Source organism: Symphalangus syndactylus, chromosome 22, assembly GCF_028878055.3.
Source record: "Symphalangus syndactylus isolate Jambi chromosome 22, NHGRI_mSymSyn1-v2.1_pri, whole genome shotgun sequence".
Classification (NCBI taxonomy): Eukaryota; Metazoa; Chordata; class Mammalia; order Primates; family Hylobatidae; genus Symphalangus; species Symphalangus syndactylus.
Genome location: NC_072444.2, coordinates 3,263,963 through 3,336,051, shown reverse-complemented (window position 1 = coordinate 3,336,051; position 72,089 = coordinate 3,263,963).

The window sequence follows — 72,089 nt, the reverse complement described above, 5'->3', positions numbered from 1 at the left end:
AGTGGAAAAAAGAATATGTTCAAATATAAACTACACAGAAGCATTGTATGAAATTTCTTTCTGTTCTGTGCATTCAACTAACAGAGTTGAACCTTACTTTTGATTGAGCCGTTCTGAAACACTCTTTCTGTAGAAACTGCAATTGGACATTCTGAGCGCTAAGAGGCCTATATTGGGAAAAAGAATGTCTACAAATAAAAACTACACAGAAGAATTGTGTGAAACTTCTTTCTGTTCTGTTTGTTCAACTAAAGGAGTTGAACCTTAGTTTTGATTGAGCCGTTCTGAAACACTCTTTCTGTAGAAAATGCAAGTGGAGATTCGGAGCGCTAAGAGGGTAATAATGGAAAAAGGAATGTCTCCAAATATAAACTACACAGAATCATTCTGTGAAACTTCTTTCTGATCTGTGCATTCAGCTAACAGAGTTAAACCATACTTTTGATTGAGCAGATCTGAACACTCTTTCTGTAGAAAATGCAACTGTACATTTGAGCGCTAAGAGAGTAGTAGTGGAAAAAGGAATATATTCAAATATAAACTACACAGAAGCATTCTGTGAAACTTCTTTCTGATCTGAGCATTCAGCTAACAGAGTTAAACCATACTTTTGATTGAGCAGTTTTGAAACACTCTGTCTGTAGAAAATGCAACTGGACATTCGTAGCGCTATGTGGGTAATAGTGGAAAAAAGAATATGTTCAAATATAAACTACACAGAAGCATTGTATGAAACTTCTTTCTGTTCTGTGCATTCAATTAACAGAGTTGAACCTTACTTTTGATTGAGCCTTTCTGAAACACTCTTTCTGTAGAAACTGCAATTGGACATTCTGAGCGCTAAGAGGCCTATATTGGGAAAAATAATATCTTCAAATAAAAACTACACAGAAGCATTGTGTGAAACTTATTTCTGATATGTACATTAAGCTAACAGAGTTAAACCATACTTTTGATTGCGCAGTTCTGAACACTCTTTCTGTAGAAAATGCAAGTGGACATTCGGAGCGCTAAGAGGGTAATAGTGGAAAAAGGAATATATTCAAATATAAACTACACAGTAGCATTCTGTGAAAATTCTTTCTGTTCTGTGCATTCAACTAACAGAGTTGAAACTTACTTTTGATTGAGCCGTTCTGAAACACTCTTTCTGTGGAAACTGCAATTGGACATTCTAAGCGCTAAGAGGCCTACATTGGGAAAAAGAATATCTTCAAATAAAAACTACACAGATGCATTCTGTGAAACATATTTCTGATCTGTAAATTCAGTTAACAGAGATAAAACATATTTTTGATTGAGCAGTTATGAAACACTCTTTTTGTAGAAAATGCAAGTGGAGATTCGGAGCGCTAAGAGGGTAATAGTGGAAAAAGGAATGTCTTCAAATATAAACTACACAGAATCATTCGGTGAAACTTCTTTCTGATCTGTGCATTCAGCTAACAGAGTTAAACCATACTTTTGATTGAGCAGATCTGAACACTCTTTCTGTAGAAAATGCAACTGGACATTTGGAGCGCTAAGAGCGTAGTAGTGGAAAAAGGAATATATTCAAATATAAACTACACAGAAGCATTCTGTGAAACTTCTTTCTGATCTGAGCATTCAGCTAACAGAGTTAAACCATACTTTTGATTGAGCAGTTTTGAAACACTCTGTCTGTAGAAAATGCAACTGGACATTCGTAGCGCTAAGTGGGTAATAGTGGAAAAAAGAATATGTTCAAATATAAACTACACAGAAGCATTGTATGAAACTTCTTTCTGTTCTGTGCATTCAACTAACAGAGTTGAACCTTACTTTTGATTGAGCCGTTCTGAAACACTCTTTCTGTAGAAACTGCAATTGGACATTCTGAGCTCTAAGAGGCCTATATTGGGAAAAAGAATGTCTACAAATAAAAACTACACAGAAGAATTGTGTGAAACTTCTTTCTGTTCTGTTTGTTCAGCTAAAAGAGTTGAACCTTAGTTTTGATTGAGCCGTTCTGAAACACTCTTTCTGTAGTAAATGCAAGTGAAGATTTGGAGCGCTAAGAGGGTAATAGTGGAAAAAGGAATGTCTCCAAATATAAACTACACAGAATCATTCTGTGAAACTTCTTTCTGATCTGTGCATTCAGCTAACAGAGTTAAACCATACTTTTGATTGAGCAGATCTGAACACTCTTTCTGTAGAAAATGCAACTGGACATTTGGAGCGCTAAGAGAGTAGTAGTGGAAAAAGGAATATATTCAAATATAAACTACACAGAAGCATTCTGTGAAACTTCTTTCTGATCTGAGCATTCAGCTAACAGAGTTAAACCATAATTTTGATTGAGCAGTTTTGAAACACTCTGTGTGTAGAAAATGCAACTGGACATTCGTAGCGCTAAGTGGGTAATAGTGGAAAAAAGAATATGTTCAAATATAAACTACACAAAAGCATTGTATGAAACTTCTTTCTGTTCTGTGCATTCAACTAACAGAGTTGAACCTTACTTTTGATTGAGCCTTTCTGAAACACTCTTTCTGTAGAAACTGCAATTGGACATTCTGAGCGCTAAGAGGCCTATATTGGGAAAAACAATATCTTCAAATAAAAACTACACAGAAGCATTGTGTGAAACTTATTTCTGATATGTTCATTAAGCTAACAGAGTTAAACCATACTTTTGATTGCGCAGTTCTGAACACTCTTTCTGCAGAAAATGCAAGTGGACATTCGGAGTGCTAATATGGTAATAGTGGAAAAAGGAATATATTCAAATATAAACTACACAGTAGCATTCGGTGAAAATTCTTTCTGTTCTGTGCATTCAACTAACAGATTTGAACCTTACTTTTGATTGAGCCGTTCTGAAACACTCTTTCTGTAGAAACTTCAATTGGACATGCTAAGCGCTAAGAGGCCTACATTGGGAAAAAGAATATCTTCAAATAAAAACTACACAGATGCATTCTGTGAAACTTATTTCTGATCTGTAAATTCAGTTAACAGAGATAAAACATATTTTTGATTGAGCAGTTATGAAACACTCTTTCTGTAGAAAATGCAAGTGGAGATTCGGAGCGCTAGAGGGTAATAGTGGAAAAAGGAATGTCTCCAAATATAAACTACACAGAATCGTTCTGTGAAACTTCTTTCTGATCTGTGCATTCAGCTAACAGTGTTAAACCATACTTTTGATTGAGCAGATCTGAACACTCTTTCTGTAGAAAATGCAACTGGACATTTGGAGCGCTAAGAGCGTAGTAGTGGAAAAAGTAATATATTCAAATATAAACTACACAGAAGCATTCTGTGAAACTTCTTTCTGATCTGAGCATTCAGCTAACAGAGTTAAACCATACTTTTGATTGAGCAGTTTTGAAACACTCTGTCTGTAGAAAATGCAACTGGACATTCGTAGCGCTAAGTGGGTAATAGTGGAAAAAAGAATATGTTCAAATATAAACTACACAGAAGCATTGTATGAAACTGCTTTCTGTTCTGTGCATTCAATTAACAGAGTTGAACCTTACTTTTGATTGAGCCTTTCTGAAACACTCTTTCTGTAGAAACTGCAATTGGACATTCTGAGCGCAAAGAGGCCTATATTGGGAAAAAGAATGTCTACAAATAAAAACTACACAGAAGAATTGTGTGAAACTTCTTTCTGTTCTGTTTTTTCAACTAAAAGAGTTGAACCTTAGTTTTGATTGAGCCGTTCTGAAACACTCTTTCTGTAGAAAATGCAAGTGAAGATTTGGAGCGCTAAGAGGGTAATAGTGGAAAAAGGAATGTCTCCAAATATAAACTACACAGAATCATTCGGTGAAACTTCTTTCTGATCTGTGCATTCAGCTAACAGAGTTAAAACATACTTTTGATTGAGCAGATCTGAACACTCTTTCTGTAGAAAATGCAAGTGGACATTTGGAGCGCTAAGAGCGTAGTAGTGGAAAAAGGAATATATTCAAATATAAACTACACAGAAGCATTCTGTGAAACTTCTTTCTGATCTGAGCATTCAGCTAACAGAGTTAAACCATACTTTTGATTGAGCAGTTTTGAAACACTCTGTCTGTAGAAAATGCAACTGGACATTCGTAGCGCTAAGTGGGTAATAGTGGAAAAAAGAATATGTTCAAATATAAACTACACAGAAGCATTGTCTGAAACTTCTTTCTGTTCTGTGCATTCAACTAACAGAGTTGAACCTTACTTTTGATTGAGCCTTTCTGAAACACTCTTTCTGTAGAAACTGCAATTGGACATTCTGAGCGCTAAGAGGACTATATTGGGAAAAATAATATCTTCAAATAAAAACTACACAGAAGCATTGTGTGAAACTTATTTCTGATATGTTCATTAAGCTAGCAGAGTTAAAACATACTTTTGATTGCGCAGTTCTGAACACTCTTTCTGTAGAAAATGCAAGTGGACATTCGGAGCGCTAAGAGGGTAATAGTGGAAAAAGGAATATATTCAAATATAAACTACACAGTAGCATTCTGTGAAAATTCTTTCTGTTCTGTGCATTCAACTAACAGAGTTGAACCTTACTTTTGATTGAGCCGTTCTGAAACACTCTTTCTGTAGAAACTGCAATTGGACATGCTAAGCGCTAAGAGGCCTACATTGGGAAAAAGAATATCTTCAAATAAAAACTACACAGATGCATTCTGTGAAACTTATTTCTGATCTGTAAATTCAGTTAACAGAGATAAAACATATTTTTGATTGAGCAGTTATGAAACACTCTTTTTGTAGAAAATGCAAATGGAGATTCGGAGCGCTAAGAGGGTAATAGTGGAAAAAGGAATGTCTTCAAATATAAACTACACAGAATCATTCGGTGAAACTTCTTTCTGATCTGTGCATTCAGCTAACAGAGTTAAACCATACTTTTGATTGAGCAGATCTGAACACTCTTTCTGTAGAAAATGCAACTGGACATTTGGAGCGCTAAGAGCGTAGTAGTGGAAAAAGGAATATATTCAAATATAAACTACACAGAAGCATTCTGTGAAACTTTTTTCTGATCTGAGCATTCAGCTAAGAGAGTTAAACCATACTTTTGATTGAGCAGTTTGAAACACTCTGTCTGTAGAAAATGCAACTGGACATTCGTAGCGCTAAGAGGGTAATAGTGGAAAAAAGAATATGTTCAAATATAAACTACACAGAAGCATTGTATGAAATTTCTTTCTGTTCTGTGCATTCAACTAACAGAGTTGAACCTTACTTTTGATTGAGCCGTTCTGAAACACTCTTTCTGTAGAAACTGCAATGGGACATTCTGAGCGCTAAGAGGCCTATATTGGGAAAAAGAATGTCTACAAATAAAAACTACACAGAAGAATTGTGTGAAACTTCTTTCTGTTCTGTTTGTTCAACTAAAGGAGTTGAACCTTAGTTTTGATTGAGCCGTTCTGAAACACTCTTTCTGTAGAAAATGCAAGTGGAGATTCGGAGCGCTAAGAGGGTAATAATGGAAAAAGGAATGTCTCCAAATATAAACTACACAGAATCATTCTGTGAAACTTCTTTCTGATCTGTGCATTCAGCTAACAGAGTTAAACCATACTTTTGATTGAGCAGATCTGAACACTCTTTCTGTAGAAAATGCAACTGGACATTTGAGCGCTAAGAGAGTAGTAGTGGAAAAAGGAATATATTCAAATATAAACTACACAGAAGCATTCTGTGAAACTTCTTTCTGATCTGAGCATTCAGCTAACAGAGTTAAACCATACTTTTGATTGAGCAGTTTTGAAACACTCTGTCTGTAGAAAATGCAACTGGACATTCGTAGCGCTATGTGGGTAATAGTGGAAAAAACAATATGTTCAAATATAAACTACACAGAAGCAATGTATGAAACTTCTTTCTGTTCTGTGCATTCAATTAACAGAGTTGAACCTTACTTTTGATTGAGCCTTTCTGAAACACTCTTTCTGTAGAAACTGCAATTGGACATTCTGAGCGCTAAGAGGCCTATATTGGGAAAAATAATATCTTCAAATAAAAACTACACAGAAGCATTGTGTGAAACTTATTTCTGATATGTACATTAAGCTAACAGAGTTAAACCATACTTTTGATTGCGCAGTTCTGAACACTCTTTCTGTAGAAAATGCAAGTGGACATTCGGAGCGCTAAGAGGGTAATAGTGGAAAAAGGAATATATTCAAATATAAACTACACAGTAGCATTCTGTGAAAATTCTTTCTGTTCTGTGCATTCAACTAACAGAGTTGAACCTTACTTTTATTGAGCCGTTCTGAAACACTCTTTCTGTGGAAACTGCAATTGGACATGCTAAGCGCTAAGAGGCCTACATTGGGAAAAAGAATATCTTCAAATAAAAACTACACAGATGCATTCTGTGAAACATATTTCTGATCTGTAAATTCAGTTAACAGAGATAAAACATATTTTTGATTGAGCAGTTATGAAACACTCTTTTTGTAGAAAATGCAAGTGGAGATTCGGAGCGCTAAGAGGGTAATAGTGGAAAAAGGAATGTCTTCAAATATAAACTACACAGAATCATTCGGTGAAACTTCTTTCTGATCTGTGCATTCAGCTAACAGAGTTAAACCATACTTTTGATTGAGCAGATCTGAACACTCTTTCTGTAGAAAATGCAACAGGACATTTGGAGCGCTAAGAGCGTAGTAGTGGAAAAAGGAATATATTCAAATATAAACTACACAGAAGCATTCTGTGAAACTTCTTTCTGATCTGAGCATTCAGCTAACAGAGTTAAACCATACTTTTGATTGAGCAGTTTTGAAACACTCTGTCTGTAGAAAATGCAACTGGACATTCGTAGCGCTAAGTGGGTAATAGTGGAAAAAAGAATATGTTCAAATATAAACTACACAGAAGCATTGTATGAAACTTCTTTCTGTTCTGTGCATTCAACTAACAGAGTTGAACCTTACTTTTGATTGAGCCGTTCTGAAACACTCTTTCTGTAGAAACTGCAATTGGACATTCTGAGCTCTAAGAGGCCTATATTGGGAAAAAGAATGTCTACAAATAAAAACTACACAGAAGAATTGTGTGAAACTTCTTTCTGTTCTGTTTGTTCAGATAAAAGAGTTGAACCTTAGTTTTGATTGAGCCGTTCTGAAACACTCTTTCTGTAGAAAATGCAAGTGAAGATTTGGAGCGCTAAGAGGGTAATAGTGGAAAAAGGAATGTCTCCAAATATAAACTACACAGAATCATTCTGTGAAACTTCTTTCTGATCTGTGCATTCAGCTAACAGAGTTAAACCATACTTTTGATTGAGCAGATCTGAACACTCTTTCTGTAGAAAATGCAACTGGACATTTGGAGCGCTAAGAGAGTAGTAGTGGAAAAAGGAATATATTCAAATATAAACTACCCAGAAGCATTCTGTGGAACTTCTTTCTGATCTGAGCATTCAGCTAACAGAGTTAAACCATACTTTTGATTGAGCAGTTTTGAAACACTCTGTCTGTAGAAAATGCAACTGGACATTCGTAGCGCTATGTGGGTAATAGTGGAAAAAAGAATATGTTCAAATATAAACTACACAGAAGCATTGTATGAAACTTCTTTCTGTTCTGTGCATTCAATTGACAGAGTTGAACCTTACTTTTGATTGAGCCTTTCTGAAACACTCTTTCTGTAGAAACTGCAATTGGACATTCTGAGCGCTAAGAGGCCTATATTGGGAAAAATAATATCTTCAAATAAAAACTACACAGAAGCATTGTGTGAAACTTATTTCTGATATGTACATTAAGCTAACAGAGTTAAACCATACTTTTGATTGCGCAGTTCTGAACACTCTTTCTGTAGAAAATGCAAGTGGACATTCGGAGCGCTAAGAGGGTAATAGTGGAAAAAGGAATATATTCAAATATAAACTACACAGTAGCATTCTGTGAAAATTCTTTCTGTTCTGTGCATTCAACTAACAGAGTTGAAACTTACTTTTGATTGAGCCGTTCTGAAACACTCTTTCTGTGGAAACTGCAATTGGACATGTTAAGCGCTAAGAGGCCTACATTGGGAAAAAGAATATCTTCAAATAAAAACTACACAGATGCATTCTGTGAAACATATTTCTGATCTGTAAATTCAGTTAACAGAGATAAAACATATTTTTGATTGAGCAGTTATGAAACACTCTTTTTGTAGAAAATGCAAGTGGAGATTCGGAGCGCTAAGAGGGTAATAGTGGAAAAAGGAATGTCTTCAAATATAAACTACACAGAATCATTCGGTGAAACTTCTTTCTGATCTGTGCATTCAGCTAACAGAGTTAAACCATACTTTTGATTGAGCAGATCTGAACACTCTTTCTGTAGAAAATGCAACTGGACATTTGGAGCGCTAAGAGCGTAGTAGTGGAAAAAGGAATATATTCAAATATAAACTACACAGAAGCATTCTGTGAAACTTCTTTCTGATCTGAGCATTCAGCTAACAGAGTTAAACCATACTTTTGATTGAGCAGTTTTGAAACACTCTGTCTGTAGAAAATGCAACTGGACATTCGTAGCGCTAAGTGGGTAATAGTGGAAAAAAGAATATGTTCAAATATAAACTACACAGAAGCATTGTATGAAACTTCTTTCTGTTCTGTGCATTCAACTAACAGAGTTGAACCTTACTTTTGATTGAGCCTTTCTGAAACACTCTTTCTGTAGAAACTGCAATTGGACATTCTGAGCGCTAAGAGGCCTATATTGGGAAAAACAATATCTTCAAATAAAAACTACACAGAAGCATTGTGTGAAACTTATTTCTGATATGTTCATTAAGCTAACAGAGTTAAACCATACTTTTGATTGCGCAGTTCTGAACACTCTTTCTGCAGAAAATGCAAGTGGACATTCGGAGTGCTAATATGGTAATAGTGGAAAAAGGAATATATTCAAATATAAACTACACAGTAGCATTCGGTGAAAATTCTTTCTGTTCTGTGCATTCAACTAACAGATTTGAACCTTACTTTTGATTGAGCCGTTCTGAAACACTCTTTCTGTAGAAACTTCAATTGGACATGCTAAGCGCTAAGAGGCCTACATTGGGAAAAAGAATATCTTCAAATAAAAACTACACAGATGCATTCTGTGAAACTTATTTCTGATCTGTAAATTCAGTTAACAGAGATAAAACATATTTTTGATTGAGCAGTTATGAAACACTCTTTCTGTAGAAAATGCAAGTGGAGATTCGGAGCGCTAGAGGGTAATAGTGGAAAAAGGAATGTCTCCAAATATAAACTACACAGAATCATTCTGTGAAACTTCTTTCTGATCTGTGCATTCAGCTAACAGTGTTAAACCATACTTTTGATTGAGCAGATCTGAACACTCTTTCTGTAGAAAATGCAACTGGACATTTGGAGCGCTAAGAGCGTAGTAGTGGAAAAAGGAATATATTCAAATATAAACTACACAGAAGCATTCTGTGAAACTTCTTTCTGATCTGAGCATTCAGCTAACAGAGTTAAACCATACTTTTGATTGAGCAGTTTTGAAACACTCTGTCTGTAGAAAATGCAACTGGACATTCGTAGCGCTAAGTGGGTAATAGTGGAAAAAAGAATATGTTCAAATATAAACTACACAGAAGCATTGTATGAAACTGCTTTCTGTTCTGTGCATTCAATTAACAGAGTTGAACCTTACTTTTGATTGAGCCTTTCTGAAACACTCTTTCTGTAGAAACTGCAATTGGACATTCTGAGCGCAAAGAGGCCTATATTGGGAAAAAGAATGTCTACAAATAAAAACTACACAGAAGAATTGTGTGAAACTTCTTTCTGTTCTGTTTTTTCAACTAAAAGAGTTGAACCTTAGTTTTGATTGAGCCGTTCTGAAACACTCTTTCTGTAGAAAATGCAAGTGAAGATTTGGAGCGCTAAGAGGGTAATAGTGGAAAAAGGAATGTCTCCAAATATAAACTACACAGAATCATTCGGTGAAACTTCTTTCTGATCTGTGCATTCAGTTAACAGAGTTAAAACATACTTTTGATTGAGCAGATCTGAACACTCTTTCTGTAGAAAATGCAACTGGACATTTGGAGCGCTAAGAGCGTAGTAGTGGAAAAAGGAATATATTCAAATATAAACTACACAGAAGCATTCTGTGAAACTTCTTTCTGATCTGAGCATTCAGCTAACAGAGTTAAACCATACTTTTGATTGAGCAGTTTTGAAACACTCTGTCTGTAGGAAATGCAACTGGACATTCGTAGCGCTAAGTGGGTAATAGTGGAAAAAAGAATATGTTCAAATATAAACTACACAGAAGCATTGTATGAAACTTCTTTCTGTTCTGTGCATTCAACTAACAGAGTTGAACCTTACTTTTGATTGAGCCTTTCTGAAACACTCTTTCTGTAGAAACTGCAATTGGACATTCTGAGCGCTAAGAGGACTATATTGGGAAAAATAATATCTTCAAATAAAAACTACACAGAAGCATTGTGTGAAACTTATTTCTGATATGTTCATTAAGCTAGCAGAGTTAAAACATACTTTTGATTGCGCAGTTCTGAACACTCTTTCTGTAGAAAATGCAAGTGGACATTCGGAGCGCTAAGAGGGTAATAGTGGAAAAAGGAATATATTCAAATATAAACTACACAGTAGCATTCTGTGAAAATTCTTTCTGTTCTGTGCATTCAACTAACAGAGTTGAACCTTACTTTTGATTGAGCCGTTCTGAAACACTCTTTCTGTAGAAACTGCAATTGGACATGCTAAGCGCTAAGAGGCCTACATTGGGAAAAAGAATATCTTCAAATAAAAACTACACAGATGCATTCTGTGAAACTTATTTCTGATCTGTAAATTCAGTTAACAGAGATAAAACATATTTTTGATTGAGCAGTTATGAAACACTCTTTTTGTAGAAAATGCAAATGGAGATTCGGAGCGCTAAGAGGGTAATAGTGGAAAAAGGAATGTCTTCAAATATAAACTACACAGAATCATTCGGTGAAACTTCTTTCTGATCTGTGCATTCAGCTAACAGAGTTAAACCATACTTTTGATTGAGCAGATCTGAACACTCTTTCTGTAGAAAATGCAACTGGACATTTGGAGCGCTAAGAGCGTAGTAGTGGAAAAAGGAATATATTCAAATATAAACTACACAGAAGCATTCTGTGAAACTTTTTTCTGATCTGAGCATTCAGCTAAGAGAGTTAAACCATACTTTTGATTGAGCAGTTTGAAACACTCTGTCTGTAGAAAATGCAACTGGACATTCGTAGCGCTAAGAGGGTAATAGTGGAAAAAAGAATATGTTCAAATATAAACTACACAGAAGCATTGTATGAAATTTCTTTCTGTTCTGTGCATTCAACTAACAGAGTTGAACCTTACTTTTGATTGAGCCGTTCTGAAACACTCTTTCTGTAGAAACTGCAATGGGACATTCTGAGCGCTAAGAGGCCTATATTGGGAAAAAGAATGTCTACAAATAAAAACTACACAGAAGAATTGTGTGAAACTTCTTTCTGTTCTGTTTGTTCAACTAAAGGAGTTGAACCTTAGTTTTGATTGAGCCGTTCTGAAACACTCTTTCTGTAGAAAATGCAAGTGGAGATTCGGAGCGCTAAGAGGGTAATAATGGAAAAAGGAATGTCTCCAAATATAAACTACACAGAATCATTCTGTGAAACTTCTTTCTGATCTGTGCATTCAGCTAACAGAGTTAAACCATACTTTTGATTGAGCAGATCTGAACACTCTTTCTGTAGAAAATGCAACTGTACATTTGAGCGCTAAGAGAGTAGTAGTGGAAAAAGGAATATATTCAAATATAAACTACACAGAAGCATTCTGTGAAACTTCTTTCTGATCTGAGCATTCAGCTAACAGAGTTAAACCATACTTTTGATTGAGCAGTTTTGAAACACTCTGTCTGTAGAAAATGCAACTGGACATTCGTAGCGCTATGTGGGTAATAGTGGAAAAAAGAATATGTTCAAATATAAACTACACAGAAGCATTGTATGAAACTTCTTTCTGTTCTGTGCATTCAATTAACAGAGTTGAACCTTACTTTTGATTGAGCCTTTCTGAAACACTCTTTCTGTAGAAACTGCAATTGGACATTCTGAGCGCTAAGAGGCCTATATTGGGAAAAATAATATCTTCAAATAAAAACTACACAGAAGCATTGTGTGAAACTTATTTCTGATATGTACATTAAGCTAACAGAGTTAAACCATACTTTTGATTGCGCAGATCTGAACACTCTTTCTGTAGAAAATGCAAGTGGACATTCGGAGCGCTAAGAGGGTAATAGTGGAAAAAGGAATATATTCAAATATAAACTACACAGTAGCATTCTGTGAAAATTCTTTCTGTTCTGTGCATTCAACTAACAGAGTTGAAACTTACTTTTGATTGAGCCGTTCTGAAACACTCTTTCTGTGGAAACTGCAATTGGACATGCTAAGCGCTAAGAGGCCTACATTGGGAAAAAGAATATCTTCAAATAAAAACTACACAGATGCATTCTGTGAAACATATTTCTGATCTGTAAATTCAGTTAACAGAGATAAAACATATTTTTGATTGAGCAGTTATGAAACACTCTTTTTGTAGAAAATGCAAGTGGAGATTCGGAGCGCTAAGAGGGTAATAGTGGAAAAAGGAATGTCTTCAAATATAAACTACACAGAATCATTCGGTGAAACTTCTTTCTGATCTGTGCATTCAGCTAACAGAGTTAAACCATACTTTTGATTGAGCAGATCTGAACAATCTTTCTGTAGAAAATGCAACTGGACATTTGGAGCGCTAAGAGCGTAGTAGTGGAAAAAGGAATATATTCAAATATAAACTACACAGAAGCATTCTGTGAAACTTCTTTCTGATCTGAGCATTCAGCTGACAGAGTTAAACCATACTTTTGATTGAGCAGTTTTGAAACACACTGTCTGTAGAAAATGCAACTGGACATTCTTAGCGCTAAGTGGGTAATAGTGGAAAAAAGAATATGTTCAAATATAAACTACACAGAAGCATTGTATGAAACTTCTTTCTGTTCTGTGCATTCAACTAACAGAGTTGAACCTTACTTTTGATTGAGCCGTTCTGAAACACTCTTTCTGTAGAAACTGCAATTGGACATTCTGAGCTCTAAGAGGCCTATATTGGGAAAAAGAATGTCTACAAATAAAAACTACACAGAAGAATTGTGTGAAACTTCTTTCTGTTCTGTTTGTTCAGATAAAAGAGTTGAACCTTAGTTTTGATTGAGCCGTTCTGAAACACTCTTTCTGTAGAAAATGCAAGTGAAGATTTGGAGCGCTAAGAGGGTAATAGTGGAAAAAGGAATGTCTCCAAATATAAACTACACAGAATCATTCTGTGAAACTTCTTTCTGATCTGTGCATTCAGCTAACAGAGTTAAACCATACTTTTGATTGAGCAGATCTGAACACTCTTTCTGTAGAAAATGCAACTGGACATTTGGAGCGCTAAGAGAGTAGTAGTGGAAAAAGGAATATATTCAAATATAAACTACACAGAAGCATTCTGTGAAACTTCTTTCTGATCTGAGCATTCAGCTAACAGAGTTAAACCATACTTTTGATTGAGCAGTTTTGAAACACTCTGTCTGTAGAAAATGCAACTGGACATTCGTAGCGCTATGTGGGTAATAGTGGAAAAAAGAATATGTTCAAATATAAACTACACAGAAGCATTGTATGAAACTTCTTTCTGTTCTGTGCATTCAATTGACAGAGTTGAACCTTACTTTTGATTGAGCCTTTCTGAAACACTCTTTCTGTAGAAACTGCAATTGGACATTCTGAGCGCTAAGAGGCCTATATTGGGAAAAATAATATCTTCAAATAAAAACTACACAGAAGCATTGTGTGAAACTTATTTCTGATATGTACATTAAGCTAACAGAGTTAAACCATACTTTTGATTGCGCAGTTCTGAACACTCTTTCTGTAGAAAATGCAAGTGGACATTCGGAGCGCTAAGAGGGTAATAGTGGAAAAAGGAATATATTCAAATATAAACTACACAGTAGCATTCTGTGAAAATTCTTTCTGTTCTGTGCATTCAACTAACAGAGTTGAAACTTACTTTTGATTGAGCCGTTCTGAAACACTCTTTCTGTGGAAACTGCAATTGGACATGCTAAGCGCTAAGAGGCCTACATTGGGAAAAAGAATATCTTCAAATAAAAACTACACAGATGCATTCTGTGAAACATATTTCTGATCTGTAAATTCAGTTAACAGAGATAAAACATATTTTTGATTGAGCAGTTATGAAACACTCTTTTTGTAGAAAATGCAAGTGGAGATTCGGAGCGCTAAGAGGGTAATAGTGGAAAAAGGAATGTCTTCAAATATAAACTACACAGAATCATTCGGTGAGACTTCTTTCTGATCTGTGCATTCAGCTAACAGAGTTAAACCATACTTTTGATTGAGCAGATCTGAACACTCTTTCTGTAGAAAATGCAACTGGACATTTGGAGCGCTAAGAGCGTAGTAGTGGAAAAAGGAATATATTCAAATATAAACTACACAGAAGCATTCTGTGAAACTTCTTTCTGATCTGAGCATTCAGCTAACAGAGTTAAACCATACTTTTGATTGAGCAGTTTTGAAACACTCTGTCTGTAGAAAATGCAACTGGACATTCGTAGCGCTAAGTGGGTAATAGTGGAAAAAAGAATATGTTCAAATATAAACTACACAGAAGCATTGTATGAAACTTCTTTCTGTTCTGTGCATTCAACTAACAGAGTTGAACCTTACTTTTGATTGAGCCGTTCTGAAACACTCTTTCTGTAGAAACTGCAATTGGACATTCTGAGCTCTAAGAGGCCTATATTGGGAAAAAGAATGTCTACAAATAAAAACTACACAGAAGAATTGTGTGAAACTTCTTTCTGTTCTGTTTGTTCAGCTAAAAGAGTTGAACCTTAGTTTTGATTGAGCCGTTCTGAAACACTCTTTCTGTAGAAAATGCAAGTGAAGATTTGGAGCGCTAAGAGGGTAATAGTGGAAAAAGGAATGTCTCCAAATATAAAATACACAGAATCATTCTGTGAAACTTCTTTCTGATCTGTGCATTCAGCTAACAGAGTTAAACCATACTTTTGATTGAGCAGATCTGAACACTCTTTCTGTAGAAAATGCAACTGGACATTTGGAGCGCTAAGAGAGTAGTAGTGGAAAAAGGAATATATTCAAATATAAACTACACAGAAGCATTCTGTGAAACTTTTTTCTGATCTGAGCATTCAGCTAACAGAGTTAAACCATACTTTTGATTGAGCAGTTTTGAAACACTCTGTGTGTAGAAAATGCAACTGGACATTCGTAGCGCTAAGTGGGTAATAGTGGAAAAAAGAATATGTTCAAATATAAACTACACAAAAGCATTGTATGAAACTTCTTTCTGTTCTGTGCATTCAACTAACAGAGTTGAACCTTACTTTTGATTGAGCCTTTCTGAAACACTCTTTCTGTAGAAACTGCAATTGGACATTCTGAGCGCTAAGAGGCCTATATTGGGAAAAACAATATCTTCAAATAAAAACTACACAGAAGCATTGTGTGAAACTTATTTCTGATATGTTCATTAAGCTAACAGAGTTAAACCATACTTTTGATTGCGCAGTTCTGAACACTCTTTCTGCAGAAAATGCAAGTGGACATTCGGAGTGCTAATATGGTAATAGTGGAAAAAGGAATATATTCAAATATAAACTACACAGTAGCATTCGGTGAAAATTCTTTCTGTTCTGTGCATTCAACTAACAGAGTTGAACCTTACTTTTGATTGAGCCGTTCTGAAACACTCTTTCTGTAGAAACTTCAATTGGACATGCTAAGCGCTAAGAGGCCTACATTGGGAAAAAGAATATCTTCAAATAAAAACTACACAGATGCATTCTGTGAAACTTATTTCTGATCTGTAAATTCAGTTAACAGAGATAAAACATATTTTTGATTGAGCAGTTATGAAACACTCTTTCTGTAGAAAATGCAAGTGGAGATTCGGAGCGCTAGAGGGTAATAGTGGAAAAAGGAATGTCTCCAAATATAAACTACACAGAATCATTCTGTGAAACTTCTTTCTGATCTGTGCATTCAGCTAACAGTGTTAAACCATACTTTTGATTGAGCAGATCTGAACACTCTTTCTGTAGAAAATGCAACTGGACATTTGGAGCGCTAAGAGCGTAGTAGTGGAAAAAGGAATATATTCAAATATAAACTACACAGAAGCATTCTGTGAAACTTCTTTCTGATCTGAGCATTCAGCTAACAGAGTTAAACCATACTTTTGATTGAGCAGTTTTGAAACACTCTGTCTGTAGAAAATGCAACTGGACATTCGTAGCGCTAAGTGGGTAATAGTGGAAAAAAGAATATGTTCAAATATAAACTACACAGAAGCATTGTATGAAACTGCTTTCTGTTCTGTGCATTCAATTAACAGAGTTGAACCTTACTTTTGATTGAGCCTTTCTGAAACACTCTTTCTGTAGAAACTGCAATTGGACATTCTGAGCGCAAAGAGGCCTATCTTGGGAAAAAGAATGTCTACAAATAAAAACTACACAGAAGAATTGTGTGAAACTTCTTTCTGTTCTGTTTTTTCAACTAAAAGAGTTGAACCTTAGTTTTGATTGAGCCGTTCTGAAACACTCTTTCTGTAGAAAATGCAAGTGAAGATTTGGAGCGCTAAGAGGGTAATAGTGGAAAAAGGAATGTCTCCAAATATAAACTACACAGAATCATTCGGTGAAACTTCTTTCTGATCTGTGCATTCAGCTAACAGAGTTAAAACATACTTTTGATTGAGCAGATCTGAACACTCTTTCTGTAGAAAATGCAACTGGACATTTGGAGCGCTAAGAGCGTAGTAGTGGAAAAAGGAATATATTCAAATATAAACTACACAGAAGCATTCTGTGAAACTTCTTTCTGATCTGAGCATTCAGCTAACAGAGTTAAACCATACTTTTGATTGAGCAGTTTTGAAACACTCTGTCTGTAGAAAATGCAACTGGACATTCGTAGCGCTAAGTGGGTAATAGTGGAAAAAAGAATATGTTCAAATATAAACTACACAGAAGCATTGTATGAAACTTCTTTCTGTTCTGTGCATTCAACTAACAGAGTTGAACCTTACTTTTGATTGAGCCGTTCTGAAACACTCTTTCTGTAGAAACTGCAATTGGACATTCTGAGCTCTAAGACGCCTATATTGGGAAAAAGAATGTCTACAAATAAAAACTACACAGAAGAATTGTGTGAAACTTCTTTCTGTTCTGTTTGTTCAGCTAAAAGAGTTGAACCTTAGTTTTGATTGAGCCGTTCTGAAACACTCTTTCTGTAGAAAATGCAAGTGAAGATTTGGAGCGCTAAGAGGGTAATAGTGGAAAAAGGAATGTCTCCAAATATAAACTACACAGAATCATTCTGTGAAACTTCTTTCTGATCTGTGCATTCAGCTAACAGAGTTAAACCATACTTTTGATTGAGCAGATCTGAACACTCTTTCTGTAGAAAATGCAACTGGACATTTGGAGCGCTAAGAGAGTAGTAGTGGAAAAAGGAATATATTCAAATATAAACTACACAGAAGCATTCTGTGAAACTTCTTTCTGATCTGAGCATTCAGCTAACAGAGTTAAACCATACTTTTGATTGAGCAGTTTTGAAACACTCTGTGTGTAGAAAATGCAACTGGACATTCGTAGCGCTAAGTGGGTAATAGTGGAAAAAAGAATATGTTCAAATATAAACTACACAAAAGCATTGTATGAAACTTCTTTCTGTTCTGTGCATTCAACTAACAGAGTTGAACCTTACTTTTGATTGAGCCTTTCTGAAACACTCTTTCTGTAGAAACTGCAATTGGACATTCTGAGCGCTAAGAGGCCTATATTGGGAAAAATGATATCTTCAAATAAAAACTACACAGAAGCATTGTGTGAAACTTATTTCTGATATGTTCATTAAGCTAACAGAGTTAAACCATACTTTTGATTGCGCAGTTCTGAACACTCTTTCTGCAGAAAATGCAAGTGGACATTCGGAGTGCTAATATGGTAATAGTGGAAAAAGGAATATATTCAAATATAAACTACACAGTAGCATTCTGTGAAAATTCTTTCTGTTCTGTGCATTCAACTAACAGATTTGAACCTTACTTTTGATTGAGCCGTTCTGAAACACTCTTTCTGTAGAAACTTCAATTGGACATGCTAAGCGCTAAGAGGCCTACATTGGGAAAAAGAATATCTTCAAATAAAAACTACACAGATGCATTCTGTGAAATTTATTTCTGATCTGTAAATTCAGTTAACAGAGATAAAACATATTTTTGATTGAGCAGTTATGAAACACTCTTTCTGTAGAAAATGCAAGTGGAGATTCGGAGCGCTAGAGGGTAATAGTGGAAAAAGGAATGTCTCCAAATATAAACTACACAGAATCATTCTGTGAAACTTCTTTCTGATCTGTGCATTCAGCTAACAGTGTTAAACCATACTTTTGATTGAGCAGATCTGAACACTCTTTCTGTAGAAAATGCAACTGGACATTTGGAGCGCTAAGAGCGTAGTAGTGGAAAAAGGAATATATTCAAATATAAACTACACAGAAGCATTCTGTGAAACTTCTTTCTGATCTGAGCATTCAGCTAACAGAGTTAAACCATACTTTTGATTGAGCAGTTTTGAAACACTCTGTCTGTAGAAAATGCAACTGGACATTCGTAGCGCTAAGTGGGTAATAGTGGAAAAGAGAATATGTTCAAATATAAACTACACAGAAGCATTGTATGAAACTGCTTTCTGTTCTGTGCATTCAACTAACAGAGTTGAACCTTACTTTTGATTGAGCCTTTCTGAAACACTCTTTCTGTAGAAACTGCAATTGGACATTCTGAGCGCAAAGAGGCCTATATTGGGAAAAAGAATGTCTACAAATAAAAACTACACAGAAGAATTGTGTGAAACTTCTTTCTGTTCTGTTTTTTCAACTAAAAGAGTTGAACCTTAGTTTTGATTGAGCCGTTCTGAAACACTCTTTCTGTAGAAAATGCAAGTGAAGATTTGGAGCGCTAAGAGGGTAATAGTGGAAAAAGGAATGTCTCCAAATATAAACTACACAGAATCATTCTGTGAAACTTCTTTCTGATCTGTGCATTCAGCTAACAGAGTTAAAACATACTTTTGATTGAGCAGATCTGAACACTCTTTCTGTAGAAAATGCAACTGGACATTTGGAGCGCTAAGAGAGTAGTAGTGGAAAAAGGAATATATTCAAATATAAACTACACAGAAGCATTCTGTGAAACTTCTTTCTGATCTGAGCGTTCAGCTAACAGAGTTAAACCATACTTTTGATTGAGCAGTTTTGAAACACTCTGTCTGTAGAAAATGCAACTGGACATTCGTAGCGCTAAGTGGGTAATAGTGGAAAAAAGAATATGTTCAAATATAAACTACACAGAAGCATTGTATGAAACTTCTTTCTGTTCTGTGCATTCAACTAACAGAGTTGAACCTTACTTTTGATTGAGCCTTTCTGAAACACTCTTTCTGTAGAAACTGCAATTGGACATTCTGAGCGCTAAGAGGCCTATATTGGGAAATAAAATATCTTCAAATAAAAACTACACAGAAGCATTGTGTGAAACTTATTTCTGATATGTTCATTAACCTAACAGAGTTAAACCATACTTTTGATTGCGCAGTTCTGAACACTTTTTCTGCAGAAAATGCAAGTGGACATTCGGAGCGCTAAGATGGTAATAGTGGAAAAAGGAATATATTCAAATATAAACTACACAGTAGCATTCTGTGAAAATTCTTTCTGTTCTGTGCATTCAACTAACAGATTTGAACCTTACTTTTGATTGAGCCGTTCTGAAACACTCTTTCTGTAGAAACTGCAATTGGACATGCTAAGCGCTAAGAGGCCTACATTGGGAAAAAGAATATCTTCAAATAAAAACTACACAGATGCATTCTGTGAAACTTATTTCTGATCTGTAAATTCAGTTAACAGAGATAAAACATATTTTTGATTGAGCAGTTATGAAACACTCTTTTTGTAGAAAATGCAAGTGGAGATTCGGAGCGCTAGAGGGTAATAGTGGAAAAAGGAATGTCTTCAAATATAAACTACACAGAATAATTCGGTGAAACTTCTTTTTGATCTGTGCATTCAGCTAACAGAGTTAAACCATACTTTTGATTGAGCAGATCTGAACACTCTTTCTGTAGAAAATGCAACTGGACATTTGGAGCGCTAAGTGCGTAGTAGTGGAAAAGGGAATATATTCTAATATAAACTACACAGAAGCATTCTGTGAAACTTCTTTCTGATCTGAGCATTCAGCTAACAGAGTTAAACCATACTTTTGATTGAGCAGTTTTGAAACACTCTGTCTGTAGAAAATGCAATAGGACATTCGTAGCGCTAAGTGGGTAATAGTGGAAAAAAGAATATGTTCAAATATAAACTACACAGAAGCATTGTATGAAACTTCTTTCTGTTCTGTGCATTCAACTAACAGAGTTGAACCTTACTTTTGATTGAGCCGTTCTGAAACACTCTTTCTGTAGAAACTGCAATTGGACATTCTGAGGGCTAAGAGGCGTATATTGGGAAAAAGAATGTCTACAAATAAAAACTACACAGAAGAATTGTGTGAAACTCCTTTCTGTTCTGTTTGTTCAACTAAAAGAGTTGAACCTTATTTTTGATTGAGCCGTTCTGAAACACTCTTTCTGTAGAAAATGCAAGTGGAGATTCGGAGCGCTAAGAGGGTAATAGTGGAGAAAGGAATGTTTCCAAATATAAACTACACAGAATCATTTTGTGAAACTTCTTTCTGATCTGTGCATTCAGCTAACAGAGTTAAACCATACTTTTGATTGAGCAGATCTGAACACTCTTTCTGTAGAAAATGCAACTGGACTTTTGGAGCGCTAAGACAGTAGTAGTGGAAAAAGGAATATATTCAAATATAAACTACACAGAAGCATTCTGTGAAACTTCTTTCTGATCTGAGCATTCAGCTAACAGAGTTAAACCATACTTTTGATTGAGCAGTTTTGAAACACTCTGTCTGTAGAAAATGCAACTGGACATTCGTAGCGCTAAGTGGGTAATAGTCGAAAAAAGAATATGTTCAAATATAAACTACACAAAATCATTGTATGAAACTTCTTTCTGTTCTGTGCATTCAACTAACAGAGTTGAACCTTACTTTTGATTGAGCCTTTCTGAAACACTCTTTCTGAAGAAACTGCAATTGGACATTATGAGCGCTAAGAGGCCTATATTGGGAAAAAGAATGTCTACAAATAAAAACTACACAGAAGAATTGTGTGAAACTTCTTTCTGTACTGTTTGTTCAACTAAAAGAGTTGAACCTTAGTTTTGATTGAGCCGTTCTGAAACACTCTTTCTGTAGAAACTGCAATTGGACATTCTGAGCGCTAAGAGGCCTATATTGGGAAAAATAATATCTTCAAATAAAAACTACCCAGAAGCATTGTGTGAAACTTATTTCTGATATGTTCATTAAGCTAACAGAGTTAAACCATACTTTTGATTGCGCAGTTCTGAACACTCTTTCTGCAGAAAATGCAAGTGGACATTCGGAGCGCTAAGATGGTAATAGTGGAAAAAGGAATATATTCAAATATAAACTACACAGTAGCATTCTGTGAAAATACTTTCTGTTCTGTGCATTCAACTAACAGAGTTGAACCTTACTGTTGATTGAGCCGTTCTGAATACTCTTTCTGTAGAAACTGCAATTGGACATGCTAAGCGCTAAGAGGCCTACATTGGGAAAAAGAATATCTTCAAATAAAAACTACACAGATGCATTCTATGAAACTTATTTCTGATCTGTAAATTCAGTTAACTGAGATAAAACATATTTTTGATTGAACAGTTATGAAACACTCTTTTTGTAGAAAATGCAAGTGGAGATTCGGAGCGCTAAGAGGGTAATAGTGGAAAAAGGAATGTCTTCAAATATAAACTATACAGAATCATTCGGTGAAACATCTTTCTGATCTGTGCATTCAGCTAACAGAGTTAAACCATACTTTTGATTGAGCAGATCTGAACAGTCTTTCTGTAGAAAATGCAACTGGACATTTGGAGCGCTAAGAGCGTAGTAGTGGAAAAAGGAATATATTCAAATATAAACTACACAGAAGCATTCTGTGAAACTTCTTTCTGATCTGAGCATTCAGCTAACAGAGTTAAACCATACTTTTGATTGAGCAGTTTTGAAACACTCTGTCTGTAGAAAATGCAACTGGACATTCGTAGCGCTAAGTGGGTAATAGTGGAAAAAAGAATATGTTCAAATATAAACTACACAGAAGCATTGTATGAAACTTCTTTCTGTTCTGTGCATTCAACTAACAGAGTTGAACCTTACTTTTGATTGAGCCGTTCTGAAACACTCTTTCTGTAGAAACTGCAATTGAACATTCTGAGCGCTAAGAGGCCTATATTGGGAAAAAGACTGTCTCCAAATAAAAACTACACAGAAGGATTGTGTGAAACTTCTTTCTGTTCTGTTTGTTCAACTAAAAGAGTTGAACCTTAGTTTTGATTGAGCCGTTCTGAAACACTCTTTCGGTAGAAAATGCAAGTGGAGATTCGGAGCGCTAAGAGTGTAATAGTGGAGAAAGGAATGTCTCCAAATATAAACTACACAGAATCATTTTGTGAAACTTCTTTCTGATCTGTGCATTCAGCTAACAGAGTTAAACCATACTTTTGATTGAGCAGATCTGAACACTCTTTCTGTAGAAAATGCAACTGGACTTTTGGAGCGCTAAGAGAGTAGTAGTGGAAAAAGGAATATATTCAAATATAAACTACACAGAAGCATTGTATGAAACTTCTTTCTGTTCTGTGCATTCAACTAACTGAGTTGAACCTTACTTTTCATTGAGCTGTTCTGAAACACTCTTTCTGTAGAAACTGCAATTGGACATTCTGAGCGCTAAGAGGCCTATATTGGGAAAAAGAATGTCTACAAATAAAAACTACACAGAAGGATTGTGTGAAACTTCTTTCTGTTCTGTTTGTTCAACTAAAAGAGTTGAACCTTAGTTTTGATTGAGCCGTTCTGAAACACTCTTTCTGTAGAAAATGCAAGTGGAGATTCGGAGCGCTAAGAGGGTAATAGTGGAGAAAGGAATGTCTCCAAATATAAACTACACAGAATCATTTTGTGAAACTTCTTTCTGATCTGTGCATTCAGCTAACAGAGTTAAACAATACTTTTGATTGAGCAGATCTGAACATTCTTTCTGTAGAAAATGCAACTGGACTTTTGGAGCGCTAAGAGAGTAGTAGTGGAAAAAGGAATATATTCAAATATAAACTACACAGAAGCATTCTGTGAAACTTCTTTCTGATCTGAGCATTCAGCTAACAGAGTTAAACCATACTTTTGATTGAGCAGTTTTGAAACACTCTGTCTGTAGAAAATGCAACTGGACATTCATAGCGCTAAGTGGGTAATAGTGGAAAAAAGAATATGTTCAAATATAAACTACACAGAAGCATTGTATGAAACTTCTTTCTGTTCTGTGCATTCAACTAACAGAGTTGAACCTTACTTTTGATTGAGCCTTTCTGAAACACTCTTTCTGTAGAAACTGCAATTGGACATTCTGAGCGCTAAGAGGCCTCTATTGGGAAAAATAATATCTTCAAATAAAAACTACACAGAAGCATTGTGTGAAACTTATTTCTGATATGTTCATTAAGCTAACAGAGTTAAACCATACTTTTGATTGCGCAGTTCTGAACACTCTTTCTGTAGAAAATGCAAGTGGACATTCGTAGCGCTAAGAGGGTAATAGTGGAAAAAGGAATATATTCAAATATAAACTACACAGTAGCATTCTGTGAAAATTCTTTCTGTTCTGTGCATTCAACTAACAGAGTTGAACCTTACTTTTGATTGAGCCGTTCTGAAACACTCTTTCTGTAGAAACTGCAATTGGACATGCTAAGCGCTAAGAGGCCTACATTGGGAAAAAGAATATCTTCAAATAAAAACTACACAGATGCATTCTGTGAAACTTATTTCTGATCTGTAAATTCAGTTAACAGAGATAAAACATATTTTTATTGAGCAGTTATGAAACACTCTTTTTGTAGAAAATGCAAGTGGAGATTCGGAGCGCTAAGTGGGTAATAGTGGAAAAAGGAATGTCTTCAAATATAAACTACACAGAATCATTCGGTGAAACTTCTTTCTGATCTGTGCATTCAGCCAACAGAGTTAAACCATACTTCTGATTGAGCAGATCTGAACACTCTTTCTGTAGAAAATGCAACTGGACATTTTGAGCGCTAAGAGAGTAGTAGTGGAAAAAGGAATATATTCAAATATAAACTACACAGAAGCATTCTGTGAAACTTCTTTCTGATCTGAGCATTCAGCTAACAGAGTTAAACCATACTTTTGATTGAGCAGTTTTGAAACACTCTGTCTGTAGAAAATGCAACTGGACATTCGTAGCGCTAAGTGGGTAATAGTGGAAAAAAGAATATGTTCAAATATAAACTACACAGAAGCATTGTATGAAACTTCTTTCTGTTCTGTGCATTCAACTAACAGAGTTGAACCTTACTTTTGATTGAGCCGTTCTGAAACACTCTTTCTGTAGAAACTGCAATTGGACATTCTGAGCACTAAGAGGCCTATATTGGGATAAATAATATCTTCAAATAAAAACTACACAGAAGCATTGTGTGAAACTTATTTCTGATATGTTCATTAAGCTAACAGAATTAAACCATACTTTTGATTGCGCAGTTCTGAACACTCTTTCTGTAGAAAATGCAAGTGGACATTCGGAGCACTAAGAGGGTAATAGTGGAAAAAGGAATATATTCAAATATAAACTACACAGTAGCATTCTGTGAAAATTCTTTCTGTTCTGTGCATTCAACTAACAGAGTTGAACCTTACTTTTGATTGAGCCGTTCTGAAACACTCTTTCTGTAGAAACTGCAATTGGACATGCTAAGCGCTAAGAGGCCTACATTGGGAAAAAGAATATCTTCAAATAAAAACTACACAGATGCATTCTGTGAAACATATTTCTGATCTGTAAATTCAGTTAACAGAGATAAAACCTATTTTTGATTGAGCAGTTATGAAACACTCTTTTTGTAGAAAATGCAAGTGGAGATTCGGAGCGCTAAGAGGGTAATAGTGGAAAAAGGAATGTCTTCAAATATAAACTACACAGAATCATTCTGTGAAACTTCTTTCTGATCTGAGCATTCAGCTAACAGAGTTAAACCATACTTTTGATTGAGCAGTTTTGAAACACTCTGTCTGTAGAAAATGCAACTGGACATTCGTAGCGCTAAGTGGGTAATAGTGGAAAAAAGAATATGTTCAAATATAAACTACACAGAAGCATTGTATGAAATTTCTTTCTGTTCTGTGCATTCAACTAACAGAGTTGAACCTTACTTTTTATTGAACCGTTCTGAAACACTCTTTCTGTAGAAACTGCAATTGGACATTCTGAGCGCTAAGGGGCCTATATTGGGAAAAAGAATGTCTACAAATAAAAACTACACAGAAGAATTGTGTGAAACTTCTTTCTGTTCTGTTTGTTCAACTAAAAGAGTTGAACCTTAGTTTTGATTGAGCCGTTCTGAAACACTCTTTCTGTAGAAAATGCAAGTGGAGATTCGGAGCGCTAAGAGGGTAATAGTGGAGAAAGTAATATCTCCAAATATAAACTACACAGAATCATTCTGTGAAATTTCTTTCTGATCTGTGTATTCAGCTAACAGAGTTAAACCATACTTTTGATTGAGCAGATCTGAACACTCTTTCTGTAGAAAATGCAACTGGACTTTTGGAGCGCTAAGAGAGTAGTAGTGGAAAAAGGAATATATTCAAATATAAACTACACAGAAGCATTCTGTGAAACTTCTTTCTGATCTGACCATTCAGCTAACAGAGTTAAACCATACTTTTGATTGAGCTGTTTTGAAACACTCTGTCTGTAGAAAATGCAACTGGAAATTCGTAGCGCTAAGTGGGTAATAGTGGAAAAAAGAATATGTTCAAATATAAACTACACAGAAGCATTGTATGAAACTTCTTTCTGTTCTGTGCATTCAACTAACAGAGTTGAACCTTACTTTTGATTGAGCCTTTCTGAAAATCTCTTTCTGTAGAAACTGCAATTGGACATTCTGAGCGCTAAGAGGCCTATATTGGGAAAAATAATATCTTCAAATAAAAACTACACAGAAGCATTGTGTGAAACTTATTTCTGATATGTTCATTAAGCTAACAGAGTTAAACCATACATTTGATTGCGCAGTTCTGAACACTCTTTCTGTAGAAAATGCAAGTGGACATTCGGAGCGCTAAGAGGGTAATAGTGGAAAAAGGAATATATTCAAATATAAACTACACAGTAGCATTCTGTGAAAATTCTTTCTGTTCTGTGCATTCAACTAACAGAGTTGAGCCTTACTTTTGATTGAGCCGTTCTGAAACACTCTTTCTGTAGAAACTGCAATTGGACATGCTAAGCGCTAAGAGGCCTACATTGGGAAAAAGAATATCTTCAAATAAAAACTACACAGATGCATTCTGTGAAACTTATTTCTGATCTGTAAATTCAGTTAACAGAGATAAAACATATTTTTGATTGAGCAGTTATGAAACACTCTTTTTGTAGAAAATGCAAGTGGAGATTCGGAGCGCTAAGAGGGTAATAGTGGAAAAAGGAATGTCTTCAAATATAAACTACACAGAATCATTCGGTGAAACTTCTTTCTGATCTGTGCATTCAGCTAACAGAGTTAAACCATACTTCTGATTGAGCAGATCTGAACACTCTTTCTGTAGAAAATGCAACTGGACATTTGGAGCGCTAAGAGCGTAGTAGTGGAAAAAGTAATATATTCAAATATAAACTACACAGAAGCATTCTGTGAAACTTCTTTCTGATCTGAGCATTCAGCTAACAGAGTTAAACCATACTTTTGATTGAGCAGTTTTGAAACACTCTGTCTGTAGAAAATGCAACTGGACATTCGTAGCGCTAAGTGGGTAATAGTGGAAAAAAGAATATGTTCAAATATAAACTACACAGAAGCATTGTATGAAACTTCTTTCTGTTCTGTGCATTCAACTAACAGAGTTGAACCTTACTTTTGATTGAGCCTTTCTGAAACACTCTTTCTGTAGAAACTGCAATTGGACATTCTGAGCGCTAAGAGGCCTCTATTGGGAAAAATAATATCTTCAAATAAAAACTACACAGAAGCATTGTGTGAAACTTATTTCTGATATGTTCATTAAGCTAACAGAGTTAAACCATACTTTTGATTGCGCAGTTCTGAACACTCTTTCTGTAGAAAATGCAAGTGGACATTCGGAGCGCTAAGAGGGTAATAGTGGAAAAAGGAATATATTCAAATATAAACTACACAGTAGCATTCTGTGAAAATTCTTTCTGTTCTGTGCATTCAACTAACAGAGTTGAACCTTACTTTTGATTGAGCCGTTCTGAAACACTCTTTCTGTAGATACTGCAATTGGACATGCTAAGCGCTAAGAGGCCTACATTGGGAAAAAGAATATCTTCAAATAAAAACTACACAGATGCATTCTGTGAAACTTATTTCTGATCTGTAAATTCAGTTAACAGAGATAAAACATATTTTTATTGAGGAGTTATGAAACACTCTTTTTGTAGAAAATGCAAGTGGAGATTCGGAGCGCTAAGTGGGTAATAGTGGAAAAAGGAATGTCTTCAAATATAAACTACACAGAATCATTCGGTGAAACTTCTTTCTGATCTGTGCATTCAGCCAACAGAGTTAAACCATACTTCTGATTGAGCAGATCTGAACACTCTTTCTGTAGAAAATGCAACTGGACATTTTGAGCGCTAAGAGAGTAGTAGTGGAAAAAGGAATATATTCAAATATAAACTACACAGAAGCATTCTGTGAAACTTCTTTCTGATCTGAGCATTCAGCTAACAGAGTTAAACCATACTTTTGATTGAGCAGTTTTGAAACAATCTGTCTGCAGAAAATGCAACTGGACATTCGTAGCGCTAAGTGGGTAATAGTGGAAAAAAGAATATGTTCAAATATAAACTACACAGAAGCATTGTATGAAACTTCTTTCTGTTCTGTGCATTCAACTAACAGAGTTGAACCTTACTTTTGATTGAGCCGTTCTGAAACACTCTTTCTGTAGAAACTGCAATTGGACATTCTGAGCACTAAGAGGCCTATATTGGGAAAAATAATATCTTCAAATAAAAACTACACAGAAGCATTGTGTGAAACTTATTTCTGATATGTTCATTAAGCTAACAGAATTAAACCATACTTTTGATTGCGCAGTTCTGAACACTCTTTCTGTAGAAAATGCAAGTGGACATTCGGAGCCCTAAGAGGGTAATAGTGGAAAAAGGAATATATTCAAATATAAACTACACAGTAGCATTCTGTGAAAATTCTTTCTGTTCTGTGCATTCAACTAACAGAGTTGAACCTTACTTTTGATTGAGCCGTTCTGAAACACTCTTTCTGTAGAAACTGCAATTGGACATGCTAAGCGCTAAGAGGCCTACATTGGGAAAAAGAATATCTTCAAATAAAAACTACACAGATGCATTCTGTGAAACATATTTCTGATCTGTAAATTCAGTTAACAGAGATAAAACCTATTTTTGATTGAGCAGTTATGAAACACTCTTTTTGTTGAAAATGCAAGTGGAGATTCGGAGCGCTAAGAGGGTAATAGTGGAAAAAGGAATGTCTTCAAATATAAACTACACAGAATCATTCTGTGAAACTTCTTTCTGATCTGAGCATTCAGCTAACAGAGTTAAACCATACTTTTGATTGAGCAGTTTTGAAACACTCTGTCTGTAGAAAATGCAACTGGACATTCGTAGCGCTAAGTGGGTAATAGTGGAAAAAAGAATATGTTCAAATATAAACTACACAGAAGCATTGTATGAAATTTCTTTCTGTTCTGTGCATTCAACTAACAGAGTTGAACCTTACTTTTGATTGAACCGTTCTGAAACACTCTTTCTGTAGAAACTGCAATTGGACATTCTGAGCGCTAAGAGGCCTATATTGGGAAAAAGAATGTCTACAAATAAAAACTACACAGAAGAATTGTGTGAAACTTCTTTCTGTTCTGTTTGTTCAACTAAAAGAGTTGAACCTTAGTTTTGATTGAGCCGTTCTGAAACACTCTTTCTGTAGAAAATGCAAGTGGAGATTCGGAGCGCTAAGAGGGTAATAGTGGAGAAAGGAATATCTCCAAATATAAACTACACAGAATCATTCTGTGAAATTTCTTTCTGATCTGTGTATTCAGCTAACAGAGTTAAACCATACTTTTGATTGAGCAGATCTGAACACTCTTTCTGTAGAAAATGCAACTGGACATTTGGAGCGCTAAGAGCGTAGTAGTGGAAAAAGGAATATATTCAAATATAAACTACACAGAAGCATTCTGTGAAACTTCTTTCTGATCTGAGCATTCAGCTAACAGAGTTAAACCATACTTTTGATTGAGCAGTTTTGAAACACTCTGTCTGTAGAAAATGCAACTGGACATTCGTAGCGCTAAGTGGGTAATAGTGGAAAAAAGAATATATTCAAATATAAACTACACAGAAGCATTGTATGAAATTTCTTTCTGTTCTGTGCATTCAACTAACAGAGTTGAACCTTACTTTTGATTGAGCCGTTCTGAAACACTCTTTCTGTAGAAACTGCAATTGGACATTCTGAGCGCTAAGAGGCCTATATTGGGAAAAATAATGTCTACAAATAAAAACTACACAGAATAATTGTGTGAAACTACTTTCTGTTCTGTTTGTTCAACTAAAAGTGTTGAACCTTAGTTTTGATTGAGCCGTTCTGAAACACTCTTTCTGTAGAAAATGCAAGTGGAGATTCGGAGCGCTAAGAGGGTAATAGTGGAAAAAGGAATGTCTCCAAATATAAACTACACAGAATCATTCTGTGAAACTTCTTTCTGATCTGTGCATTCAGCTAACAGAGTTAAACCATACTTTTGATTGAGCAGATCTGAACACTCTTTCTGTAGAAAATGCAACTGGACATTTGGAGCGCAAAGAGAATAGTAGTGGAAAAAGGAATATATTCAAATATAAACTACACAGAAGCATTCTGTGAAACTTCTTTCTGATCTGAGCATTCAGCTAACAGAGTTAAACCATACTTTTGATTGAGCAGTTTTGAAACACTCTGTCTGTAGAAAATGCAACTGGACATTCGTAGCGCTAAGTGGGTAATAGTGGAAAAAATAATATGTTCAAATATAAACTACACAGAAGCATTGTATGAAACTTCTTTCTGTTCTGTGCATTCAACTAACAGAGTTGAACCTTACTTTTGATTGAGCCTTTCTGAAACACTCTTTCTGTAGAAACTGCAATTGGACATTCTGAGCGCTAAGAGGCCTATATGGGGAAAAATAATATCTTCAAATAAAAACTACACAGAAGAATTTTGTGAATCTTATTTCTGATATGTTCATTAAGCTAACAGAGTTAAACCATACTTTTGATTGCGCAGTTCTGAACACTCTTTCTGTAGAAAATGCAAGTGGACATTCGGAGCGCTAAGAGGGAAATAGTGGAAAAAGGAATATATTCAAATATAAACTACACAGTAGCATTCTGTGAAAATTCTTTCTTTTCTGTGCATTCAACTAACAGAGTTGAACCTTACTTTTGATTGAGCCGTTCTGAAACACTCTTTCTGTAGAAACTGCAATTGGACATGCTAAGCGCTAAGAGGCCTACATTGGGAAAAAGAATCTCTTCAAATAAAAACTACACAGATGCATTCTGTGAAACTTATTTCTGATCTGTAAATTCAGTTAACAGAGATAAAATATATTTTTGATTGAGCAGTTATAAAACACTCTTTTTGTAGAAAATGCAAGTGGAGATTCCGAGCGCTAAGAGGGTAATAGTGGAAAAAGGAATGTCTTCAAATATATACTACACAGAATCATTCGGTGAAACTTCTTTCTGATCTGTGCATTCAGCTAACAGAGTTAAACCATACTTTTGATTGAGCAGATCTGAACACTCTTTCTGTAGAAAATGCAACTGGACATTTGGAGCGCTAAGAGAGTAGTAGTGGAAAAAGTAATATATTCAAATATAAACTACACAGAAGCATTCTGTGAAACTTCTTTCTGATCTGAGCATTCAGCTAACAGAGTTAAACCATACTTTTGATTGAGCAGTTTTGAAACACTCTGTCTGTAGAAAATGCAACTGGACATTCGTAGCGCTAAGTGGGTAATAGTGGAAAAAAGAATATGTTCAAATATAAACTACACAGAAGCATTGTATGAAACTTCTTTCTGTTCTGTGCATTCAACTAACAGAGTTGAACCTTACTTTTGATTGAGCCGTTCTGAAACACTCTTTCTGTAGAAACTGCAATTGGACATTCTGAGCGCTAAGAGGCCTATATTGGGAAAAAGAATGTCTACAAATAAAAACTACACAGAAGAATTGTGTGAAACTTCTTTCTGTTCTGTTTGTTCAACTAAAAGAGTTGAACCTTAGTTTTGATTGAGCCGTTCTGAAACACTCTTTCTGTAGAAAATGCAAGTGGAGATTCGGAGCGCTAAGAGGGTAATAGTGGAGAAAGGAATGTTTCCAAATATAAACTACACAGAATCATTTTGTGAAACTTCTTTCTGATCTGTGCATTCAGCTAACAGAGTTAAACCATACTTTTGATTGAGCAGATCTGAACACTCTTTCTGTAGAAAATGCAACTGGACTTTTGGAGCGCTAAGACAGTAGTAGTGGAAAAAGGAATATATTCAAATATAAACTACACAGAAGCATTCTGTGAAACTTCTTTCTGATCTGAGCATTCAGCTAACAGAGTTAAACCATACTTTTGATTGAGCAGTTTTGAAACACTCTGTCTGTAGAAAATGCAACTGGACATTCGTAGCGCTAAGTGGGTAATAGTCGAAAAAAGAATATGTTCAAATATAAACTACACAAAATCATTGTATGAAACTTCTTTCTGTTCTGTGCATTCAACTAACAGAGTTGAACCTTACTTTTGATTGAGCCTTTCTGAAACACTCTTTCTGTAGAAACTGCAATTGGACATTCTGAGCGCTAAGAGGCCTATATTGGGAAAAAGAATGTCTACAAATAAAAACTACACAGAAGAATTGTGTGAAACTTCTTTCTGTACTGTTTGTTCAACTAAAAGAGTTGAACCTTAGTTTTGATTGAGCCGTTCTGAAACACTCTTTCTGTAGAAACTGCAATTGGACATTCTGAGCGCTAAGAGGCCTATATTGGGAAAAATAATATCTTCAAATAAAAACTACCCAGAAGCATTGTGTGAAACTTATTTCTGATATGTTCATTAAGCTAACAGAGTTAAACCATACTTTTGATTGCGCAGTTCTGAACACTCTTTCTGCAGAAAATGCAAGTGGACATTCGGAGCGCTAAGATGGTAATAGTGGAAAAAGGAATATATTCAAATATAAACTACACAGTAGCATTCTGTGAAAATACTTTCTGTTCTGTGCATTCAACTAACAGAGTTGAACCTTACTTTTGATTGAGCCGTTCTGAAACACTCTTTCTGTAGAAACTGCAATTGAACATTCTGAGCGCTAAGAGGCCTATATTGGGAAAAAGACTGTCTACAAATAAAAACTACACAGAAGGATTGTGTGAAACTTCTTTCTGTTCTGTTTGTTCAACTAAAAGAGTTGAACCTTAGTTTTGATTGAGCCGTTCTGAAACACTCTTTCGGTAGAAAATGCAAGTGGAGATTCGGAGCGCTAAGAGTGTAATAGTGGAGAAAGGAATGTCTCCAAATATAAACTACACAGAATCATTTTGTGAAACTTCTTTCTGATCTGTGCATTCAGCTAACAGAGTTAAACCATACTTTTGATTGAGCAGATCTGAACACTCTTTCTGTAGAAAATGCAACTGGACTTTTGGAGCGCTAAGAGAGTAGTAGTGGAAAAAGGAATATATTCAAATATAAACTACACAGAAGCATTGTATGAAACTTCTTTCTGTTCTGTGCATTCAACTAACTGAGTTGAACCTTACTTTTCATTGAGCTGTTCTGAAACACTCTTTCTGTAGAAACTGCAATTGGACATTCTGAGCGCTAAGAGGCCTATATTGGGAAAAAGAATGTCTACAAATAAAAACTACACAGAAGGATTGTGTGAAACTTCTTTCTGTTCTGTTTGTTCAACTAAAAGAGTTGAACCTTAGTTTTGATTGAGCCGTTCTGAAACACTCTTTCTGTAGAAAATGCAAGTGGAGATTCGGAGCGCTAAGAGGGTAATAGTGGAGAAAGGAATGTCTCCAAATATAAACTACACAGAATCATTTTGTGAAACTTCTTTCTGATCTGTGCATTCAGCTAACAGAGTTAAACAATACTTTTGATTGAGCAGATCTGAACATTCTTTCTGTAGAAAATGCAACTGGACTTTTGGAGCGCTAAGAGAGTAGTAGTGGAAAAAGGAATATATTCAAATATAAACTACACAGAAGCATTCTGTGAAACTTCTTTCTGATCTGAGCATTCAGCTAACAGAGTTAAACCATACTTTTGATTGAGCAGTTTTGAAACACTCTGTCTGTAGAAAATGCAACTGGACATTCATAGCGCTAAGTGGGTAATAGTGGAAAAAAGAATATGTTCAAATATAAACTACACAGAAGCATTGTATGAAACTTCTTTCTGTTCTGTGCATTCAACTAACAGAGTTGAACCTTACTTTTGATTGAGCCTTTCTGAAACACTCTTTCTGTAGAAACTGCAATTGGACATTCTGAGCGCTAAGAGGCCTCTATTGGGAAAAAAAATATCTTCAAATAAAAACTACACAGAAGCATTGTGTGAAACTTATTTCTGATATGTTCATTAAGCTAACAGAGTTAAACCATACTTTTGATTGCGCAGTTCTGAACACTCTTTCTGTAGAAAATGCAAGTGGACATTCGTAGCGCTAAGAGGGTAATAGTGGAAAAAGGAATATATTCAAATATAAACTACACAGTAGCATTCTGTGAAAATTCTTTCTGTTCTGTGCATTCAACTAACAGAGTTGAACCTTACTTTTGATTGAGCCGTTCTGAAACACTCTTTCTGTAGAAACTGCAATTGGACATGCTAAGCGCTAAGAGGCCTACATTGGGAAAAAGAATATCTTCAAATAAAAACTACACAGATGCATTCTGTGAAACTTATTTCTGATCTGTAAATTCAGTTAACAGAGATAAAACATATTTTTATTGAGCAGTTATGAAACACTCTTTTTGTAGAAAATGCAAGTGGAGATTCGGAGCGCTAAGTGGGTAATAGTGGAAAAAGGAATGTCTTCAAATATAAACTACACAGAATCATTCGGTGAAACTTCTTTCTGATCTGTGCATTCAGCCAACAGAGTTAAACCATACTTCTGATTGAGCAGATCTGAACACTCTTTCTGTAGAAAATGCAACTGGACATTTTGAGCGCTAAGAGAGTAGTAGTGGAAAAAGGAATATATTCAAATATAAACTACACAGAAGCATTCTGTGAAACTTCTTTCTGATCTGAGCATTCAGCTAACAGAGTTAAACCATACTTTTGATTGAGCAGTTTTGAAACACTCTGTCTGTAGAAAATGCAACTGGACATTCGTAGCGCTAAGTGGGTAATAGTGGAAAAAAGAATATGTTCAAATATAAACTACACAGAAGCATTGTATGAAACTTCTTTCTGTTCTGTGCATTCAACTAACAGAGTTGAACCTTACTTTTGATTGAGCCGTTCTGAAACACTCTTTCTGTAGAAACTGCAATTGGACATTCTGAGCACTAAGAGGCCTATATTGGGATAAATAATATCTTCAAATAAAAACTACACAGAAGCATTGTGTGAAACTTATTTCTGATATGTTCATTAAGCTAACAGAATTAAACCATACTTTTGATTGCGCAGTTCTGAACACTCTTTCTGTAGAAAATGCAAGTGGACATTCGGAGCACTAAGAGGGTAATAGTGGAAAAAGGAATATATTCAAATATAAACTACACAGTAGCATTCTGTGAAAATTCTTTCTGTTCTGTGCATTCAACTAACAGAGTTGAACCTTACTTTTGATTGAGCCGTTCTGAAACACTCTTTCTGTAGAAACTGCAATTGGACATGCTAAGCGCTAAGAGGCCTACATTGGGAAAAAGAATATCTTCAAATAAAAACTACACAGATGCATTCTGTGAAACATATTTCTGATCTGTAAATTCAGTTAACAGAGATAAAACCTATTTTTGATTGAGCAGTTATGAAACACTCTTTTTGTAGAAAATGCAAGTGGAGATTCGGAGCGCTAAGAGGGTAATAGTGGAAAAAGGAATGTCTTCAAATATAAACTACACAGAATCATTCTGTGAAACTTCTTTCTGATCTGAGCATTCAGCTAACAGAGTTAAACCATACTTTTGATTGAGCAGTTTTGAAACACTCTGTCTGTAGAAAATGCAACTGGACATTCGTAGCGCTAAGTGGGTAATAGTGGAAAAAAGAATATGTTCAAATATAAACTACACAGAAGCATTGTATGAAATTTCTTTCTGTTCTGTGCATTCAACTAACAGAGTTGAACCTTACTTTTTATTGAACCGTTCTGAAACACTCTTTCTGTAGAAACTGCAATTGGACATTCTGAGCGCTAAGGGGCCTATATTGGGAAAAAGAATGTCTACAAATAAAAACTACACAGAAGAATTGTGTGAAACTTCTTTCTGTTCTGTTTGTTCAACTAAAAGAGTTGAACCTTAGTTTTGATTGAGCCGTTCTGAAACACTCTTTCTGTAGAAAATGCAAGTGGAGATTCGGAGCGCTAAGAGGGTAATAGTGGAGAAAGTAATATCTCCAAATATAAACTACACAGAATCATTCTGTGAAATTTCTTTCTGATCTGTGTATTCAGCTAACAGAGTTAAACCATACTTTTGATTGAGCAGATCTGAACACTCTTTCTGTAGAAAATGCAACTGGACTTTTGGAGCGCTAAGAGAGTAGTAGTGGAAAAAGGAATATATTCAAATATAAACTACACAGAAGCATTCTGTGAAACTTCTTTCTGATCTGACCATTCAGCTAACAGAGTTAAACCATACTTTTGATTGAGCTGTTTTGAAACACTCTGTCTGTAGAAAATGCAACTGGACATTCGTAGCGCTAAGTGGGTAATAGTGGAAAAAAGAATATGTTCAAATATAAACTACACAGAAGCATTGTATGAAACTTCTTTCTGTTCTGTGCATTCAACTAACAGAGTTGAACCTTACTTTTGATTGAGCCTTTCTGAAAATCTCTTTCTGTAGAAACTGCAATTGGACATTCTGAGCGCTAAGAGGCCTATATTGGGAAAAATAATATCTTCAAATAAAAACTACACAGAAGCATTGTGTGAAACTTATTTCTGATATGTTCATTAAGCTAACAGAGTTAAACCATACATTTGATTGCGCAGTTCTGAACACTCTTTCTGTAGAAAATGCAAGTGGACATTCGGAGCGCTAAGAGGGTAATAGTGGAAAAAGGAATATATTCAAATATAAACTACACAGTAGCATTCTGTGAAAATTCTTTCTGTTCTGTGCATTCAGCTAACAGAGTTGAGCCTTACTTTTGATTGAGCCGTTCTGAAACACTCTTTCTGTAGAAACTGCAATTGGACATGCTAAGCGCTAAGAGGCCTACATTGGGAAAAAGAATATCTTCAAATAAAAACTACACAGATGCATTCTGTGAAACTTATTTCTGATCTGTAAATTCAGTTAACAGAGATAAAACATATTTTTGATTGAGCAGTTATGAAACACTCTTTTTGTAGAAAATGCAAGTGGAGATTCGGAGCGCTAAGAGGGTAATAGTGGAAAAAGGAATGTCTTCAAATATAAACTACACAGAATCATTCGGTGAAACTTCTTTCTGATCTGTGCATTCAGCTAACAGAGTTAAACCATACTTCTGATTGAGCAGATCTGAACACTCTTTCTGTAGAAAATGCAACTGGACATTTGGAGCGCTAAGAGCGTAGTAGTGGAAAAAGTAATATATTCAAATATAAACTACACAGAAGCATTCTGTGAAACTTCTTTCTGATCTGAGCATTCAGCTAACAGAGTTAAACCATACTTTTGATTGAGCAGTTTTGAAACACTCTGTCTGTAGAAAATGCAACTGGACATTCGTAGCGCTAAGTGGGTAATAGTGGAAAAAAGAATATGTTCAAATATAAACTACACAGAAGCATTGTATGAAACTTCTTTCTGTTCTGTGCATTCAACTAACAGAGTTGAACCTTACTTTTGATTGAGCCTTTCTGAAACACTCTTTCTGTAGAAACTGCAATTGGACATTCTGAGCGCTAAGAGGCCTCTATTGGGAAAAATAATATCTTCAAATAAAAACTACACAGAAGCATTGTGTGAAACTTATTTCTGATATGTTCATTAAGCTAACAGAGTTAAACCATACTTTTGATTGCGCAGTTCTGAACACTCTTTCTGTAGAAAATGCAAGTGGACATTCGGAGCGCTAAGAGGGTAATAGTGGAAAAAGGAATATATTCAAATATAAACTACACAGTAGCATTCTGTGAAAATTCTTTCTGTTCTGTGCATTCAACTAACAGAGTTGAACCTTACTTTTGATTGAGCCGTTCTGAAACACTCTTTCTGTAGATACTGCAATTGGACATGCTAAGCGCTAAGAGGCCTACATTGGGAAAAAGAATATCTTCAAATAAAAACTACACAGATGCATTCTGTGAAACTTATTTCTGATCTGTAAATTCAGTTAACAGAGATAAAACATATTTTTATTGAGCAGTTATGAAACACTCTTTTTGTAGAAAATGCAAGTGGAGATTCGGAGCGGTAAGTGGGTAATAGTGGAAAAAGGAATGTCTTCAAATATAAACTACACAGAATCATTCGGTGAAACTTCTTTCTGATCTGTGCATTCAGCCAACAGAGTTAAACCATACTTCTGATTGAGCAGATCTGAACACTCTTTCTGTAGAAAATGCAACTGGACATTTTGAGCGCTAAGAGAGTAGTAGTGGAAAAAGGAATATATTCAAATATAAACTACACAGAAGCATTCTGTGAAACTTCTTTCTGATCTGAGCATTCAGCTAACAGAGTTAAACCATACTTTTGATTGAGCAGTTTTGAAACAATCTGTCTGCAGAAAATGCAACTGGACATTCGTAGCGCTAAGTGGGTAATAGTGGAAAAAAGAATATGTTCAAATATAAACTACACAGAAGCATTGTATGAAACTTCTTTCTGTTCTGTGCATTCAACTAACAGAGTTGAACCTTACTTTTGATTGAGCCGTTCTGAAACACTCTTTCTGTAGAAACTGCAATTGGACATTCTGAGCACTAAGAGGCCTATATTGGGAAAAATAATATCTTCAAATAAAAACTACACAGAAGCATTGTGTGAAACTTATTTCTGATATGTTCATTAAGCTAACAGAATTAAACCATACTTTTGATTGCGCAGTTCTGAACACTCTTTCTGTAGAAAATGCAAGTGGACATTCGGAGCCCTAAGAGGGTAATAGTGGAAAAAGGAATATATTCAAATATAAACTACACAGTAGCATTCTGTGAAAATTCTTTCTGTTCTGTGCATTCAACTAACAGAGTTGAACCTTACTTTTGATTGAGCCGTTCTGAAACACTCTTTCTGTAGAAACTGCAATTGGACATGCTAAGCGCTAAGAGGCCTACATTGGGAAAAAGAATATCTTCAAATAAAAACTACACAGATGCATTCTGTGAAACATATTTCTGATCTGTAAATTCAGTTAACAGAGATAAAACCTATTTTTGATTGAGCAGTTATGAAACACTCTTTTTGTTGAAAATGCAAGTGGAGATTCGGAGCGCTAAGAGGGTAATAGTGGAAAAAGGAATGTCTTCAAATATAAACTACACAGAATCATTCTGTGAAACTTCTTTCTGATCTGAGCATTCAGCTAACAGAGTTAAACCATACTTTTGATTGAGCAGTTTTGAAACACTCTGTCTGTAGAAAATGCAACTGGACATTCGTAGCGCTAAGTGGGTAATAGTGGAAAAAAGAATATGTTCAAATATAAACTACACAGAAGCATTGTATGAAATTTCTTTCTGTTCTGTGCATTCAACTAACAGAGTTGAACCTTACTTTTGATTGAACCGTTCTGAAACACTCTTTCTGTAGAAACTGCAATTGGACATTCTGAGCGCTAAGAGGCCTATATTGGGAAAAAGAATGTCTACAAATAAAAACTACACAGAAGAATTGTGTGAAACTTCTTTCTGTTCTGTTTGTTCAACTAAAAGAGTTGAACCTTAGTTTTGATTGAGCCGTTCTGAAACACTCTTTCTGTAGAAAATGCAAGTGGAGATTCGGAGCGCTAAGAGGGTAATAGTGGAGAAAGGAATATCTCCAAATATAAACTACACAGAATCATTCTGTGAAATTTCTTTCTGATCTGTGTATTCAGCTAACAGAGTTAAACCATACTTTTGATTGAGCAGATCTGAACACTCTTTCTGTAGAAAATGCAACTGGACATTTGGAGCGCTAAGAGCGTAGTAGTGGAAAAAGGAATATATTCAAATATAAACAACACAGAAGCATTCTGTGAAACTTCTTTCTGATCTGAGCATTCAGCTAACAGAGTTAAACCATACTTTTGATTGAGCAGTTTTGAAACACTCTGTCTGTAGAAAATGCAACTGGACATTCGTAGCGCTAAGTGGGTAATAGTGGAAAAAAGAATATATTCAAATATAAACTACACAGAAGCATTGTATGAAATTTCTTTCTGTTCTGTGCATTCAACTAACAGAGTTGAACCTTACTTTTGATTGAGCCGTTCTGAAACACTCTTTCTGTAGAAACTGCAATTGGACATTCTGAGCGCTAAGAGGCCTATATTGGGAAAAATAATGTCTACAAATAAAAACTACACAGAATAATTGTGTGAAACTACTTTCTGTTCTGTTTGTTCAACTAAAAGTGTTGAACCTTAGTTTTGATTGAGCCGTTCTGAAACACTCTTTCTGTAGAAAATGCAAGTGGAGATTCGGAGCGCTAAGAGGGTAATAGTGGAAAAAGGAATGTCTCCAAATATAAACTACACAGAATCATTCTGTGAAACTTCTTTCTGATCTGTGCATTCAGCTAACAGAGTTAAACCATACTTTTGATTGAGCAGATCTGAACACTCTTTCTGTAGAAAATGCAACTGGACATTTGGAGCGCAAAGAGAGTAGTAGTGGAAAAAGGAATATATTCAAATATAAACTACACAGAAGCATTCTGTGAAACTTCTTTCTGATCTGAGCATTCAGCTAACAGAGTTAAACCATACTTTTGATTGAGCAGTTTTGAAACACTCTGTCTGTAGAAAATGCAACTGGACATTCGTAGCGCTAAGTGGGTAATAGTGGAAAAAATAATATGTTCAAATATAAACTACACAGAAGCATTGTATGAAACTTCTTTCTGTTCTGTGCATTCAACTAACAGAGTTGAACCTTACTTTTGATTGAGCCTTTCTGAAACACTCTTTCTGTAGAAACTGCAATTGGACATTCTGAGCGCTAAGAGGCCTATATGGGGAAAAATAATATCTTCAAATAAAAACTACACAGAAGAATTTTGTGAATCTTATTTCTGATATGTTCATTAAGCTAACAGAGTTAAACCATACTTTTGATTGCGCAGTTCTGAACACTCTTTCTGTAGAAAATGCAAGTGGACATTCGGAGCGCTAAGAGCGAAATAGTGGAAAAAGGAATATATTCAAATATAAACTACACAGTAGCATTCTGTGAAAATTCTTTCTTTTCTGTGCATTCAACTAACAGAGTTGAACCTTACTTTTGATTGAGCCGTTCTGAAACACTCTTTCTGTAGAAACTGCAATTGGACATGCTAAGCGCTAAGAGGCCTACATTGGGAAAAAGAATCTCTTCAAATAAAAACTACACAGATGCATTCTGTGAAACTTATTTCTGATCTGTAAATTCAGTTAACAGAGATAAAATATATTTTTGATTGAGCAGTTATAAAACACTCTTTTTGTAGAAAATGCAAGTGGAGATTCCGAGCGCTAAGAGGGTAATAGTGGAAAAAGGAATGTCTTCAAATATATACTACACAGAATCATTCGGTGAAACTTCTTTCTGATCTGTGCATTCAGCTAACAGAGTTAAACCATACTTTTGATTGAGCAGATCTGAACACTCTTTCTGTAGAAAATGCAACTGGACATTTGGAGCGCTAAGAGAGTAGTAGTGGAAAAAGTAATATATTCAAATATAAACTACACAGAAGCATTCTGTGAAACTTCTTTCTGATCTGAGCATTCAGCTAACAGAGTTAAACCATACTTTTGATTGAGCAGTTTTGAAACACTCTGTCTGTAGAAAATGCAACTGGACATTCGTAGCGCTAAGTGGGTAATAGTGGAAAAAAGAATATGTTCAAATATAAACTACACAGAAGCATTGTATGAAACTTCTTTCTGTTCTGTGCATTCAACTAACAGAGTTGAACCTTACTTTTGATTGAGCCGTTCTGAAACACTCTTTCTGTAGAAACTGCAATTGGACATTCTGAGCGCTAAGAGGCCTATATTGGGAAAAAGAATGTCTACAAATAAAAACTACACAGAAGAATTGTGTGAAACTTCTTTCTGTTCTGTTTGTTCAACTAAAAGAGTTGAACCTTAGTTTTGATTGAGCCGTTCTGAAACACTCTTTCTGTAGAAAATGCAAGTGGAGATTCGGAGCGCTAAGAGGGTAATAGTGGAAAAAGGAATGTCTCCAAATATAAACTACACAGAATCATTCGGTGAAACTTCTTTCTGATCTGTGCATTCAGCTAACAGAGTTAAACCATACTTTTGATTGAGCAGATCTGAACACTCTTTCTGTAGAAAATGCAACTGTACATTTGGAGCGCTAAGAGAGTAGTAGTGGAAAAAGTAATATATTCAAATATAAACTACACAGAAGCGTTCTGTGAAACTTCTTTCTGATCTGAGCATTCAGCTAACAGAGTTAAACCATACTTTTGATTGAGCAGTTTTGAAACACTCTGTCTTTAGAAAATGCAACTGGACATTCGTAGCGCTAAGTGGGTAATAGTGGAAAAAAGAATATGTTCAAATATAAACTACACAGAAGCATTGTATGAAACTTCTTTCTGTTCTGTGCATTCAACTAACAGAGTTGAACCTTACTTTTGATTGAGCCGTTCTGAAACACTCTTTCTGTAGAAACTGCAATTGGACATTCTGAGCGCTAAGAGGCCTATATTGGGAAAAAGAATGTCTACAAATAAAAACTACACAGAAGAATTGTGTGAAACATCTTTCTGTTCTGTTTGTTCAACTAAAAGAGTTGAACCTTAGTTTTGATTGAGCCGTTCTGAAACACTCTTTCTGTAGAAAATGCAAGTGGAGATTCGGAGCGCTAAGAGGGTAATAGTGGAAAAAGGAATGTCTCCAAATATAAACTACACAGAATCATTCTGTGAAACTTGTTTCTGATCTGTGCATTCAGCTAACAGAGTTAAACCATACTTTTGATTGAGCAGATCTGAACACTCTTTCTGTAGAAAATGCAATTGGACATTCTGAGCGCTAAGAGGCCTCTATAGGGAAAAATAATATCTTCAAATAAAAACTACACAGAAGCATTGTGTGAAACTTATTTCTGATATATTCATTAAGCTAACAGAGTTAAACCATACGTTTGATTGCGCAGTGCTGAACCCTCTTTCTGTAGAAAATGCAAGTGGACATTCGGAGCGCTAAGAGGGTAATAGTGGAAAAAGGAATATATTCAAATATAAACTACACAGAAGCATTCTGTGAAACTTCTTTCTGATCTGAGCATTCAGCTAACAGAGTTAAACTATACTTTTGATTGAGCAGTTTTGAAACACTCTGTCTGTAGAAAATGCAACTGGACATTCGTAGCGCTAAGTGGGTAATAGTGGAAAAAAGAATATGTTCAAATATAAACTACACAGAAGCATTGTATGAAACTTCTTTCTGTTCTGTGCATTCAACTAAAAGAGTTGAACCTTACTTTTGATTGAGCCTTTCTGAAACACTCTTTCTGTAGAAACTGCAATTGGACATTATGAGCGCTAAGAGACCTCTATTGGGAAAAATAATATCTTCAAATAAAAACTACACAGAAGCATTGTGTGAAACTTATTTCTGATATGTTCATTAAGCTAACAGAGTTAAACCATACTTTTGATTGCGCAGTTCTGAACACTCTTTCTGTAGAAAATTCAAGTGTACATTCGGAGCGCTAAGAGGGTAATAGTGGAAAAAGGAATATATTCAAATATAAACTACACAGTAGCATTCTGTGAAAATTCTTTCTGTTCTGTGCATTCAACTAACAGAGTTGAACCTTACTTTTGATTGAGCCGTTCTGAAACACTCTTTCTGTAGAAATTGCAATTGGACATTCTGAGCGCTAAGAGGCCTATATTGGGAAAATGAATGTCTACAAATAAAAACTACACAGAAGAATTGTATGAAACTTCTTTCTGTTCTGTTTGTTCAACTAAAAGTGTTGAACCTTAGTTTTGATTGAGCCGTTCTGAAACACTCTTTCTGTAGAAAATGCAAGTGGAGATTCGGAGCGCTAAGAGGGTAATAGTGGAAAAAGTAATGTCTCCAAATATAAACTACACAGAATCATACTGTGAAACTTCTTTCTGATCTGTGCATTCAGCTAACAGAGTTAAACCATACTTTTGATTGAGCAGATCTGAACACTCTTTCTGTAGAAAATGCAACTGGACATTTGGAGCGCTAAGAGCGTAGTAGTGGAAAAAGGAATATATTCAAATATAAACTACACAGAAGCATTCTGTGAAACTTCTTTCTGATCTGAGCATTCAGCTAACAGAGTTAAACCATACTTTTGATTGAGCAGTTTTGAAACACTCTGTCTGTAGAAAATGCAACTGGACATTCGTAGCGCTAAGTGGGTAATAGTGGAAAAAAGAATATGTTCAAATATAAACTACACAGAAGCATTGTATGAAACTTCTTTCTGTTCTGTGCATTCAACTAACAGAGTTGAACCTTACTTTTGATTGAGCCTTTCTGAAACACTCTTTCTGTAGAAACTGCAATTGGACATTCTGAGCGCTAAGAGGCCTCTATTGGGAAAAATAATATCTTCAAATAAAAACTACACAGAAGCATTGTGTGAAACTTATTTCTGATATGTTCATTAAGCTAACAGAGTTAAACCATACTTTTGATTGCGCAATTCTGAACACTCTTTCTGTAGAAAATGCAAGTGGACATTCGGAGCGCTAAGAGGGTAATAGTGGAAAAAGGAATATATTCAAATATAAACTACACAGTAGCTTTCTGTGAAAATTCTTTCTGTTCTGTGAATTCAACTAACAGTGTTGAACCTTACTTTTGATTGAGCCGTTCTGAAACACTCTTTCTGTAGAAACTGCAATTGGACATGCTAAGCGCTAAGAGGCCTACATTGGGAAAAAGAATCTCTTCAAATAAAAACTACACAGATGCATTCTGTGAAACTTATCTCTGATCTGTAAATTCAGTTAACAGAGATAAAACATATTTTTGATTGAGCAGTTATGAAACACTCTTTTTGTAGAAAAGGCAAGTGGAGATTCCGAGCGCTAAGAGGGTAATAGTGGAAAAAGGAATGTCTTCAAATATAAACTACACAGAATCATTCGGTGAAACTTCTTTCTGTTCTGTGCATTCAACTAACAGAGTTGAACCTTACTTTTGATTGAGCCTTTCTGAAACACTCTTTCTGTAGAAACTGCAATTGGACATTCTGAGCGCTAAGAGGCCTCTATAGGGAAAAATAATATCTTCAAATAAAAACTACACAGAAGCATTGTGTGAAACTTATTTCTGATATGTTCATTAAGCTAACAGAGTTAAACCATACGTTTGATTGCGCAGTGCTGAACCCTCTTTCTGTAGAAAATGCAAGTGGACATTCGGAGCGCTAAGAGTGTAATAGTGGAAAAAGGAATGTCTTCAAATATAAACTACACAGAATCATTCGGTGAAACTTCTTTCTGATCTGTGCATTCAGCTAACAGAGTTAAACCATACTTTTGATTGAGCAGATCTGAACACACTTTCTGTAGAAAATGCAACTGGACATTTAGAGCGCTAAGAGCGTAGTAGTGGAAAAAGGAATATATTCAAATATAAACTACACAGAAGCATTCTGTGAAACTTCTTTCTCATCTGAGCATTGAGCTAACAGAGTTAAACCATACTTTTGATTGAGCAGTTTTGAAACACTCTGTCTGTAGAAAATGCAACTGGACATTCGTAGGGCTAAGTGGGTAATAGTGGAAAAAAGAATATGTTCAAATATAAACTACACAGAAGCATTGTATGAAACTTCTTTCTGTTCTGTGCATTCAACTAACAGAGTTGAACCTTACTTTTGATTGAGCCTTTCTGAAACACTCTTTCTGTAGAAACTGCAATTGGACATTCTGAGCGCTAAGAGGCCTCTATAGGGAAAAATAATATCTTCAAATAAAAACTACACAGAAGCATTGTGTGAAACTTATTTCTGATATGTTCATTAAGCTAACAGAGTTAAACCATACTTTTGATTGCGCAGTGCTGAACCCTCTTTCTGTAGAAAATGCAAGTGGACATTCGGAGCGCTAAGAGGGTAATAGTGGAAAAAGGAATATATTCAAATATAAACTACACAGAAGCATTCTGTGAAACTTCTTTCTGATCTGGGCATTCAGCTAACAGAGTTAAACCATACTTTTGATTGAGCAGTTTTGAAACACTCTGTCTGTAGAAAATGCAACTGGACATTCGTAGCGCTAAGTGGGTAATAGTGGAAAAAAGAATATGTTCAAATATAAACTACACAGAAGCATTGTATGAAACTACTTTCTGTTCTGTGCATTCAACTAAAAGAGTTGAACCTTACATTTGATTGAGCCTTTCTGAAACACTCTTTCTGTAGAAACTGCAATTGGACATTCTGAGCGCTAAGAGGCCTCTATTGGGAAAAATAATATCTTCAAATAAAAACTTCACAGAAGCATTGTGTGAAACTTATTTCTGATATGTTCATTAAGCTAACAGAGTTAAACCATACTTTTGATTGCGCAGTTCTGAACACTCTTTCTGTAGAAAATGCAAGTGGACATTCGGAGCGCTAAGAGGGTAATAGTGGAAAAAGGAATATATTCAAATATAAACTACACAGTAGCATTCTGTGAAAATTCTTTCTGTTCTGTGCATTCAACTAACAGAGTTGAACCTTACTTTTGATTGAGCCGTTCTGAAACACTCTTTCTGTAGAAATTGCAATTGGACATTCTGAGCGCTAAGAGGCCTATATTGGGAAAATGAATGTCTACAAATAAAAACTACACAGAAGAATTGTATGAAACTTCTTTCTGTTCTGTTTGTTCAACTAAAAGAGTTGAACCTTAGTTTTGATTGAGCCGTTCTGAAACACTCTTTCTGTAGAAAATGCAAGTGGAGATTCGGAGCGCTAAGAGGGTAATAGTGGAAAAAGGAATGTCTCCAAATATAAACTACACAGAATCATTCTGTGAAACTTGTTTCTGATCTGTGCATTCAGCTAACAGAGTTAAACCATACTTTTGATTGAGCAGATCCGAACACTCTTTCTGTAGAAAATGCAACTGGACATTTGGAGCGCTAAGAGCGTAGTAGTGGAAAAAGGAATATATTCAAATATAAACTACACAGAAGCATTCTGTGAAACTTCTTTCTGATCTGAGCATTGAGCTAACAGAGTTAAACCATACTTTTGATTGAGCAGTTTTGAAACACTCTGTCTGTAGAAAATGCAACTGGACATTCGTAGCGCTAAGTGTTTAATAGTGGAAAAAAGAATATGTTCAAATATAAACTACACAGAAGCATTGTATGAAACTTCTTTCTGTTCTGTGCATTCAACTAACAGAGTTGAACCTTACTTTTGATTGAGCCTTTCTGAAACACTCTTTCTGTAGAAACTGCAATTGGACATTCTGAGCGCTAAGAGGCCTCTATTGGGAAAAATAATATCTTCAAATAAAAACTACACAGAAGCATTGTGTGAAACTTATTTCTGATATGTTCATTAAGCTAACAGAGTTAAACCATACTTTTGATTGCGCAATTCTGAACACTCTTTCTGTAGAAAATGCAAGTGGACATTCGGAGCGCTAAGAGGGTAATAGTGGAAAAAGGAATATATTCAAATATAAACTACACAGTAGCATTCTGTGAAAATTCTTTCTGTTCTGTGAATTCAACTAACAGAGTTGAACCTTACTTTTGATTGAGCCGTTCTGAAACACTCTTTCTGTAGAAACTGCAATTGGACATGCTAAGCGCTAAGAGGCCTACATTGGGAAAAAGAATCTCTTCAAATAAAAACTACACAGATGCATTCTGTGAAACTTATCTCTGATCTGTAAATTCAGTTAACAGAGATAAAACATATTTTTGATTGAGCAGTTATGAAACACTCTTTTTGTAGAAAAGGCAAGTGGAGATTCCGAGCGCTAAGAGGGTAATAGTGGAAAAAGGAATGTCTTCAAATATAAAGTACACAGAATCATTCGGTGAAACTTCTTTCTGTTCTGTGCATTCAACTAACAGAGTTGAACCTTACTTTTGATTGAGCCTTTCTGAAACACTCTTTCTGTAGAAACTGCAATTGGACATTCTGAGCGCTAAGAGGCCTCTATAGGGAAAAATAATATCTTCAAATAAAAACTACACAGAAGCATTGTGTGAAACTTATTTCTGATATGTTCATTAAGCTAACAGAGTTAAACCATACGTTTGATTGCGCAGTGCTGAACCCTCTTTCTGTAGAAAATGCAAGTGGACATTCGGAGCGCTAAGAGTGTAATAGTGGAAAAAGGAATGTCTTCAAATATAAACTACACAGAATCATTCGGTGAAACTTCTTTCTGATCTGTGCATTCAGCTAACAGAGTTAAACCATACTTTTGATTGAGCAGATCTGAACACACTTTCTGTAGAAAATGCAACTGGACATTTGGAGCGCTAAGAGCGTAGTAGTGGAAAAAGGAATATATTCAAATATAAACTACACAGAAGCATTCAGTGAAACTTCTTTCTCATCTGAGCATTGAGCTAACAGAGTTAAACCATACTTTTGATTGAGCAGTTTTGAAACACTCTGTCTGTAGAAAATGCAACTGGACATTCGTAGGGCTAAGTGGGTAATAGTGGAAAAAAGAATATGTTCAAATATAAACTACACAGAAGCATTGTATGAAACTTCTTTCTGTTCTGTGCATTCAACTAACAGAGTTGAACCTTACTTTTGATTGAGCCTTTCTGAAACACTCTTTCTGTAGAAACTGCAATTGGACATTCTGAGCGCTAAGAGGCCTCTATAGGGAAAAATAATATCTTCAAATAAAAACTACACAGAAGCATTGTGTGAAACTTATTTCTGATATGTTCATTAAGCTAACAGAGTTAAACCATACGTTTGATTGCGCAGTGCTGAACCCTCTTTCTGTAGAAAATGCAAGTGGACATTCGGAGCGCTAAGAGTGTAATAGTGGAAAAAGGAATGTCTTCAAATATAAACTACACAGAATCATTCGGTGAAACTTGTTTCTGATCTGTGCATTCAGCTAACAGAGTTAAACCATACTTTTGATTGAGCAGATCTGAACACACTTTCTGTAGAAAATGCAACTGGACATTTGGAGCGCTAAGAGCGTAGTAGTGGAAAAAGGAATATATTCAAATATAAACTACACAGAAGCATTCTGTGAAACTTCTTTCTCATCTGAGCATTGAGCTAACAGAGTTAAACCATACTTTTGATTGAGCAGTTTTGAAACACTCTGTCTGTAGAAAATGCAACTGGACATTCGTAGGGCTAAGTGGGTAATAGTGGAAAAAAGAATATGTTCAAATATAAACTACACAGAAGCATTGTATGAAACTTCTTTCTGTTCTGTGCATTCAACTAACAGAGTTGAACCTTACTTTTGATTGAGACTTTCTGAAACACTCTTTCTGTAGAAACTGCAATTGGACATTCTGAGCGCTAAGAGGCCTCTATAGGGAAAAATAATATCTTCAAATAAAAACTACACAGAAGCATTGTGTGAAACTTATTTCTGATATGTTCATTAAGCTAACAGAGTTAAACCATACTTTTGATTGCGCAGTGCTGAACCCTCTTTCTGTAGAAAATGCAAGTGGACATTCGGAGCGCTAAGAGGGTAATAGTGGAAAAAGGAATATATTCAAATATAAACTACACAGAAGCATTCTGTGAAACTTCTTTCTGATCTGAGCATTCAGCTAACAGAGTTAAACCATACTTTTGATTGAGCAGTTTTGAAACACTCTGTCTGTAGAAAATGCAACTGGACATTCGTAGCGCTAAGTGGGTAATAGTGGAAAAAAGAATATGTTCAAATATAAACTACACAGAAGCATTGTATGAAACTTCTTTCTGTTCTGTGCATTCAACTAAAAGAGTTGAACCTTACATTTGATTGAGCCTTTCTGAAACACTCTTTCTGTAGAAACTGCAATTGGACATTCTGAGCGCTAAGAGGCCTCTATTGGGAAAAATAATATCTTCAAATAAAAACTTCACAGAAGCATTGTGTGAAACTTATTTCTGATATGTTCATTAAGCTAACAGAGTTAAACCATACTTTTGATTGCGCAGTTCTGAACACTCTTTCTGTAGAAAATGCAAGTGGACATTCGGAGCGCTAAGAGGGTAATAGTGGAAAAAGGAATATATTCAAATATAAACTACACAGAAGCATTCTGTGAAAATTCTTTCTGTTCTGTGCATTCAACTAACAGAGTTGAACCTTACTTTTGATTGAGCCGTTCTGAAACACTCTTTCTGTAGAAATTGCAATTGGACATTCTGAGCGCTAAGAGGCCTATATTGGGAAAATGAATGTCTACAAATAAAAACTACACAGAAGAATTGTATGAAACTTCTTTCTGTTCTGTTTGTTCAACTAAAAGAGTTGAACCTTAGTTTTGATTGAGCCGTTCTGAAACACTCTTTCTGTAGAAAATGCAAGTGGAGATTCGGAGCGCTAAGAGGGTAATAGTGGAAAAAGGAATGTCTCCAAATATAAACTACACAGAATCATTCTGTGAAACTTGTTTCTGATCTGTGCATTCAGCTAACAGAGTTAAACCATACTTTTGATTGAGCAGATCTGAACACTCTTTCTGTAGAAAATGCAACTGGACATTTGGAGCGCTAAGAGCGTAGTAGTGGAAAAAGGAATATATTCAAATATAAACTACACAGAAGCATTCTGTGAAACTTCTTTCTGATCTGAGCATTGAGCTAACAGAGTTAAACCATACTTTTGATTGAGCAGTTTTGAAACACTCTGTCTGTAGAAAATGCAACTGGACATTCGTAGCGCTAAGTGTTTAATAGTGGAAAAAAGAATATGTTCAAATATAAACTACACAGAAGCATTGTATGAAACTTCTTTCTGTTCTGTGCATTCAACTAACAGAGTTGAACCTTACTTATGATTGAGCCTTTCTGAAACACTCTTTCTGTAGAAACTGCAATTGGACATTCTGAGCGCTAAGAGGCCTCTATTGGGAAAAATAATATCTTCAAATAAAAACTACACAGAAGCATTGTGTGAAACTTATTTCTGATATGTTCATTAAGCTAACAGAGTTAAACCATACTTTTGATTGCGCAATTCTGAACACTCTTTCTGTAGAAAATGCAAGTGGACATTCGGAGCGCTAAGAGGGTAATAGTGGAAAAAGGAATATATTCAAATATAAACTACACAGTAGCATTCTGTGAAAATTCTTTCTGTTCTGTGAATTCAACTAACAGAGTTGAACCTTACTTTTGATTGAGCCGTTCTGAAACACTCTTTCTGTAGAAACTGCAATTGGACATGCTAAGCGCTAAGAGGCCTACATTGGGAAAAAGAATCTCTTCAAATAAAAACTACACAGATGCATTCTGTGAAACTTATCTCTGATCTGTAAATTCAGTTAACAGAGATAAAACATATTTTTGATTGAGCAGTTATGAAACACTCTTTTTGTAGAAAAGGCAAGTGGAGATTCCGAGCGCTAAGAGGGTAATAGTGGAAAAAGGAATGTCTTCAAATATAAACTACACAGAATCATTCGGTGAAACTTCTTTCTGTTCTGTGCATTCAACTAACAGAGTTGAACCTTACTTTTGATTGAGCCTTTCTGAAACACTCTTTCTGTAGAAACTGCAATTGGACATTCTGAGCGCTAAGAGGCCTCTATAGGGAAAAATAATATCTTCAAATAAAAACTACACAGAAGCATTGTGTGAAACTTATTTCTGATATGTTCATTAAGCTAACAGAGTTAAACCATACGTTTGATTGCGCAGTGCTGAACCCTCTTTCTGTAGAAAATGCAAGTGGACATTCGGAGCGCTAAGAGTGTAATAGTGGAAAAAGGAATGTCTTCAAATATAAACTACACAGAATCATTCGGTGAAACTTCTTTCTGATCTGTGCATTCAGCTAACAGAGTTAAACCATACTTTTGATTGAGCAGATCTGAACACACTTTCTGTAGAAAATGCAACTGGACATTTGGAGCGCTAAGAGCGTAGTAGTGGAAAAAGGAATATATTCAAATATAAACTACACAGAAGCATTCAGTGAAACTTCTTTCTCATCTGAGCATTGAGCTAACAGAGTTAAACCATACTTTTGATTGAGCAGTTTTGAAACACTCTGTCTGTAGAAAATGCAACTGGACATTCGTAGGGCTAAGTGGGTAATAGTGGAAAAAAGAATATGTTCAAATATAAACTACACAGAAGCATTGTATGAAACTTCTTTCTGTTCTGTGCATTCAACTAACAGAGTTGAACCTTACTTTTGATTGAGCCTTTCTGAAACACTCTTTCTGTAGAAACTGCAATTGGACATTCTGAGCGCTAAGAGGCCTCTATAGGGAAAAATAATATCTTCAAATAAAAACTACACAGAAGCATTGTGTGAAACTTATTTCTGATATGTTCATTAAGCTAACAGAGTTAAACCATACGTTTGATTGCGCAGTGCTGAACCCTCTTTCTGTAGAAAATGCAAGTGGACATTCGGAGCGCTAAGAGTGTAATAGTGGAAAAAGGAATGTCTTCAAATATAAACTACACAGAATCATTCGGTGAAACTTCTTTCTGATCTGTGCATTCAGCTAACAGAGTTAAACCATACTTTTGATTGAGCAGATCTGAACACACTTTCTGTAGAAAATGCAACTGGACATTTGGAGCGCTAAGAGCGTAGTAGTGGAAAAAGGAATATATTCAAATATAAACTACACAGAAGCATTCTGTGAAACTTCTTTCTCATCTGAGCATTGAGCTAACAGAGTTAAACCATACTTTTGATTGAGCAGTTTTGAAACACTCTGTCTGTAGAAAATGCAACTGGACATTCGTAGGGCTAAGTGGGTAATAGTGGAAAAAAGAATATGTTCAAATATAAACTACACAGAAGCATTGTATGAAACTTCTTTCTGTTCTGTGCATTCAACTAACAGAGTTGAACCTTACTTTTGATTGAGACTTTCTGAAACACTCTTTCTGTAGAAACTGCAATTGGACATTCTGAGCGCTAAGAGGCCTCTATAGGGAAAAATAATATCTTCAAATAAAAACTACACAGAAGCATTGTGTGAAACTTATTTCTGATATGTTCATTAAGCTAACAGAGTTAAACCATACTTTTGATTGCCCAGTGCTGAACCCTCTTTCTGTAGAAAATGCAAGTGGACATTCGGAGCGCTAAGAGGGTAATAGTGGAAAAAGGAATATATTCAAATATAAACTACACAGAAGCATTCTGTGAAACTTCTTTCTGATCTGAGCATTCAGCTAACAGAGTTAAACCATACTTTTGATTGAGCAGTTTTGAAACACTCTGTCTGTAGAAAATGCAACTGGACATTCGTAGCGCTAAGTGGGTAATAGTGGAAAAAAGAATATGTTCAAATATAAACTACACAGAAGCATTGTATGAAACTTCTTTCTGTTCTGTGCATTCAACTAAAAGAGTTGAACCTTACATTTGATTGAGCCTTTCTGAAACACTCTTTCTGTAGAAACTGCAATTGGACATTCTGAGCGCTAAGAGGCCTCTATTGGGAAAAATAATATCTTCAAATAAAAACTTCACAGAAGCATTGTGTGAAACTTATTTCTGATATGTTCATTAAGCTAACAGAGTTAAACCATACTTTTGATTGCGCAGTTCTGAACACTCTTTCTGTAGAAAATGCAAGTGGACATTCGGAGCGCTAAGAGGGTAATAGTGGAAAAAGGAATATATTCAAATATAAACTACACAGTAGCATTCTGTGAAAATTCTTTCTGTTCTGTGCATTCAACTAACAGAGTTGAACCTTACTTTTGATTGAGCCGTTCTGAAACACTCTTTCTGTAGAAATTGCAATTGGACATTCTGAGCGCTAAGAGGCCTATATTGGGAAAATGAATGTCTACAAATAAAAACTACACAGAAGAATTGTATGAAACTTCTTTCTGTTCTGTTTGTTCAACTAAAAGAGTTGAACCTTAGTTTTGATTGAGCCGTTCTGAAACACTCTTTCTGTAGAAAATGCAAGTGGAGATTCGGAGCGCTAAGAGGGTAATAGTGGAAAAAGGAATGTCTCCAAATATAAACTACACAGAATCATTCTGTGAAACTTGTTTCTGATCTGTGCATTCAGCTAACAGAGTTAAACCATACTTTTGATTGAGCAGATCTGAACACTCTTTCTGTAGAAAATGCAACTGGACATTTGGAGCGCTAAGAGCGTAGTAGTGGAAAAAGGAATATATTCAAATATAAACTACACAGAAGCATTCTGTGAAACTTCTTTCTGATCTGAGCATTGAGCTAACAGAGTTAAACCATACTTTTGATTGAGCAGTTTTGAAACACTCTGTCTGTAGAAAATGCAACTGGACATTCGTAGCGCTAAGTGTTTAATAGTGGAAAAAAGAATATGTTCAAATATAAACTACACAGAAGCATTGTATGAAACTTCTTTCTGTTCTGTGCATTCAACTAACAGAGTTGAACCTTACTTATGATTGAGCCTTTCTGAAACACTCTTTCTGTAGAAACTGCAATTGGACATTCTGAGCGCTAAGAGGCCTCTATTGGGAAAAATAATATCTTCAAATAAAAACTACACAGAAGCATTGTGTGAAACTTATTTCTGATATGTTCATTAAGCTAACAGAGTTAAACCATACTTTTGATTGCGCAATTCTGAACACTCTTTCTGTAGAAAATGCAAGTGGACATTCGGAGCGCTAAGAGGGTAATAGTGGAAAAAGGAATATATTCAAATATAAACTACACAGTAGCATTCTGTGAAAATTCTTTCTGTTCTGTGAATTCAACTAACAGAGTTGAACCTTACTTTTGATTGAGCCGTTCTGAAACACTCTTTCTGTAGAAACTGCAATTGGACATGCTAAGCGCTAAGAGGCCTACATTGGGAAAAAGAATCTCTTCAAATAAAAACTACACAGATGCATTCTGTGAAACTTATCTCTGATCTGTAAATTCAGTTAACAGAGATAAAACATATTTTTGATTGAGCAGTTATGAAACACTCTTTTTGTAGAAAAGGCAAGTGGAGATTCCGAGCGCTAAGAGGGTAATAGTGGAAAAAGGAATGTCTTCAAATATAAACTACACAGAATCATTCGGTGAAACTCCTTTCTGTTCTGTGCATTCAACTAACAGAGTTGAACCTTACTTTTGATTGAGACTTTCTGAAACACTCTTTCTGTAGAAACTGCAATTGGACATTCTGAGCGCTAAGAGGCCTCTATAGGGAAAAATAATATCTTCAAATAAAAACTACACAGAAGCATTGTGTGAAACTTATTTCTGATATGTTCATTAAGCTAACAGAGTTAAACCATACTTTTGATTGCCCAGTGCTGAACCCTCTTTCTGTAGAAAATGCAAGTGGACATTCGGAGCGCTAAGAGGGTAATAGTGGAAAAAGGAATATATTCAAATATAAACTACACAGAAGCATTCTGTGAAACTTCTTTCTGATCTGAGCATTCAGCTAACAGAGTTAAACCATACTTTTGATTGAGCAGTTTTGAAACACTCTGTCTGTAGAAAATGCAACTGGACATTCGTAGCGCTAAGTGGGTAATAGTGGAAAAAAGAATATGTTCAAATATAAACTACACAGAAGCATTGTATGAAACTTCTTTCTGTTCTGTGCATTCAACTAAAAGAGTTGAACCTTACATTTGATTGAGCCTTTCTGAAACACTCTTTCTGTAGAAACTGCAATTGGACATTCTGAGCGCTAAGAGGCCTCTATTGGGAAAAATAATATCTTCAAATAAAAACTTCACAGAAGCATTGTGTGAAACTTATTTCTGATATGTTCATTAAGCTAACAGAGTTAAACCATACTTTTGATTGCGCAGTTCTGAACACTCTTTCTGTAGAAAATGCAAGTGGACATTCGGAGCGCTAAGAGGGTAATAGTGGAAAAAGGAATATATTCAAATATAAACTACACAGTAGCATTCTGTGAAAATTCTTTCTGTTCTGTGCATTCAACTAACAGAGTTGAACCTTACTTTTGATTGAGCCGTTCTGAAACACTCTTTCTGTAGAAATTGCAATTGGACATTCTGAGCGCTAAGAGGCCTATATTGGGAAAATGAATGTCTACAAATAAAAACTACACAGAAGAATTGTATGAAACTTCTTTCTGTTCTGTTTGTTCAACTAAAAGAGTTGAACCTTAGTTTTGATTGAGCCGTTCTGAAACACTCTTTCTGTAGAAAATGCAAGTGGAGATTCGGAGCGCTAAGAGGGTAATAGTGGAAAAAGGAATGTCTCCAAATATAAACTACACAGAATCATTCTGTGAAACTTGTTTCTGATCTGTGCATTCAGCTAACAGAGTTAAACCATACTTTTGATTGAGCAGATCTGAACACTCTTTCTGTAGAAAATGCAACTGGACATTTGGAGCGCTAAGAGCGTAGTAGTGGAAAAAGGAATATATTCAAATATAAACTACACAGAAGCATTCTGTGAAACTTCTTTCTGATCTGAGCATTGAGCTAACAGAGTTAAACCATACTTTTGATTGAGCAGTTTTGAAACACTCTGTCTGTAGAAAATGCAACTGGACATTCGTAGCGCTAAGTGTTTAATAGTGGAAAAAAGAATATGTTCAAATATAAACTACACAGAAGCATTGTATGAAACTTCTTTCTGTTCTGTGCATTCAACTAACAGAGTTGAACCTTACTTATGATTGAGCCTTTCTGAAACACTCTTTCTGTAGAAACTGCAATTGGACATTCTGAGCGCTAAGAGGCCTCTATTGGGAAAAATAATATCTTCAAATAAAAACTACACAGAAGCATTGTGTGAAACTTATTTCTGATATGTTCATTAAGCTAACAGAGTTAAACCATACTTTTGATTGCGCAATTCTGAACACTCTTTCTGTAGAAAATGCAAGTGGACATTCGGAGCGCTAAGAGGGTAATAGTGGAAAAAGGAATATATTCAAATATAAACTACACAGTAGCATTCTGTGAAAATTCTTTCTGTTCTGTGAATTCAACTAACAGAGTTGAACCTTACTTTTGATTGAGCCGTTCTGAAACACTCTTTCTGTAGAAACTGCAATTGGACATGCTAAGCGCTAAGAGGCCTACATTGGGAAAAAGAATCTCTTCAAATAAAAACTACACAGATGCATTCTGTGAAACTTATCTCTGATCTGTAAATTCAGTTAACAGAGATAAAACATATTTTTGATTGAGCAGTTATGAAACACTCTTTTTGTAGAAAAGGCAAGTGGAGATTCCGAGCGCTAAGAGGGTAATAGTGGAAAAAGGAATGTCTTCAAATATAAACTACACAGAATCATTCGGTGAAACTCCTTTCTGTTCTGTGCATTCAACTAACAGAGTTGAACCTTACTTTTGATTGAGCCTTTCTGAAACACTCTTTCTGTAGAAACTGCAATTGGACATTCTGAGCGCTAAGAGGACTCTATAGGGAAAAATAATATCTTCAAATAAAAACTACACAGAAGCATTGTGTGAAACTTATTTCTGATATGTTCATTAAGCTAACAGAGTTAAACCATACGTTTGATTGCGCAGTGCTGAACCCTCTTTCTGTAGAAAATGCAAGTGGACATTCGGAGCGCTAAGAGTGTAATAGTGGAAAAAGGAATGTCTTCAAATATAAACTACACAGAATCATTCGGTGAAACTTCTTTCTGATCTGTGCATTCAGCTAACAGAGTTAAACCATACTTTTGATTGAGCAGATCTGAACACACTTTCTGTAGAAAATGCAAATGGACATTTGGAGCGCTAAGAGCGTAGTAGTGGAAAAAGGAATATATTCAAATATAAACTACACAGAAGCATTCTGTGAAACTTCTTTCTCATCTGAGCATTGAGCTAACAGAGTTAAACCATACTTTTGATTGAGCAGTTTTGAAACACTCTGTCTGTAGAAAATGCAACTGGACATTCGTAGCGCTAAGTGGGTAATAGTGGAAAAAAGAATATGTTCAAATATAAACTACACAGAAGCATTGTATGAAACTTCTTTCTGTTCTGTGCATTCAACTAAAAGAGTTGAACCTTACTTTTGATTGAGCCTTTCTGAATCACTCTTTCTGTAGAAACTGCAATTGGACATTCTGAGCGCTAAGAGGCCTCTATTGGGAAAAATAATATCTTCAAATAAAAACTTCACAGAAGCATTGTGTGAAACTTATTTCTGATATGTTCATTAAGCTAACAGAGTTAAACCATACTTTTCATTGCGCAGTTCTGAACACTCTTTCTGTAGAAAATGCAAGTGGACATTCGGAGCGCTAAGAGGGTAATAGTGGAAAAAGGAATATATTCAAATATAAACTACACAGTAGCATTCTGTGAAAATTCTTTCTGTTCTGTGCATTCAACTAACAGAGTTGAACCTTACTTTTGATTGAGCCGTTCTGAAACACTCTTTCTGTAGAAACAGCAATTGGACATGCTAAGCGCTAAGAGGCCTACATTGGGAAAAAGAATATCTTCAAATAAAAACTACACAGATGCATTCTGTGAAACTTATTTCTGATCTGTAAATTCAGTTAACAGAGATAAAACATATTTTTGATTGAGCAGTTATGAAACACTCTTTTTGTAGAAAATGCAAGTGGAGATTCGGAGCGCTAAGAGGGTAATAGTGGAAAAAGGAATGTCTTCAAATATAAACTGCACAGAATCATTCGGTGAAACTTCTTTCTGATCTGTGCATTCAGCTAACAGAGTTAAACCATACTTTTGATTGAGCAGATCTGACCACTCTTTCTGTAGAAAATGCAACTGGACATTTGGAGCGCTAAGAGCGTAGTAGGGGAAAAAGGAATATATTCAAATATAAACTACACAGAAGCATTCTGTGAAACTTCTTTCTGATCTGAGCATTCAGCTAACAGAGTTAAACCATACATTTGATTGAGCAGTTTTGAAACACTCTGTCTGTAGAAAATGCAACTGGACATTCGTAGCGCTAAATGGGTAATAGTGGAAAAAAGAATATGTTCAAATATAAACTACACAGAAGCATTGTATGAAACTTCTTTCTGTTCTGTGCATTCAACTAACAGAGTTGAACCTTACTTTTGATTGAGCCGTTCTGAAACACTCTTTCTGTAGAAACTGCAATTGGACATTCTGAGCGCTAAGAGGCCTATATTGGGAAAATGAATGTCTACAAATAAAAACTACACAGAAGAATTGTATGAAACTTCTTTCTGTTCTGTTTGTTCAACTAAAAGAGTTGAACCTTAGTTTTGATTGAGCCGTTCTGAAACACTCTTTCTGTAGAAAATGCAAGTGGAGATTCGGAGCGCTTAGAGGGTAATAGTGGAAAAAGGAACGTCTCCAAATATAAACTACACAGAATCATTCTGTGAAACTTCTTTCTGATCTGTGCATTCAGCTAACAGAGTTAAACCATACTTTTGATTGAGCAGATCTGAACACTCTTTCTGTAGAAAATGCAACTGGACATTTGGAGCGCTAAGAGAGTAGTAGTAGAAAAAGGAATATATTCAAATATAAATTACACAGAAGCATTCTGTGAAACTTCTTTCTGATCTGAGCATTCAGCTAACAGAGTTAAACCATACTTTTGATTGAGCAGTTTTGAAACACTCTGTCTGTAGAAAATGCAACTGGACATTCGTAGTGCTAAGTGGGTAATAGTGGAAAAAAGAATATGTTCAAATATAAACTACACAGAAGCATTGTATGAAACTTCTTTCTGTTCTGTGCATTCAACTAACAGAGTTGAACCTTACTTTTGATTGAGCCTTTCTGAAACACTCTTTCTGTAGAAACTGCAATTGGACATTCTGAGCGCTAAGAGGCCTCTATTGGGAAAAATAATATCTTCAAATAAAAACTACACAGAAGCATTGTGTGAAACTTATTTCTGATATGTTCATTAAGCTAACAGAGTTAAACCATACTTTTGATTGCGCAGTGCTGAACCCTCTTTCTGTAGAAAATGCAAGTGGACATTCGGAGCGCTAAGAGGGTAATAGTGGAAAAAGGACTATATTCAAATATAAACTACACAGTAGCATTCTGTGAAAATACTTTCTGTTCTGTGCATTCAACTAACAGAGTTGAACCTTACTTTTGATTGAGCCGTTCTGAAACACTCTTTCTGTAGAAACTGCAATTGGACATGCTAAGCGCTAAGAGGCCTACTTTGGGAAAAAGAATATCTTCAAATAAAAACTTCACAGATGCATTCTGTGAAACTTATTTCTGATCTGTAAATTCAGTTAACAGAGATAAAACATATTTTTGATTGAGCAGTTATGAAACAATCTTTTTGTAGAAAATACAAGTGGAGATTCGGAGCGCTAAGAGGGTAATAGTGGAAAAATGAATGTCTTCAAATATAAACTACACAGAATCATTCGGTGAAACATCTTTCTGATCTGTGCATTCAGCTAACAGAGTTAAACCATACTTTTGATTGAGCAGATCTGAACACTCTTTCTGTAGAAAATGCAACTGGACATTTGGAGCGCTAAGAGCGTAGTAGTGGAAAAAGTAATATATTCAAATATAAACTACACAGAAGCATTCTGTGAAACTTCTTTCTGATCTGAGCATTCAGCTAACAGAGTTAAACCATACTTTTGATTGAGCAGTTTTGAAACACTCTGTCTGTAGAAAATGCAACTGGACATTCGTAGCGCTAAGTGGGTAATAGTGGAAAAAAGAATATGTTCAAATATAAACTACACAGAAGCATTGTATGAAACTTCTTTCTGTTCTGTGCATTCAACTAACAGAGTTGAACCTTACTTTTGATTGAGCCGTTCTGAAACACTCTTTCTGTAGAAACTGCAATTGGACATTCTGAGCGCTAAGAGGCCTATATTGGGAAAAAGAATGTCTACAAATAAAAACTACACAGAAGAATTGTGTGAAACTTCTTTCTGTTCTGTTTGTTCAACTAAAAGAGTTGAACCTTAGTTTTGATTGAGCAGTTCTGAAACACTCTTTCTGTAGAAAATGCAAGTGGAGATTCGGAGCGCTAAGAGGGTAATAGTGGAAAAAGGAATGTCTCCAAATATAAACTACACAGAATCATTCTGTGAAACATCTTTCTGATCTGTGCATTCAGCTAACAGAGTTAAACCATACTTTTGATTGAGCAGATCTGAACACTCTTTCTGTAGAAAATGCAACTGGACATTTGGAGCGCTAAGAGAGTAGTAGTGGAAAAAGGAATATATTCAAATATAAACTACACAGAAGCATTCTGTGAAACTTCTTTCTGATCTGAGCATTCAGCTAACAGAGTTAAACCATACTTTTGATTGAGCAGTTTTGAAACACTCTGTCTGTAGAAAATGCAACTGGACATTCGTAGCGCTAAGTGGGTAATAGTGGAAAAAAGAATATGTTCAAATATAAACTACACAGAAGCATTGTATGAAACTTCTTTCTGTTCTGTGCATTCAACTAACAGAGTTGAACCTTACTTTTGATTGAGCCTTTCTGAAACACTCTTTCTGTAGAAACTGCAATTGGACATTCTGAGCGCTAAGAGGCCTCTATTGGGAAAAATAATATCTTCAAATAAAAACTACACAGAAGCATTGTGTGAAACTTATTTCTGATATGTTCATTAAGCTAACAGAGTTAAACCATACTTTTGATTGCGCAGTGCTGAACCCTCTTTCTGTAGAAAATGCAAGTGGACATTCGGAGCACTAAGAGTGTAATAGTGGAAAAAGGACTATATTCAAATATAAACTACACAGTAGCATTCTGTGAAAATTCTTTCTGTTCTGTGCATTCAACTAACAGAGTTGAACCTTACTTTTGATTGAGCCGTTCTGAAACACTCTTTCTGTAGAAACTGCAATTGGACATGCTAAGCGCTAAGAGGCCTACTTTGGGAAAAAGAATATCTTCAAATAAAAACTACACAGATGCATTCTGTGAAACTTATTTCTGATCTGTAAATTCAGTTAACAGAGATAAAACATATTTTTGATTGAGCAGTTATGAAACACTCTTTTTGTAGAAAATACAAGTGGAGATTCGGAGCGCTAAGAGGGTAATAGTGGAAAAAGGAATGTCTTCAAATATAAACTACACAGAATCATTCGGTGAAACTTCTTTCTGATCTGTGCATTCAGCTAACAGAGTTAAACCATACTTTTGATTGAGCAGATCTGAACACTCTTTCTGTAGAAAATGCAACTGGACATTTGGAGCGCTAAGAGCGTAGTAGTGGAAAAAGGAATATACTCAAGTATAAACTACACAGAAGCATTCTGTGAAACTTCTTTCTGATCTGAGCATTCAGCTAACAGAGTTAAACCATACTTTTGATTGAGCAGTTTTGAAACACTCTGTCTGTAGAAAATGCAACTGGACATTCGTAGCGCTAAGTGGGTAATAGTGGAAAAAAGAATATGTTCAAATATAAACTACACAGAAGCATTGTATGAAACTTCTTTCTGTTCTGTGCATTCAACTAACAGAGTTCAACCTTACTTTTGATTGAGCCGTTCTGAAACACTCTTTCTGTAGAAACTGCAATTGGACATTCTGAGCGCTAAGAGGCCTATATTGGGAAAAAGAATGTCTACAAATAAAAACTACACAGAAGAATTGTGTGAAACTTCTTTCTGTTCTGTTTGTTCAACTAAAAGAGTTGAACCTTAGTTTTGATTGAGCCGTTCTGAAACACTCTTTCTGTAGAAAATGCAAGTGGAGATTCGGAGCGCTAAGTGGGTAATAGTGGAAAAAGGAATGTCTCCAAATATAAACTACACAGAATCATTCTGTGAAACTTCTTTCTGATCTGTGCATTCAGCTAACAGAGTTAAACCATACTTTTGATTGAGCAGATCTGAACACTCTTTCTGTAGAAAATGCAACTGGACATTTGGAGCGCTAAGAGAGTAGTAGTGGAAAAAGGAATATATTCAAATATAAACTACACAGAAGCATTCTGTGAAACTTCTTTCTGATCTGAGCATTCAGCTAACAGAGTTAAACCATACTTTTGATTGAGCAGTTTTGAAACACTCTGTCTGTAGAAAATGCAACTGGACATTCGTAGCGCTAAGTGGGTAATAGTGGAAAAAAGAATATGTTCATATATAAACTACGCAGAAGCATTGTATGAAACTTCTTTCTGTTCTGTGCATTCAACTAACAGAGTTGAACCTTACTTTTGATTGAGCCTTTCTGAAACACTCTTTCTGTAGAAACTGCAATTGGACATTCTGAGCTCTAAGAGGCCTCTATTGGGAAAAATAATATCTTCAAATAAAAACTACACAGAAGCATTGTGTGAAACTTATTTCTGATATGTTCATTAAGCTAACAGAGTTAAACCATACTTTTAATTGCGCAGTGCTGAACCCTCTTTCTGTAGAAAATGCAAGTGGACATTCGGAGCGCTAAGAGGGTAATAGTGGAAAAAGGACTATATTCAAATATAAACTACACAGTAGCATTCTGTGAAAATTCTTTCTGTTCTGTGCATTCAACTAACAGAGTTGAACCTTACTTTTGATTGAGCCGTTCTGAAACACTCTTTCTGTAGAAACTGCAATTGGACATGCTAAGCGCTAAGAGGCCTACTTTGGGAAAAAGAATATCTTCAAATAAAAACTACACACATGCATTCTGTGAAACTTATTTCTGATCTGTAAATTCAGTTAACAGAGATAAAACATATTTTTGATTGAGCAGTTATGAAACACTCTTTTTGTAGAAAATGCAAGTGGAGATTCGGAGCGCTAAGAGGGTAATAGTGGAAAAAGTAATGTCTTCAAATATAAACTACACAGAATCATTCGGTGAAACATCTTTCTGATCTGTGCATTCAGCTAACAGAATTAAACCATATTTTGATTGAGCAGATCTGAACACTCTTTCTGTAGAAAATGCAACTGGACATTTGGAGCGCTAAGAGCGTAGTAGTGGAAAAAGTAATATATTCAAATATAAACTACACAGAAGCATTCTGTGAAACTTCTTTCTGATCTGAGCATTCAGCTAACAGAGTTAAACCATACTTTTGATTGAGCAGTTTTGAAACACTCTGTCTGTAGAAAATGCAACTGGACATTCGTAGCGCTATGTGGGTAATAGAGGAAAAAAGAATATGTTCAAATATAAACTACCCAGAAGCATTGTATGAAACTCCTTTCTGTTCTGTGCATTCAACTAACAGAGTTGAACCTTACTTTTGATTGAGCCGTTCTGAAACACTCTTTCTGTAGAAACTGCAATTGGACATTCTGAGCGCTAAGAGGCCTATATTGGGAAAAAGAATGTCTACAAATAAAAACTACACAGAAGAATTGTGTGAAAATTCTTTCTGTTCTGTTTGTTCAACTAAGAGAGTTGAACCTTAGTTTTGATTGAGCCGTTCTGAAACACTCTTTCTGTAGAAAATGCAAGTGGAGATTCGGAGCGCTAAGAGGGTAATAGTGGAAAAAGGAATGTCTCCAAATATAAACTACACAGAATCATTCTGTGAAACATCTTTCTGATCTGTGCATTCAGCTAACAGAGTTAAACCATACTTTTGATTGAGCAGATCTGAACACTCTTTCTGTAGAAAATGCAACTGGACATTTGGAGCGCTAAGAGAGTAGTAGTGGAAAAAGGAATATATTCAAATATAAACTACACAGAAGCATTCTGTGAAACTTCTTTCTGATCTGAGCATTCAGCTAACAGAGTTAAACCATACTTTTGATTGAGCAGTTTTGAAACACTCTGTCTGTAGAAAATGCAACTGGACATTCGTAGCGCTAAGTCGGTAATAGTGGAAAAAAGAATATGTTCAAATATAAACTACACAGAAGCATTGTATGAAACTTCTTTCTGTTCTGTGCATTCAACTAACAGAGTTGAACCTTACTTTTGATTGAGCCTTTCTGAAACACTCTTTCTGTAGAAACTGCAATTGGACATTCTGAGCGCTAAGAGGCCTCTATTGGGAAAAATAATATCTTCAAATAAAAACTACACAGAAGCATTGTGTGAAACATATTTCTGATATGTTCATTAAGCTAACAGAGTTAAACCATACTTTTGATTGCGCAGTGCTGAACCCTCTTTCTGTAGAAAATGCAAGTGGACATTCGGAGCGCTAAGAGTGTAATAGTGGAAAAAGGACTGTATTCAAATATAAACTACACAGTAGCATTCTGTGAAAATTCTTTCTGTTCTGTGCATTCAACTAACAGAGTTGAACCTTACTTTTGATTGAGCCGTTCTGAAACACTCTTTCTGTAGAAACTGCAATTGGACATGCTAAGCGCTAAGAGGCCTACTTTGGGAAAAAGAATATCTTCAAATAAAAACTACACAGATGCATTCTGTGAAACATATTTCTGATCTGTAAATTCAGTTAACAGAGATAAAACATATTTTTGATTGAGCAGTTATGAAACACTCTTTTTGTAGAAAATACAAGTGGAGATTCGGAGCGCTAAGAGGGTAATAGTGGAAAAAGGAATGTCTTCAAATATAAACTACACAGAATCATTCGGTGAAACTTCTTTCTGATCTGTGCATTCAGCTAACAGAGTTAAACCATACTTTTGATTGAGCAGATCTGAACACTCTTTCTGTAGAAAATGCAACTGGACATTTGGAGCGCTAAGAGCGTAGTAGTGGAAAAAGGAATATATTCAAGTATAAACTACACAGAAGCATTCTGTGAAATTTCTTTCTGATCTGAGCATTCAGCTAACAGAGTTAAACCATACTTTTGATTGAGCAGTTTTGAAACACTCTGTCTGTAGAAAATGCAACTGGACATTCGTAGCACTAAGTGGGTAATAGTGGAAAAAAGAATATGTTCAAATATAAACTACACAGAAGCATTGTATGAAACTTCTTTCTGTTCTGTGCATTAAACTAACAGAGTTCAACCTTACTTTTGATTGAGCCGTTCTGAAACACTCTTTCTGTAGAAACTGCAATTGGACATTCTGAGCGCTAAGAGGCCTATATTGGGAAAAAGAATGTCTACAAATAAAAACTACACAGAAGAATTGTGTGAAACTTCTTTCTGTTCTGTTTGTTCAACTAAAAGAGTTGAACCTTAGTTTTGATAGAGCCGTTCTGAAACACTCTTTCTGTAGAAAATGCAAGTGGAGATTCGGAGCGCTAAGAGGGTAATAGTGGAAAAAGGAATGTCTCCAAATATAAACTACACAGAATCATTCTGTGAAACTTCTTTCGGATCTGTGCATTCTGCTAACAGAGTTAAACCATACTTTAGATTGAGCAGATCTGAACACTCTTTCTGTAGAAAATGCAACTGGACATTTTGAGCGCTAAGAGAGTAGTACTGGAAAAAGGAATATATTCAAATATAAACTACACAGAAGCATTCTGTGAAACTTCTTTCTGATCTGAGCATTCAGCTAACAGAGTTAAACCATACTTTTGATTGAGCAGTTTTGAAACACTCTGTCTGTAGAAAATGCAACTCGACATTCGTAGCGCTAAGTGGGTAATAGTGGAAAAAAGAATATGTTCAAATATAAACTACACAGAAGCATTGTATGAAACTTCTTTCTGTTCTGTGCATTCAACTAACAGAGTTGAACCTTACTTTTGATTGAGCCTTTCTGAAACACTCTTTCTGTAGAAACTGCAATTGGACATTCTGAGCGCTAAGAGGCCTCTATTGGGAAAAATAATATCTTCAAATAAAAACTACACAGAAGCATTGTGTGAAACTTATTTCTGATATGTTCATTAAGCTAACAGAGTTAAACCATACTTTTGATTGCGCAGTGCTGAACCCTCTTTCTGTAGAAAATGCAAGTGGACATTCGGAGCGCTAAGAGGGTAATATTGGAAAAAGGACTATGTTCAAATATAAACTACACAGTAGCATTCTGTGAAAATTCTTTCTGTTCTGTGCATTCAACTAACAGAGTTGAACCTTACTTTTGATTGAGCCGTTCTGAAACACTCTTTCTGTAGAAACTGCAATTGGACATGCTAAGCGCTAAGAGGCCTATTTGGGAAAAAGAATATCTTCAAATAAAAACTACACAGATGCATTCTGTGAAACTTAATTCTGATCTGTAAATTCAGTTAACAGAGATAAAACATATTTTTGATTGAGCAGTTATGAAACACTCTTTTTGTAGAAAATGCAAGTGGAGATTCGGAGCGCTAAGAGGGTAATAGTGGAAAAAGGAATGTCTTCAAATATAAACTACACAGAATCATTCGGTGAAACTTCTTTCTGATCTGTGCATTCAGCTAACAGAGTTAAACCATACTTTTGATTGAGCAGATCTGAACACTCTTTTTGTAGAAAATGCAACTTGACATTTGGAGCGCTAAGAGCGTAGTAGTGGAAAAAGGAATATATTCAAGTATAAACTACACAGAAGCATTCTGTGAAACTTCTTTCTGATCTGAGCATTCAGCTAACAGAGTTAAACCATACTTTTGATTGAGCAGTTTTGAAACACTCTGTCTGTAGAAAATGCAACTGGACATTCGTAGCGCTAAGTGGGTAATAGTGGAAAAAAGAATATGTTCAAATATAAACTACACAGAAGCATTGTATGAAACTTCTTTCTGTTCTGTGCATTCAACTAACAGAGTTGAACCTTACTTTTGATTGAGCCGTTCTGAAACACTCTTTCTGTAGAAACTGCAATTGGACATTCTGAGCGCTAAGAGGCCTATATTGGGAAAAAGAATGTCTACAAATAAAAACTACACAGAAGAATTGTGTGAAACTTCTTTCTGTTCTGTTTGTTCAACTAAAAGAGTTGAACCTTAGTTTTGATTGATCCGTTCTGAAACACTCTTTCTGTAGAAAATGCAAGTGGAGATTCGGAGCGCTAAGAGGGTAATAGTGGAAAAAGGAATGTCTCCAAATATAAACTACACAGAATCATTCTGTGAAACTTCTTTCTGATCTGTGCATTCAGCTAACAGAGTTAAACCATACTTTTGATTGAGCAGATCTGAACACTCTTTCTGTAGAAAATGCAACTGGACATTTGGAGCGCTAAGAGAGTAGTAGTGGAAAAAGGAATATATTCAAATATAAACTACACAGAAGCATTCTGTGAAACTTCTTTCTGATCTGAGCATTCAGCTAACAGAGTTAAACCATACTTTTGATTGAGCTGTTTTGAAACACTCTGTCTGTAGAAAATGCAACTGGACATTCGTAGCGCTAAGTGGGTAATAGTGGAAAAAAGAATATGTTCAAATATAAACTACACAGAAGCATTGTATGAAACTTCATTCTGTTCTGTGCATTCAACTAACAGAGTTGAACCTTACTTTTGATTGAGCCTTTCTGAAACACTCTTTCTGTAGAAACTGCAATTGGACATTCTGAGCGCTAAGAGGCCTCTATTGGGAAAAATAATATCTTCAAATAAAAACTACACAGAAGCATTGTGTGAAACTTATTTCTGATATGTTCATTAAGCTAACAGAGTTAAACCATACTTTTGATTGCGCAGTGCTGAACCCTCTTTCTGTAGAAAATGCAAGTGGACATTCGGAGTACTAAGATGGTAATAGTGGAAAAAGGACTATATTCAAATATAAACTACACAGTAGCATTCTGTGAAAATTCTTTCTGTTCTGTGCATTCAACTAACAGAGTTGAACCTTACTTTTGATTGAGCCGTTCTGAAACACTCTTTCTGTAGAAACTGCAATTGGACATGCTAAGCGCTAAGAGGCCTACTTTGGGAAAAAGAATATCTTCAAATAAAAACTACACAGAAGCATTGTGTGAAACTTATTTCTGATCTGTAAATTCAGTTAACAGAGATAAAACATATTTTTGATTGAGCAGTTATGAAACACTCTTTTTGTAGAAAATACAAGAGGAGATTCGGAGCGCTAAGAGGGTAATAGTGGAAAAAGGAATGTCTTCAAATATAAACTACACAGAATCATTCGGTGAAACTTCTTTCTGATCTGTGCATTCAGCTAACAGAGTTAAACCATACTTTTGATTGAGCAGATCTGAACACTCTTTCTGTAGAAAATGCAACTTGACATTTGGAGCGCTAAGAGCGTAGTAGTGGAAAAAGGAATATATTCAAGTATAAACTACACAGAAGCATTCTGTGAAACTTCTTTCTGATCTGAGCATTCAGCTAACAGAGTTAAACCATACTTTTGATTGAGCAGTTTTGAAACACTCTGTCTGTAGAAAATGCAACTGGACATTCGTAGCGCTAAGTGGGTAATAGTGGAAAAAAGAATATGTTCAAATATAAACTACACAGAAGCATTGTATGAAACTTCTTTCTGTTCTGTGCATTCAACTAACAGAGTTCAACCTTACTTTTGATTGAGCCGTTCTGAAACACTCTTTCTGTAGAAACTGCAATTGGACATTCTGAGCGCTAAGAGGCCTATATTGGGAAAAAGAATGTCTACAAATAAAAACTACACAGAAGAATTGTGTGAAACTTCTTTCTGTTCTGTGTGTTCAACTAAAAGAGTTGAACCTTAGTTTTGATTGAGCCGTTCTGAAACAGTCTTTCTGTAGAAAATGCAAGTGGAGATTCGGAGCGCTAAGAGGGTAATAGTGGAAAAAGGAATGTCTCCAAATATAAACTACACAGAATCATTCTGTGAAACTTCTTTCTGATCTGTGCATTCAGCTAACAGAGTTAAACCATAGTTTTGATTGAGCAGATCTGAACACTCTTTCTGTAGAAAATGCAACTGGACATTTGGAGCGCTAAGAGAGTAGTAGTGGAAAAAGGAATATATTCAAATATAAACTACACAGAAGCATTCTGTGAAACTTCTTTCTGATCTGAGCATTCAGCTAACAGAGTTAAACCATACTTTTGATTGAGCAGTTTTGAAACACTCTGTCTGTAGAAAATGCAACTGGACATTCGTAGCGCTAAGTGGGTAATAGTGGAAAAAAGAATATGTTCAAATATAAACTACACAGAAGCATTGTATGAAACTTCTTTCTGTTCTGTGCATTCAACTAACAGAGTTGAACCTTACTTTTGATTGAGCCATTCTGAAACACTCTTTCTGTAGAAACTGCAATTGGACATTCTGAGCGCTAAGAGGCCTCTATTGGGAAAAATAATATCTTCAAATAAAAACTACACAGAAGCATTGTGTGAAACTTATTTCTGATATGTTCATTAAGCTAACAGAGTTAAACCATACTTTTGATTGCGCAGTGCTGAACCCTCTTTCTGTAGAAAATGCAAGTGGACATTCGGAGCGCTAAGAGGGTAATAGTGGAAAAAGGACTATATTCAAATATAAACTACACAGTAGCATTCTGTGAAAATTCTTTCTGTTCTGTGCATTCAACTAACAGAGTTGAACCTTACTTTTGATTGAGCCGTTCTGAAACACTCTTTCTGTAGAAACTGCAATTGGACATGCTAAGCGCTAAGAGGCCTACTTTGGGAAAAAGAATATCTTCAAATAAAAACTACACAGAAGCATTGTGTGAAACTAATTTCTGATCTGTAAATTCAGTTAACAGAGATAAAACATATTTTTGATTGAGCAGTTATGAAACACTCTTTTTGTAGAAAATACAAGTGGAGATTCGGAGCGCTAAGAGGGTAATAGTGGAAAAAGGAATGTCTTCAAATATAAACTACACAGAATCATTCGGTGAAACTTCTTTCTGATCTGTGCATTCAGCTAACAGAGTTAAACCATACTTTTGATTGAGCAGATCTGAACACTCTTTCTGTAGAAAATGCAACTTGACATTTGGAGCGCTAAGAGCGTAGTAGTGGAAAAAGGAATATATTCAAGTATAAACTACACAGAAGCATTCTGTGAAACTTCTTTCTGATCTGAGCATTCAGCTAACAGAGTTAAACCATACTTTTGATTGAGCAGTTTTGAAACACTCTGTCTGTAGAAAATGCAACTGGACATTCGTAGCGCTAAGTGGGTAATAGTGGAAAAAAGAATATGTTCAAATATAAACTACACAGAAGCATTGTATGAAACTTCTTTCTGTTCTGTGCATTCAACTAACAGAGTTCAACCTTACTTTTGATTGAGCCGTTCTGAAACACTCTTTCTGTAGAAACTGCAATTGGACATTCTGAGCGCTAAGAGGCCTATATTGGGAAAAAGAATGTCTACAAATAAAAACTACACAGAAGAATTGTGTGAAACTTCTTTCTGTTCTGTGTGTTCAACTAAAAGAGTTGAACCTTAGTTTTGATTGAGCCGTTCTGAAACAGTCTTTCTGTAGAAAATGCAAGTGGAGATTCGGAGCGCTAAGAGGGTAATAGTGGAAAAAGGAATGTCTCCAAATATAAACTACACAGAATCATTCTGTGAAACTTCTTTCTGATCTGTGCATTCAGCTAACAGAGTTAAACCATAGTTTTGATTGAGCAGATCTGAACACTCTTTCTGTAGAAAATGCAACTGGACATTTGGAGCGCTAAGAGAGTAGTAGTGGAAAAAGGAATATATTCAAATATAAACTACACAGAAGCATTCTGTGAAACTTCTTTCTGATCTGAGCATTCAGCTAACAGAGTTAAACCATACTTTTGATTGAGCAGTTTTGAAACACTCTGTCTGTAGAAAATGCAACTGGACATTCGTAGCGCTAAGTGGGTAATAGTGGAAAAAAGAATATGTTCAAATATAAACTACACAGAAGCATTGTATGAAACTTCTTTCTGTTCTGTGCATTCAACTAACAGAGTTGAACCTTACTTTTGATTGAGCCATTCTGAAACACTCTTTCTGTAGAAACTGCAATTGGACATTCTGAGCGCTAAGAGGCTTCTATTGGGAAAAATAATATCTTCAAATAAAAACTACACAGAAGCATTGTGTGAAACTTATTTCTGATATGTTCATTAAGCTAACAGAGTTAAACCATACTTTTGATTGCGCAGTGCTGAACCCTCTTTCTGTAGAAAATGCAAGTGGACATTCGGAGCGCTAAGAGGGTAATAGTGGAAAAAGGACTATATTCAAATATAAACTACACAGTAGCATTCTGTGAAAATTCTTTCTGTTCTGTGCATTCAACTAACAGAGTTGAACCTTACTTTTGATTGAGCCGTTCTGAAACACTCTTTCTGTAGAAACTGCAATTGGACATGCTAAGCGCTAAGAGGCCTACTTTGGGAAAAAGAATATCTTCAAATAAAAACTACACAGAAGCATTGTGTGAAACTTATTTCTGATCTGTAAATTC